At 36.7% G+C, this 72,089-nt stretch overlaps 1 long non-coding RNA gene across 2 annotated transcripts; it reads right to left on the reverse strand.

Annotated features, from left to right (window-relative positions):
* Window positions 1-7,941: 7,941 nt before the first annotated feature.
* Window positions 7,942-56,097, reverse strand: LOC137855236 (uncharacterized). Of its 2 annotated transcripts, none has more exons than XR_011095622.1 (11): window positions 56,024-56,097; window positions 37,985-38,229; window positions 35,898-36,068; window positions 34,146-34,200; window positions 33,698-33,778; window positions 33,388-33,513; window positions 11,387-11,479; window positions 10,938-11,000; window positions 10,202-10,323; window positions 8,573-8,674; window positions 7,942-8,235 (listed from the first exon to the last, which is right to left on the reverse strand). It is a non-coding gene; the product is annotated as an uncharacterized lncRNA (long non-coding RNA). The 2 variants fall into 2 exon arrangements; XR_011095621.1 differs by having other exon boundaries at window positions 35,800-36,068.
* Between the last annotated feature and the right edge of the window lie 15,992 nt (window positions 56,098-72,089).

Here is a 72,089-nt window from a genome sequence, read left to right on the forward strand (position 1 = left end):
CTATTTCTTATATTGTGATAACAGTGACATACAAATAACCGTTGAACAAAATTTTCCAGTAGAATTTGTAGAACTAAATTGAGAGATGTTTTCACATAAAATGAAAGGTTCTTTTTACCAATGGAGTAATGACTATTCCATAAACTATTTCAGTTCAATTGCAGTACAACAGTTTTACTCCACAGCTGATCCAGCAGGACATACTTCTTAAAAAAAAACTCTAGTAAAGCTTTTTATCTTGTATTCTAAAAATATACTGGCTGTTTTCACAGACCGGAAAACAAAAGTACTCCCTTTAAATTCCAACCACAATTTAGAAGGGTGCAAAAGAGCAAAATGCAGTCCCATTAAAAATATATATATATATATAAAGAAAAAAATCTTTGAAGTCTGTGAAGAATTTCCTTCTTCTTAGCAATTTGAAATGTAGTGCCAGAAGTCATCCCTTGTACAGCTACTTCTCTGAAGTAGCTCCAGTTCCAGTAGATGTAACTTCCTCCATATATCTCTGCCTGAAAAGTCTGATGAGGCTGCTGCCAGAAAAATTCAGGAGCCAATGGTTTGGATCTTCAAAGATGGATCAGAGGGTGTAAGGTGTCTTAATACAACTTATGTGTCTTTGCAGATCTGTGTCTAAATAGTTTGTCATTTATATTAAGCACTTGTGAAAACGTCAAAAAAAAAGAAAAAGAAAAAATCCATCATGCTGATTTGAAAAGTACTTAACTAAAGTCATCTATTAATTCAGGTTTGGTCATTTGCACTGTTTTCAACATGGATCCACTCACCAATTAAACTCTTATATAGGAGCACAAGGCTAAATTTCTTAGCTTGAGCAGTTGCTCATGGCATTGGGAATGCAGAAGACAGGTGGAAGCAATTCTGCTCATGAGTTAATACTCCCCATATTTAAATATACCTAGAGAGAAGAAAGGAACTAAACTGAAGTTGTAGAAGAGGGTATTCTGCCCCACCCTGAAACTACCTTATATGCTATTTACATACACTGTTTTTTTTCCTAGGGATGAGGTTCTATATCTGACTTACCATCAATTGGAAGTTGAAGAGCATGCCAGTTTTAAACCACCCCTGAAGTTTTGAGTTGAACTTTGACACCTCCAGCAGTGATAGCAATACTGATTTCTAAACAATTTAAATTCCACCATACTAGATCACTCAATTCAAAAACCTCGGCAGTCAGTCAAAAAAATACAGAGGACTGCAGCTGTGGCAGGCAAATAGCACACCGTGTTTTTTTTATTTTTAAATTTTTGCAGTTTGTTTGTTTTTTTGTGTGTTTGTGTTTTTTCCTTTTTTTTTTTTTCCCCTACTGAAGAGTGCAGAAAGGACTGCTACAGTGTCTCCCAAGATCTCAAGGGAGCAAGCCTCTCCAGCAGCGGCTGCAACAGACCAAACAAGTACAGTTGAAGCTTCTAAAATATTCTCAACTCCCATCCTTTTAGGAAGGTCTACAAAGACAAAGCTCCTGTCTTCCCCCCCTTTTAATTTACAAGTTAATTTCAAAAATAAGTGATTCCAAAGGGCCCTCCTCTCTGACTTGTGTAATTTAATTTTCAATTCAGATGTGAAGGACTCATGGCCAAACTCCACGTTTGTTTACAGCAGTATATTTCCATGTTTACTCAGTTATAACTAAATAGAAGTTTTCTGCTACAGCATTATGTTTACTTGATTCATTTGGCTCCCTTTACAGTGCCTTTAGTAACACATCCAAACATTTTGTGGTTGGTAGCTGTTGTCTTGTAATCTTTAGTGACAGTTCAGCTAGATCGCTGGTGCTTTCCAGGCTTGGACAGAAGACAAAAAAAATAAAGTAACTTTTTTTTTTTCTCATTCTCATTGACAAATAATTTTCCTTTTTTTTTTTTTTTTTTTTGTTTTTTTTTTTTTTGTTTTACCGAAGACTCTTTTCTATAAAGTTTTCCTTTTTTTTTTTTCCCCACATATAATGACTGAGTTTTCAAACTCTGATTTTTAGTTTTTCTTCTCTGTGGTCTAAGAGATGTTTCTCAACTTTTATACATTCTTAGGAAAAAGATTTCTACAGATAAAAACTTTATAGAAACAATTTATTTGTTGTCTAATCAATTGAAGTTGCTGTAAAAAAGAAACAGGTAACTTTTTACCCTTCTTTTTTTTTGCCTCACCTCCTTTGCTTTCCATTTTAGAAGGGAAGGAGAGCTAAAGAAAAGGGAGTGATGCTGAAAGAAAAATATGATGAAGAATGCTCTAAGAAGATGTCTGCAGGACAGACCCCTAGTAGTTTTAAACAGCTCTGGTCACTTGTACTCATACAACCAAGAAGAAAGGAAGAATTTATCAAGCTGACACTAGCCTCCTAGTGCAAAGACCTATCAATTTCTGTCTCTTGGCTAGTCTTTGTAATAAATATAGGCTTGGTGTGTAATGAAAACCAGCTGAGTGTTTCTCAAGGTACAGATGCTTTCTTTTCTTCTGATTCCAGCTAAGATTGTTCTTACTCTTCATAATCTCTCACAGCTGCCAAAAATCCATCTTATCTTTGCATGAGGTGAAGTTTCCATTAACAGCTATTATGGTAGCAGAGGTCAGGCATCCAGTGTCAAATGAGCTGCTAAAGAGAAACACTGATAGAAAATGCTGTACTAGGGAGAAAATCTCAGCTGAGGTGTGTTTTGTTATTAATTTGAATAGTTTTCATGTTCAGATATGGCTGGGCTAGGCTGCTGACAGATTGGTTTCTGATGTCCTAGAAAAAGAGAGGAAAATTTGGGGTGTGGAGGAAGTGGTAATACACATCCACTTGGCTGATTGAAATAAAATTTGAATAGTTTTGATGATACTCAGTTTTCAGTATGTCAGCCAACCAGACTGACTGCCTCTTTGGGTTGGAGGGCTCTAATGAGGGAAACTCTGACCGTAAATACCACTTGCAATTTCAACGCTCACTTCACTGCAGCTAAGGTTCCTGACTCAGGGAAACAAAATGAAAGCAGTAAAAATAATAGTTCTCATTTCCAATCACTTAATGGAAACCGAGAAGTTCCTCCAAAGAGAAACAAACCCATCTCAAATATTTTCATTTTAGAAAAATATTCCTCTGGTAAAAGCATCTATATTGAACACATGATTTGTTGATAGTAAATTACAGTATTTTAATATGTTTCTTGTATGAAGATAGTAAAATTTTCTTTTGGTATTTCATGCCTGGAAGTGCATATCACCTGGAAAACATTTTAAAACTAATTCCTTTTTATGTGTTCATATAAGTATCTATCTGTATAATATGTGTACCAAAGCTGTAATCACACAGACATTTACAGTGTGAAGGTATCAAACATTAATAGTAAGCGTGCTATACTCCGAACAGAGACAAAAAGTAAGCAGATTAAAAAATAAAGTTGAATTAATCTTGGACCTGTACTACAAAAAAATAAATAATAATAAAGATAATGAGATGCATAATTATTTGGAAAACCATTATAAAAATATTTAGTATCATGATATATTTATAAAAATAAAACTGAAAACATCAAGGAGTTCAATATTTGCAGAAAATAATGGCTAAATTTCAAAGTCTCACAACATTATTCTTTCTACAGTACCTCAATAATGAAAGCTCTGTCTGTGTTTTGTCTTGCAAAGGTTTCTACAAGCCCCTTATCACTCATGCTTAAAGCTCCCAAATGTTCTTCTACAGACAAATACATCTGAAGTTGGCAAACTCTCCTCAGGATTAAGGGACAGAGCATGGAGGAAGCTATGACCTCCCTTCAATTTTTTTCTTCATCATGTAGATAGACAAAGGTGCAAGCACACTGGTTACAGTAATCTTCTTTAGGCATTGTCCACAGGGTAGCAAACACACAGTATGTAGTGTCATTTAATACACACTCTTACAAACAATACCAAAACTATCCAACACCAACAATGTTGTGATGTCTCAGCAACATCCTTCTGAGCCCAAGGCACCCTTACTCTATCAGAAATACCCTGAAATATTTTCAGTCAGGCTCAAAGCAAACAATCTCTTATCCACAGGCATGAAGATTCTGCCCTGAATTCAGTCCTATACTATCACACAATTTCTAAGACATTAAATCCACAAATTAAAAAAAGCTGAAAGGAGGACAGAGGGGAATTGCTGTCTGCTCACTTGCTGGGCAGACAAGTGGGAGGACAGGATGGTAGGCCACATAGCACTCTCGACAACAAGGCCTTGTCTCACCACCCTTTAGCAATTATACCTCTCACAGCCTACACTGCAGTAGGATAAGTGAGCCAGGTTCTGCTAAATACCTGTAAAGTTGTTTCAATATTTTCCTGAGGACTAGGACATCTTCTCTGGGATAGTTTCAGATTTTGATGGTGTTTTCTGCAAATGAAGAGGAGAGTCTACGTGAGCTCATAGTCCTTCAATTGACATCAGGCAACCTCTCAGTGGCTCAGAAATGATCCCGTAAATTACACAAACAGGATGATCTCCCACATCATTGTTGCTAAATACTTTATTCTCCGCTTAGAGCAAAATTTCTTGACTTTGTTAAGACAGCCTTCAGCTTGCCACATAAAATTTCATACAATTTCTGTTTGAGATATAAACAATATTGCACAGGCTGTTGCTGCCTAGCTACAAGTTATCCAGCTTAAAAAAATAATAATAATAAAAAAATACTATGTTTAAAAACATTTTTAAACATTAAAACCAGCTTTTGCAAATCACTCACAGAAGGCACATTAAAACCTACCTTTGGTGACGGGAGACACCTCTGGCAGTTAACTGGAGCTCATCCAGTAGCAGCATGCACAAAACTACCACCAGGAGTCAGGCAGCACCTCAAAGCCAGGAGTAAATACATGGATGCTCTGCAATGGTGCCCAGCAGTGCAGGCAGATAAGAAGCAGTATGGCCTTGGGGTGGGGGGAGGTGGATACATGGAAATTAAAGCACACGTATTATATCTCTCCAGAGTCCTATACATCTAACTCTTATTCTGTACCTTCCACAATGAAGAAACTTAGCAATAATGTAAGAGCAGAAAATCTAGTAATAAGTGGCTTTTTCTATCCTCTTCCCAGAGGGGAGTATATTGCAAGCAAAGGTGGACATCTCAGTGATGAAGATGAATCATCTCTGAAGTAGTATGCAGCCACTCCTTAATTAGCACAGGGATAAACTGCCTTACTTAGTGCCATATATTCAGGGAAGGAATTAAGTCATAGATCTGATTTGAAAGGATTGTTGATTAAAAAAATCCACTTTCTTTTAAATGGATTAATGAAATTATTTTTCATTTATCTCAACTACACAGAACTTTATTTTATATAACATGTGGTTGACCTATAGACACCAAAGTGTGGTGTTTTATCTTTTCTTTTTCTAACTGGGAGAAGATTTACATATATGTCAGGATTTCTGGTGGAAATATGGTCTCTTTCAAAGTATGCTGATAATAGGAATACCAGATTAATGAGCATCCCAGTTGAATTCATGGAAACAATGCATGAAAGTGAAAATGTACAGCACTGAACAGAAGTAAAGAAAAGGAAATATACTCTGCTATTTAGCACTGTACTTTGAGTGAGCAATAGATCTCCAAGAAAATTTCTCAAGATGTTTTTTAAATTAAAAGCAATCTTGGTAATCTGTGCTCTGCTCCCTAAAATCATGTTTTCCTTAAATGTAAGGCTGAGATTACAGAAAGATGAAATACTAGCACTTCTATTATCCTCCCAAAATTACAAGAAAAAAAAAAAAAAAGTAGCTTGTATGTATGCATCTCAGACAACTTATTTTTCAAGGACTTAGCTCCTGTAATTTAGTGCATTTCTGTCTCCCACATAAAAACAGGAAGCCAAACCCAATTCAAAGGCAGAATAAAATGGGATAAGAATGGCTTTGCCAAGATTGGCTGAGGAAGACTAGAATAGCCTTTGCTGGTCAGTCCTTTAGTGCTTGCAGTCTTATAAATTGCCCTTTACATCCCAAGAAAATACAGTGCATTTGGTTGGGCTGCAGTCTCTTCTCACCCTCTCTTTCACTCACATATCCACTCTTTTCTTCATAAAGAAGAGAAGATTTTATCACCCTGCTTACAAATAGATGCAGAGAAAGGTTTAGGAAATGGCATCCAAGCTAGACAGGATCTCTGAGAAACTCATACAAAAAAAAAGTGATTGATGATGTCAAACAAAAACAGTACAAGTATGATAAATTTGAGACAATAACTACAAACAAAAATTAGGGAATACAAAGCCAAAAAAAAAATCTACCATCAATATGAAATTGTAACATTATTAGCACAGGAAGCTGCAGAGAAAAAAAAAAAAAAAAAAGTCATGCAATATACATGAACATCAGAAATACAGACTTACAATTATTGTTAAAAATGTTTGGCTTTTATCAACATCACACATGATATGGTTCATGACCCTATTCCTATTTAGTAGTACGCACTTCTTTGTGGACTACCACCAAATACCCCAGCAGCTGCAGGTGATAGATTTAAGGTTTGATTTTGTATGGCAGCTCTTGTATTCCCTCTAGTTTCTCTCTTTCTCACAGTATGAATCCATCACATTCATATGTGCCAGAGCAGGAATAACAGCATTTCCAGTTAAAAATGTTACTTAGATTTTAAGTTCTGCTTTGTTGATTACTACTACATCAGGAGTTATTTATTTATCACAAGATTTTAATAAAACTCTTTCCATCCACATTTGTTAACCAAACTTTTGAGTTTACTCCAAACTTGAAGTATGAAATCTATTGAAAATGTTTTTGAATTGATAAAATACTATCGCAGTTTTAGTTCTTATGTCCATATTCTTATCTCTAGACTAGGGTCCTTGACCAAGCAATCTCTCTCATGATACCTTACAATCCTTTTCATTGTTGAACCACCTGGTGCTTCACAGGAGTTAGCTGGGCCCTGGCCTGCAGGGGAAGGTGAGTGCAAGAAACATCCAATGCAACTTTCACTAGTTATCATTTCCATGCATTTACTGTAAAGCTTTTCATTTGGGATACTTTTGTGCTACTTTTCATAGATAACTGAATTTCCAAGTCAAACATGAAATGCACAGATTTACATTAAAAAAAAGAAAAAGAAAAAAAAAAAAGAGAGAGAGAGCTTTCATGTATAATTTTCAACTTGTCATACTCGCTATTATTCTTTTACTATTTCCATGTGAGCAGAGGAGATTATATTATATCTGGGTTAATGATATACGCTCTGAAATATATAACTGCATCTTGAGCATCTGCAAGATAGTCCTGACAGGCCTGGCAAATAACCTGGGAGCTGTACCAAACTTTGTTTCCCAGTTTAGTAACTGGCAAATAAAAGCATCTGATGCAACAGGGCAATAGAGAAAAACGTATGTACCAACAGGGGCTGAGCTGGTTTTATTCTTCATGTAACCAGAATATTGCATGGCTTAGTTTTCTGTCAATGAGCCAGAAGTTTGTAGGTAGCAGAGCTAAGTCGATTCTGAGGTTACTGGAAGGGAATTTCACTCACACCGCAATGTGTCCTCTCAGCACAATGCTGGCTCCTTCTAGCATCTACTTTCTTCCTCACCCCACCTCTTCCACACTTTTCATTATTCTTGCTACATTCAATCAGGTAGCAACAGGTGTTGTTTTTTCTCAGTCCAACAACAGTAAGTGTTAAGTAGACGATAGTTCCAAAATGCAACGTGTATATCATATTTTGTGACTAACACCATCTCCCAGTCAGGTCATTTTGATCTTCCCATTATAGCTAGGAACTTTTTCAGGAAATGATCTTTTTACATGTTCTCATAAACTCTCAGAATGTCTGGTTTTGTTTCGCTCCCTCTGCTAAAGAACACGAATTGTTTCTCTTTGGTTTTCCAGTGTATGTTTATTGAGCTGATAAAGACTGCAAGATGTATTGAAAGAAACACTTGGTTTATTTTATTTTATTTTGGCAATGATAACAGAGTGGAATCCATTTTAAAACCAGGAGAAAAATAATTGCATGTCCCAGTTATATTGTATTATATATATATATATCTATATCTATGTACATACACACACATACACTAATGCATGCATACACAGATTTTTATTTTTTTTATTTATTTTTATGGGTACCTTCCTGACTTGCAGCCAGTCCATGGAAATGCTAGCCAGCTTGTGCATTTAATTGTACCAGCATATAATAGTAGACAGATTTTCTTCCCTTCATGTTGCAGCATGCGTGGAAGCTTTCAAAGGAATCAGGAGAGTACAAGGTAAGGGAAACAACAACAACCAAAAAAACAAAACAAAAAAAAAAAAAAAAAACAAAACAAAAAAAAAAAAAAAAAAAACAAAAAAACACACAAACAAAACATTTGCTTGCATAATAGAGATTAATTAAAATGGATATACATCTAGGTGATATACTTAAACACAGCATCATGCACTCTGTATAATTCATAGAATGCATCCTTACACTAATAATCACCTTAGGGGATAGTTAGTGGTAAGCAAAGCCTTAAGTGCAATGGTTACATTAATATCTGCCTAAGCTAGCTAATGCTCTGGTTTAGATATACTCACACAGGAGCTGCAGCTGAAACAGAAAATCTGCTGAATTTTCAGTCCTCTTTGTGTCTCTGTCTCCCCACATCACACACACAAAAACACATGCCCCTTGGTAAGCTTCAGCAAGGAAATAAAGAAAATAGCTTTAAGAAACTTTAAGAAAACGGATATTACTGTATCATAATTCTGGCCAACATGCAGCAAGGTATGCAAAAAAGAAAAAAAACACAAAACAAAACAAAAAAAAAAAAACACTTTGTGCCTTTTATGTTTTTAAGTTTCAAACTCATGTTAAAGAATGAAAAAGACTGCAAGTTCTTTATCCAGTACATTGAGTTGAAGGTAAGGTCATTGCTTGCCAGCAGGCTATGACTGACTTTAATTAAACATTTTTATACTACTCTGCTGCTGCTGGGGAACATGTCATTAAAACACAGGAAACATTAATCTGCAGACTAATGCTATAAAAAGAAAACTTTTACACAATCTTTAGTTCCAATTAAAAGAAGCTTAAAAAACATTAACCCTTAGAATACTACAAAACCACCACCCAATAAGAGCTCCAGGTGGATGTTTGTCATGCTCTGCTACCTATTTCTTCATCTAGTCATATCAGCTTTGCCTTAGCATAAGTGAACTTACCTTAGTTACATTTGCTAAAAGCAGATATAGTGCTCTGTTGTGTTTTTTTTTTTTTTTTTTGCCTACATAATCACATATCTTAAATGAGAGAATTGGTGCTGTGTATTTACTATGTGTTGTCTATTTGGAACAGATTTCAAATACTTGTCAGAAAACTGGTGGGTGATCTTTACATAAATCCCCATGTCTTAGGCTAGTCAAAAACATAGGGCATACTATTATTTATTCATTATTTATTTTTATCAACTGCTGTGGTCCATCTTGAAGCAATTGCTTTCCACTGTAAAGGCATCTCTATGTTAGCTCCATCTGCTTCTAAAAGAAAATGTTTTGGACTCTTTTGGAGGCTGAGGGGTTGGAGACAAAAAAGGATTTATGGATGGGCACAGATTTCTACGCCCTTGTCTTTTCAGCAGAAGTATGCAATTTGTTTTCAGTTGTGAGGTGCTAGTTTGTCTGTTGAACCTCTAGCTCCCTCCCTGAATCTCCTCACTTATTCTTTTTTTTTTTTTTTTTTTGTAATGACACCTGTTTAAGGTTCAAAGCCTTTAAAAAAGGGTTCATATCCACCAAGATTAGAAATATTTGGTCAATAAGGTGTGACTAGAAGTGTACATTTTGTCTTAGACCTTATAAATCTGTACACATACAGAGAACAATTCAGACAAATCAGTATTTTAGTTAGCATGCTACTAAGTTAGATGAGTCCACAAAATTTTAAGGCCATTGCTTGCTATGGATATATGTATATAAATAAGAACAGATGAAGAAATTTGCACACAAACAGCAATATTTATATGTAACACTATCTCAGTCTGCACATTTGTAATTTTAGCACACAGTTTCAACAGTAGCATATTATCACTCTTTTTTACTTCTTTTTTTCCAAATAAAAGAATCTGTCATCCAGGCCTTGATGTTACACAAGCATTTAGTTAAACCAGTTAAACAGGATCAGATTGTTGCTGGAACCATGTGGGAAATATTTACAATAAAACTCACCTGGCGTTGAGCATTGTTCCAATCTTGAAATTCAGCCCAGTCTTGAAAGTTCACAAAGTTTCATTAACTTATTTGAGCAAAATGCAGGCTCATTTTCAAGTAATTTTTGGCTGATACTTATTCTAGATAAAGGGAAGAGTATGACAGTGATATGATTAAAATATCTTGAGTGCAAAACCTGTTCAGTTGTGTGGAGTGGAAGGGAAACACTGTTTTGGTTACCCATTCAACACTCATAAAAATCAGTCACTCGCTTTCAGAGGGAGGCTTACTTCATATGCTCACAAATACACACCATTCAGCTGAAGGATTTACATAGTCAGCTAAGAAGAAAACTCGTATCAAGGGCAAGTGAAAGTATTGCTGGTTGTTTAGGAAGTTAAAATGTCTCCTAAACTGGAATGAACAAAGTATGTTCTACCTTAACAAGTGACAAGAAGGGAAAACAGAATACATTAAATCCGTTCAGATTTAAAAATATATTCCACATCGTTATCATAACTTAATGGATTTATAGATTAATTGTCCATTAACCCAATGACCCAGCTTTTACTGCAGTTCAGATCCAAACAAAAATCTTTCCAATCATATGGGAATGGAAAACCCTTAATGAAGTTTAAAGACACACTTTAAACCTTGTTTGTCCTACCATGCCAGATTGTGCATTGCTAATCCACAGTGAGTTACAGCTAGTTTGTCAAGATTAAATGAGGGAAGAATGAGAAAGTATTATTACCTCCTCTGAGGCTTCAATCAATTTTCAGTCTGCTGAGATGACCCTGGCCACCTTCAAGGTTCCCTGGAGACAAGAAGGAAAGGAAATGAATAAATAGCAATTCATAAAGATGGCTGGGGCTCTAAGCAGCATCCATTGCTCTCTTTTTTCACCCCTAAATATATTGTCAAAAAGAATGCCTCATCCATATGAAAATATAATAAAATGCATATGTTTCTTTTATATATGGGAAAGGTATGTAATTAGTTTTAGTTTAAGTAAAACAATGAAGACTGTATGAATGTACATTCAAAATAAAAGAGAAAACAGAACATTTTGCCTTTGTTTAAGTCTCTAAAAAATTCAAGTGAAACCAGAAGATGGATTTATTTCATTTAAACTAAAAGTGAGAGAAAGTTAAAAATGACTCATTTTCTAGGGAGTGTCACTACACATTCAGAGAAACCCACTTTTTCCTTGGCCACTTGGGACAGTGCATCACTCCAGACAGATCACATCGCAGCAACATAAGTTTTCATCCCAGTCTTCTCTGGTACCTTTGCCTTGGAATCAAAGGACATATCCTTAATGTTTAACAAATCACTGTCTTTACCTTTACTGCTTAAGAAAAGAATACCAGAACTCTCATTTGAGTATTGAACTTTTTGAATGTCCACATCATTTTTAGTTCATTGCCTGACTCTGCTTTGGATTCTCCCAGCCTGATCTCTTCAAGAATAATGTGGAATATAGGAGTTTTATCCTAAAGCTGGATGAATGTGAGGAGCCACTGCTCTGTGACTAGAAGGTCTTCCCACCTGTTTTTGCTTAATCCTACAAATACAACTGATTGTATTAGTGTAAGGTATGGTAATGTCTTCAGGAGGCAAGAAAGGTTTTTAGGAAATGGACAGCTTCTGCAATGTTTGGGGATGTTAGAAAACCTCATGCAAGCTTATTTTGTACATCACATGGGACTGATTCCCATCATATCATATATTGCCTCTCTTTTTAATAGATATGTCATGACATATCAAGAAAAATACACATAATTCCAGGTACTTTGATTGTGGATACTGTTCATAAACTGAAATAATAATTTACCTTCTAGTTCAAATATACATCTGTTCTGTCAACAAACTAGAATTCACCAGTTCCATGTTTGTCCTAGTTAGCCATATGCAATTTTTCTATTTAAAATGAGCATTTTTATTTCAGTTCAACTACCTTTACCGATAGTATAGGTAGAGCAATTATGGCACATTTTAATTACAATTAAGGTGCAATTGATTAACACGTAACTTGGAATCCTGTTATGTCACACTGCATATATAGTTACAACATATCTAAACAGAAGTCCCAGCACTCACATGGGATCAGAAAGAAAAAGAATGAGTAATAATTAAAAACAAAACAAACAAACAAACAAAAAACAAACTACCCTGAATCATCCAAATTAAAGCAAACAAACAAGAAAGCAATGTTCTCTCCTTCCCTGCTTTCCTGATTGATGATGATAATAAATAACTAAACAAATAAAATGTTTTGGACAAGCACCTCAGAGGTGGAAAGCACAGTCTGTGAAAGCAGTTATGTTGTGCTGGAAGCTACTCAAAAATTATACGTATATATATTGGGGAATGGAGGAAGTCATGAGGAAGGGTAAAGGTTATTTTATAGAAGTGGTAAAATAAAATCTAAAAATACTATTTTTACTTTTAAAAGATAAAATTAAAACAAGCTTAAACATAGAAATTTTTTCATATTTGAATAAAGTTGTTCTTTGAAATATAATTACATTTTAAATTACAGTTTAAATCATGATTTGAAATATAATTACTGTGCAGAGTAAACAGCATTGGGTACACTAACTTGTAACTATAATTTAAAGCATTGCTCACAGAGCTCACAGAGTGAAGGAGGAATGTAAACTCAGAATCTATGTTCAGCAACATTTGCGTAAGTGAAAAAAACAACATAGAGTTGCTACTGTTGTTGGATATTAAATCTGAGCAGCTGGGTCTGAATTATTTATGTGCTGAGTTATTAAACGTAAATCAAATAAACACATGGGAACACCAGTCATTCCATTTGCTTTCTTTAAAGCCCTCTCAGATTATTTTTTTATATATATCAACAATTTGACCGAGTAGATTGCAGGACTGTTCAAGTGTCATGCTAATATTTTGGCATGTCCAATAAGCAAGGATAGAGGGGAACTTTTTTTTTTTTTTTTTTTGCCACTGTCACCAAGTGCAAAGTGTTTATGAAGTGTTTATTCATATAATTTTGACAAGTTGTGTTAATTAATACTGAAGGACACTTCTGATGTGAAGTTCCTAAAATTACAGTAGCCTCACCTTTTTGAGCATTTACAGGACGTTTCTGAGATGATATAAAATATATTCATATACATGTAACTTTAAATAGATTTTCAGAATAGCAATCATGAAGTCTTACTGTATTTTCTGCTTCCAAGTTTCATAGTGATTAACTTTCAAAATCTAGCCAACTGATTTTAGTGTAATTCAAATTAAACAAATCTAAAACATATCTTCAATTAAAAATACTTACAGACATTGTTTTCTTTTTTTTTTTTTTTTTTTTCCCCCGGTATGATTTCTTAGTACAAAATAGTGTAAAGCATGTATAAATTCCATTCATTTTTTAAAGATATCTTTAGGGCTATGTTCTCTGTTTTGCAAACTTTCCCATACACAAAAAAGAACTCCATCATATTGCACTTTATTTTACTCCCAGCTATGCTTCTCAGGACTCATGAAAGCTTCAGTGCTCTCATCCAACTTGTGAGAGAAAAGATGTTAGAGGACTACGCCTTTTTGGACTGGACTTCTCTCAGGTTCATCTATGATGAAATAAATAGTCTAGTCTTGTGTGGTTCCTCAAGGAGAATTACAAAGAAATTGTCCATATGTAGGACCTAAGCCAGTGAAACAATTTCCCTTTCATATTCTTTCATAACAGACTGCCAGTATGGAAACTTCATCATACTGGCTGAAGTTTTACAGGAAGAAAACCTTAGTTTCATGTATGAATATACTCCCTGATTAACCAAATAACCAGTTTCCATATGTACATATATTAATAGTTTAAACAACTAGATATTTGTGATGTCCTGTGAAACTAGCATGGTTTCTGAATTGGAGCCATATCTTTGCAACTGGAGAATCTTTGAAAAAGTCTACCCATTCCTTGTGAAGACATATCTATACTGCTTTGCATTGTCACCCGTTATCTTCCAAGGACTTTGAGAACATGTGGAATTAAAATAAATTGCTTGGAAAATATATTTGTAGTCCTTACACCATCTCTTTTTCAATATGCAGCTAACTTGCATATTCTGAAACATTCTATGAAGTCGCACAGAGTTACTAGTCAGGACTAACATTGCCAAGTATTTATTTATGAACAAAATCAGGAGTTTCACATAAAAGAATATTTGCAGCAACGGTATTGTCTTTCCATGTAAAAGGTTGGCTTTTCATGAAGAAATAAAATATATATCCGAATATTTTCTTTCCAGAGATCTGTTTTTAGTGTCTCATGTAAATTAAGGTTGTTGGTTTGTTGGTTGTTGGCTTCCTATCTAGACTACAAAATGTAAGTTAATGTGAAATTTCATGAGGTAAAGCCATTCTGTAAAAGGCCAATATATGGCAGATTAAAATGGCAGTACATGTATGCCAGTACATGCAGCACAAGCAATTCTGTTCAGGAATCATCACATAAAAATTGCTGCCAAACAAGATTTCAGCCAAAAATGTTGAATGTTTGAATTGCTCCTAAATCACAACCACAAAGAGGAAACCTTTATTTTTATTGTCATGGGAAAAACAAACAAACAAACAAGCAAGCAACAACAACAAACATTTTTAAATACCTTTCCTTTTTCTACTGAACAGAATAGCACTGCCATAAAGTAAAATATTCATGTTGAGCTTCCTGTGCTGAACAGCAGTGAATGGCAAAGTGAAAGCAATAGAAAATAAAATTATTCTTTTTTATTCTTATTTTACTAGATCTGAGCAATAGTCTATAGATATAATGTTAAGGCAAATCTGCCAACTAACTGATAAAAAATGCAGTTCAAGATGACCTCTGAGTTTAATATCCTATCCATTCCATGTTCCCTGAAACATTTTCAAGTTCATAAGAAGAAATTTTAGAACTGTCAAAAACTTCAAATATTATGATAGAGAACAACAAAAATCATTTACTGATGTTGTACCTCGTTTCAAATGACAATACTTTATTTTTAAAAATATGACCTCAATCAAATAAAACAGTAACTTTCGCCAAAATAAAAATTGCCCTTGGGCATCACAAATTATTAATAGAAACTTCCATAAGTCTTTGCAAATTTTAAAGAAATATGCAAGTATTTGCACAAAGCCTTTGCCTCTGTAGCACAAAATATGTGCTTTGCATCTTCCTCTAATTAGAAAATGTTAAGCTATGCTCTGAGCAACTTATTTTCAGCTCAGCAAAGTAAAAACACTGCTACAATGAAAAGTTTCATCTTTCAAAAGGAAATGTCTGCCTGGCATAAGACTTACTCTCACAGCAATCGTAAGTTTATGATAGCAATGCATTATGCTACAAGGAAAAGTGAAGAAGGCTAGCAGTATGTACTATATGCAAAATTAAGAGCATTGCTCATTTTTCACTTGAACAACCAGAAAGAAAAAAAAAAAAAAACAAAAAACAAAAAACAAAAAACACATTGCAAGCTGTTTCCATTATAAGGGGAAAATGGTGTGGGAGCTATAATGCGTCCTCTAATGGTTCTTCATTTATTTACAGCAATTGACAAGGTGCTCTCTTCCTGACCACAAGTAAAATCAAATCAAAGGAAACAGTTTATTTGCTCACTTTTCAAAGCGTCTGTTAGCCAAAATGTTTTCCATGGTACATGTTCTCCATGTTAGACTCTGCTGTGTCTCCCTGTCCCCTTACTAATTCCTATATCAGCTTCTTTAGTCTTCTCCTGGTCTCTCCCACAGACATACAAATCGTCACAAAACAGTGGCTTGGAAAATTGTTATTGCTTCCAGTTGCCTTGAGTTATCTCAAAAACTTCAATCGATAAACAAGGAAAATGCCTTAATAATAGATTTAGTGTTTCTTTTTCCATACTAATAAACATAGTTTGAAAAGCAAAGCTCCTATTTAATCATTAACCTCCAAAGCACATGTATAATTGGTAAATCGGTGTTTATAAGGGCACATAAAACTATATATAAAATCTAACATGTACTTGACCATCTATCTGCCTACCAGGTTAGGTATATGCAGAAATACCTGATTTACACATGAAGATTGAGAATCTGTATATATAAACAATATATGCCGTTTCATCTTACAGTTTTTCAGCCATTCAAGTAGAACTGTAGCAGTGGTAAATTTTACCAAGATGTAAACATGATCACTGCTTGCAATGGATCCAAATACTTCAACACGCTGTTCTGAAAAGTATACCAATAAAACCCATGGGACATCCAAGGGGCAAGGTTCTTTTTCTCTTGAGTCCTGAAAGCAATCAATACTCTGAAAATTCTATGTATATCTCTGAATTACAGCAGTAATATCATTCAATAAATCTGACAAAAAAAAAAAAAAGTGTTAGCTGAGAAGGATTTACCTCCGCTTTAAGGATGGAGGTTTTGCATAAGCCCAGTCAGACTACCAGCTCATTTCAAGCTCACTGCTGAATTTATATTGAGTGTTAATGATTTCCAGCTAATTCTAAATTGGAGTTAAGAACTTACAACAGAAACTGACCCTTGCTGTCCCGGAGGGAAAGTGGAAGTGAAATGATTATTTTGGGCTGTTTGTTAGGCCTGAAAACCCATTTAATGTATCAATAAATCAAACAGCGAATGAAGCTGAGTTTGAAAGTAGGTGTGTGGATTCTGGTACTAAATAGGTGTTTCATGTGAGGGAATGCTGTGGGTTATTACAGACTGAATGAAATCAGATGAATTGTATCCTGAAAATTCCTGAAGAAGTATGACATTTGTTGTAACTTTACTATCATCACCCCTTCTTGTAAATATTCAGTAAAACACCCCTGTTCATATATCTTATTCAAAATTTATCAACATATGTGTAATATCTGATAGATTTTAATGCAGTGCATTAGTAATATATTAATGTATGAGCATTTTGTGAGTAGAAGAGTCAAGTGCTAACAGGAAACATCATAGATAGCTTAGTACTAATGTTCATGTTATTTTCTGGTTTAAGATAATAAGTATATGTGTATCACTGAGCTGCTGCAGAAGAAAATTATGTACAGGGGAAAAGGAAAACAAACTTGCTTAGGAAAGTAAATAGAAAATGAAACCTAATACCTCAGCTTTCCTTACTATGACATAGCATGGCATAAGGGCACTCCAGAGAGCTGTTTTCTCCAAGTCACATCCAGTTCAGCAGATGTACACGAAACCACCACAAGAAATGCTGCAGAAGTCACACATTTTGCCCCAACATTCTGTCATTAACTCATCAATCAATCAATCAGTCTTCATTAAAAGACTGACATCTAAAGAACTACAAGAGGATCTGACCAAAAGAGTCTTTTTAATATATATTTTTTAATGACTAAAATACTTAGATTTGCACTTGCATAATCACAAGCAGCACATGTGTCAGACTACTTTTTAACAAGTATGGTAGAGCAAATAGGTGGGCTCACTGACCATACGATATTATATTTATGCAAACTTGAAAGGCACTGCATAGTATGATTTGCTGTAATGTATAGCAATGCTCAGAGTGTTCATGTAGCAGAATGATTCACTCAGTAAAATCAAATTTTTCAGACTGTCACCTCATTATATTCTTATATGTTATGGTGGAATAGGCCAGAGCCTATTGTATTCAGTATTAAATAAATAAATTCAGAATAAATATGTAACATAAGACCTTACTTTTTATATCATAGATCCCTTAAGTATACCCTGTATACTAGAAGTATAAAAGTATGCCCCTTGCCCAGGGTAAAATTTGTAACAAAACAGTCTGGCAAATGATTCTTAAGCTAAAAGCCATCTTAACAATGCCTATAAATATTAGCGTCACAGCACTTTCCTCCAGAAGAATTTATCCATATCCATCCCAGACAGTACACTTTTGAGATAAATCCCAAGAATCATCCTCAAATAACATTTTCCAAACAGCTTTCAGTCCATAACAGTCATTTCCAAGATGCATTTAGCATACTTCAATGGAAGGAAACCTATACTTCCAACAAATGAGGACACAGCCCCAGAAGTGTTATTACTAAATGTTCAAAACATATAAAATTGGGAGGAACAGATTAGGACACAGTGAAAATTCAGTATAATCTTCGAAAATTAGCTTAGAAAATATAAGGTGAAATAAAATCAGCAAAGAAAATACTTAGCATAGATTGTGAATTGTACTCACAAAAACAGAATGGAGAATGGTTAACCTGTAGCTGTTGAGAAAAGGTTTTAAGGAGTGTGGTGGATCACAAGCTGAACATAGATCAATATTTTGCTCTGTGTAAAGCATTAGGCATCACATTGGTCATATTGAACAATATTCCCCATGAAACACAAAAGAAGGAGCCCTTCCTGTGACAGTGACAGGAAGTGTCTGGATGCTTGCCCTGGAAACACCATTTAGAGTCAAAGAAGGGGGGGACAAAAATGAGAAAGGGTGAAGAATAAAAGGGAAGGTGACATGGAGAGAGGGAAAAGGAGATGCAGAAAGGTAAAAGCAAAAGCTGAATCTGAGGCTCAGACAAGACAGGATAAAGGTGTCAGAGGCTTTCAAATCAATGAAAGTAAACTAAAAAGAGAATAGCTATTAAACCTTTTATAGATATAACAGTAAACAGACAAAGTTATGGACTTAAACTTCATCAGCAAAGGTAAGTTATGCACTGGGGGAAAGTTATTGCAGTGATCTGGTCCATCACTGGAAGCCCTTAGACAAATGTGTTAAGAGAGTTGTAGGCATATTTGATTCTCCTGTTGGGGCATGGGAGATCTCAGGAGGCACTTTCCAGCCTTAAATTCAATTATCTTGTAAATCTACAAAACTACTGCCGTTGTATTATTCATCTCTTTAGAACCTGCACAGCCATGCTGTTTCCACAGAAAAAAAATAGAGGATTAAAAAGGGTGATGAGTTTTTGAATATTTTTGTTGAGTTTAATCTGAAAGTCCCTGCTAGGGTACTGGGTACTTATTAAGGAAAACACGCACCTCTAATATTTGCCATTTTGTCTTTCTTTTTCCTCCTCACTACTATTCTTTAGATTCCATTTTGTTTGTATTAATTTTAGTGTATCACATCCTCCACAGCAATGTTCAAATACATCCCTTCAGAGTAGTCCAAGAGATCCCTGCATGATAAAGAAGCGCCAGGAATCTTTTTTTTTTTTTTTTTAATGAACATGTTTTTGAGTTAATAATATGCTGAGGGAGCAGCTGCACTCAGCAGAACTCCAGCTATAAAACCCCCAAAAGCTTGTGTTTCTTTCACATCATACTGCAGCCAAGCCAGCTGAGTCTACATCTGCCTCAAATCACTGGCAGGTAAAGTCTGTCTCTTACTACAGGGATGTGGTCCCACTGGGTTATTTTATTTATTTGAGGCAAACTAAAACATTTGGTATAGTTTGAATTTGTGTTTCTCCCCAAAGTTCACATGAATTTCAGCATTTTTTTTCCTTTGTTTTGCTCCTATGTATCTTTCTATAGTATCTATTGTATATTTGTAACAACAAACAAAATTCATAAAACTGATAAGAGGATTGCAACCATCAGTTATGCTGCTATGTGCTACAAGGACGGTAACAAAGTAACTCACGGTTCCCATATTTGTAAATTCTGCACAGAAAATCAAGATGGGCTACACTTAGGCAAATTGCAGTTAAACTTTATAGTTTGTCAGGATATATATATGCATAATGGGAGTCAAAGACTCTATTGTTCTTCTCTTTATATAGCTCTCAACCCTTTTAGTTATAATAATTATGACCTTCCTGTTGCCATTCGTGTCTACATTCCAGTAAATCATTTATGTTCCCACTAATCCTTTCTGTATTGACAGCACTGCATTGAATTTGCTTTCAAAATATGTAACATGAAAAATTCTTTTCCAATCTCTTAGTTTGTGCATGCATATACAAAGTGTTACTGATTTGGGGAAAATTGCCTGAACAAATCAGAATGCTAAAAATGCCAGATAAACAAGACACAGACCAAATTTTCTAATGTGCGTTTGCCCTGCAACCCTACATGCTCATTTTTTGCTGTCCTTTCTGCTCCCACCTTTCCCTCTTACCTGCTCCTTCTTACAATTCAGGATCTTCAGTCACACAGATCTGAAGGCTGGATTAAAAAATTTTCTTCTGGTTACCACTTTAGCACCTCTCTTTCCCAGGTATACAATCGGAGTGTGCTAAGGAAGGCTCATGCGTTGTGTGAATTAATGTCATAGGAGTAATCACTGACCTACCTAAATTAAAAAGACAACCTGACACATTGTCAAGAACAAAAAGACTTAAAATAAATGTAACAAAGAATGAATTTTCTACTCATTTTGAAATGTAGGTGTAATCCTAGTTATCAAAGCAGACCTACTGCAGCTTTTATTTCACTTTCATGGCAAGAAATTGATGACATAGTGATGAACTATAGTTTCTTAATTTCCCTCGGAACATTTACAGTACTATATAATGTGTTTGCCTTTATGCCAATGCACCTGTGACAACAGTGTCATAGAGATGACAGCTTAATCTGCTTTTGCTGTGGACATTAGTAGGAAAGCTAAATAAAATATACACATCAGCTGTATGCATAAATTAGCAACCATTAATATAAAATTTGCAAGTGGTTTTTCATGTCCATGGATTCACAGAAACACCAAGAAGTCATCCAGTCCTTTCCTTAGCTCAGAAATAATATGAGGTATATCTTGGTCATCATACACATACATATCTTCATGAAAAATCTCCAGTGTAGGAAATCCTACAAGCTCCCATTGTAATTTCTGCAAATGTTTATCTATATGCTTAACTGTCTAAACTAATGCTCTTTTTTTCTGCAGACCAAGTCAATTCTTATTAATCCTATTTCAAATGAACACAGAACATTTTATTGAATTTTACAATGCTGACTTCAATATATTTATGCAAGTTCTCAAGTCCACTTTCATATTTAAACTTACTCTCTTTTCCAACCTTTTACACACTTTATGATTATATACTGAAAGCTATCCTCCATGCCATAACCAGAAGGATTAAATTGCTCTGGCACTAGGAAAGCCTTCAAAATAAATCCTCATTGACTTACCAATGTGGTTACATACCAATGTGGCCTGTAACTTACAAGAACTGGACTCAGGCTGTGTTAAAGCTAATACCAACTCCCTTTGCACCATCTCCCTAATCTGTTTCTGAAAACGTGTTTCAGAACTGTCACAACTATTTCTGAAATGAGTGCAAATCACATATGCTGCTGCCTCTCCCCCCCCCCCCCCCCCCCCCCCCAACAACTTGTACTTTGGAAAATCAGGGATGGTTCTACATCACATCTTGTTATTATCATTTTTTGCATCTGGGATCTCATCTATTCCCAGTGGGTCCCAGGAGGTAACTATTAATTATTTAGAGTGTGCAGTAAACATTTGCAGACAACTTTCAGCTTCTTCAAAGAATACACCTGAATTATTATTATATTTAAAAAAACAAACAAACAAACAAACAAAACATATTTTGGCTTTTCTGGCTCTTCCCTTTTTGTTTCTCCTTCATATTACTGCATTAATTACAATAATCATGTTAGTCACAATAACCTTTTTCAATAAAGGCAAGAAAAAAAATCTTGGCACCCTACTCTGTATTCTGTATCATCTCTTCCAAAAGTAACTTAAATAAATATTAGACCTGTCCTTTTCTTTGTCTTTTTTGCTTTAACTAACATATGATATATTTATAGAACCATTACTTAATTCATTTTATGTATGTTTTCCTAACATAATTGACTTCTTATGGTAGGATTTTTTTATTCTTCTGCTAAAAGCTTGTGCTGTCCTTGTTTTTACTTTTCCATGATCCTGTTTGGATTTTCAGGTTATGAAAAAATCTTGTGACTCCGATTTATTGACAGCCACTTATTCTTCCTGTCACTGTTGTGCATCAGTTTGTTTGCCAGAATGTTTGCATTCTCTCCTGATTTTCTTTTTTCTTTAGTTACATTACATAGACCCTATCTTTGCAACTCTGATTTTGCTGAACCAGGTTCTCTTGAATCCCTTATGACTACCTGGTTCTAATGATTTCCATATATAAGCTTATATATATACATATATATATATATTTGTGATGTAGGTAAATACCTATTAAGAATGAGGCTGGGCACTCACTGTATTCATTTTACAAACAGACCTTTCCCATTGCAAACACCCTGTCTTCTTAGGTGCAAAATGGTGACATGTATCTCACCACCTGGTCCCTTGAGTTCGTAAGAGTATTTTTTTTCATGTCGTAACTCACATGTGTTGACATTTAAGATTCCAAATGTAAACCAAACAAGCAAAGGCTGAGGATGTGGAAGAGGCAGTTCTTACAGATACAAAAGGAGAAAGGGCAAATCCTTCCCTGACTACCACCAGTGGATTCCGTGTGAATTATAGAGCTTTCACTTTTGTTTTCTTCTTGACTTTCAAAAATCTTTTAATACCTTCAAACCGACTGTACAAAAGGTTCATGGTATTTATTTGCCTTCATACACTGAAAACGCACAATTGCACAGATGGCCAGTTTCATGTGCTTTCGATTAACTTTTTTTTGTTTTTAAACACACCTTCTTTGCTCAAGCCAGTTTATGCTGGTTTTGTTTTACGACATGATGGTTTATAAAATTTCTGTCAAACTGTGTTACTGTTTGATCATTATAAGAACAATCAGAGTAAGTGTTGCCAGTTACAGTTTTTGAACCCAGCCAAGTCACAGTGTACATATGGTACATGAAATAAGGCAACACAAAGACTGATTAGCGTGCAAAGTGCAGTGCAGTGGTCTTTACTATTCATCATTAATGTCATAGTGGATTTTAAGAAGCAAGAGACTTTTCCCATAGCCAAAGCAGTCTTACACACAACCACAGGGAAGAAAAGCCAACCAGAAATTACGCAACATGTGGGAGCACAGTCTTCAACTATAACCTCCTTTCCAGAAACAGAAAGATTGTTCCTATCACATATTCCTGCTAATTCCTCCTAAAGTTTCAGGAAACATATGTCCGAACAACTTTCCTTAAGATGGAGCTGTGAAGTTTTCCATGCATTCCCTGGAAGAGCTTCACTTCCTGAAAACGTTGTAACATCAGACCCAGAATAACTGAAGTATTATACCCGAAAGTTCACAAAAAAAAAAAAAAAAAAAAAAAAAAAGGATGAAGGTAACTGTCACCTTTGGACTTCCTGCTATAAATGGATATAGATGTTAAGGACAATTCTGGATTACAAACAAAAAAGGTTAGCAAGCCAATCTCACAAAAAGTCTAAAGACTTCCTGGTTCTTCCTGGTTTATTCTTTGTTTCATAGCCAAATTTCCAAGTTTCATTCTGATTTTTTTTTAATGGGTAATATATAATTCTCCAACCATCTCTATGTATTAAAGACTATTCTTATTTGATATTCACCCAGAAAATTGTATGTGTACTTAACCTGTTCAGCATGTGCAGACATTAATGAAGTTCACATACTTAATAGCATGAAAGGCATCTTTTCAGCAGGAACTTTCAGAAGGTGTACCCTCAAGGAATCTCTCACAGAAGGACCCATTTTAAATACTTTTCTTGCTAGGAAAAAATATCATTTCTAGCAGCCAACACATTTTGTGTTTGACAGGAATGAGCAATAATTTACAGTCCATTGCCTGTTTCATTGGTTAATATAAAAAACTGACATTTATGCATGTCGGAATTAATATGGAGCTGCGTCACCAGAGGAATTGTTTGGGGAGCACTTCAGCAAGCACAACTCCATCACAGTGTTTAAAAAAGTGTGCATATGACACCCTTCCTGCAGGCGGTTTAGCTCTCTGAAATCATTTAGGAACAACCCACGACCATTCATGACTTTAAAAAAAAAAACAACACAACAACAACAATAAAACCTCCCAAATGTCTTCTCCTCCATCAGATGATGTTCCTGAAGTTCCTGATGAATCATAATCAAATATACATGATTAACAGAAGGTGAATCCAAATGCATGGAGACCAAATGAATATAGTGGCTTGTAGCCACAACATTTTGTGTTATGAGCCAGTCAGACCTCCCAAGTTAAGCAGCGCTGAGCCAAGATTGAATTTAAATAGGAGATCCTCCAAGGAAAACTGAGTGCACGCACTGAAGGAAATAGTACTGGTAGCCCTTGTCTGTCTGAGTTACTACTGAACTGAGGCTCTTACAAGATGCCAACAGCACAGGACTGAGACTGTAGAAGAAAATCAGATCTTTGAATCCTAGCTCCTAGTGGTCATTAAAAACCCTACGGCAGGTTATGGAAAAGTAATGATGTTCATATAGCCAAATTTCATACTAGGTAATTAGAACACAGAGACACACAACAAATGTTCTGGCAGTCTGAAGCGGATACAGTGTTTTCTTTCACTTCTTCCCAATCAACTTTCACAAAATGTTATTGTAAGCAGTTGCAAAGTTTTACCCAAGAGGTGATTTCATTCATATTCTAGCGTTGAATAAAGACACTATTATAGCATATCATGTGGAAATCACTACCTGCAATTCCTTTTATTTTAACCTTCATGTTATGCCTTAAAAATAAATAAATAAAAGCTGCTTTCTTACTCACAAATGGCGTCAAATCTCTTTGGTCATCTCCATCTTGTACTGCTTTAAGCTAACCAAGTAACTCATGATTCTTGGACTCAGACCTTAGAATTCATGTAGTTCAACTGCCTGCTTAAAGTAGAGCTGAAGTGAATGTTCAATCAGATTGCCCAGGGCCTCAGTGTAACTTATACGCACAAACCACGCTCTTTGTATTTGATATGCGTTGTAAAAAAAAAAGAATAACAAGGGTTGAATTTTTGGCCTTTGCTTGTTTTGGAGAAATTCTGTACAATCCCGCTTCAAGGTTTGACCCATTTTGTTCACACTTTATTTTTTTAAATGTATTCACAGCCTAGTTCAGTGTATTCACAACTTAATCATAATTATTGTTAATGCCAAGAATGTTTGCTGGCATGAACCTGTGAAACGTACAAATAAGTTAAGGAAAAGGCGACAAAGAAAACACAACTACAACAGCTACCAAAAAAAAATAAAATAAAATAAAGCAATAAGACTTTGTACTGTGGTCATAAGGTCAAGAACAGCAAATAAGCTTTTTAAGCCTTTTGACACTTCTGGAAACTGCAGGTAATTGTCTGCTATGGCACAGGTGTTAAGTAAGCACATTCATATATCTGTTGTAAAGTTTAATGCTCATTACAAGTAGATTTTATTAGATTAGAAGATGTTCCTGCATACACGAGGAATGAGGAAATGAACAGTACAATACTTCAGGCAAAAAAAGGGGAGGTGTACGAGGAGAAAAAAGTGGAAGAGAATTTGTATTTGCATACCAAATATTATTTAGATGAATGATAATCCATATATATGTCTTTTATATGAGTTCAGTACATGGATTATTTGCTGGTCCTAGAAGCGTGCTCCTCACTGCAAAAGCACAAAGATGGTTTGTGTTGTAAGCTCAACAGACAGACTTGGAGAAGCCACAGTGCAACAGGAATCTGTGGGATGGGATCATTCAAACTGGTTTTGTGCTTGTTTGCATGTATCTGCTGCTTCAGCCTGCTGTTAGTGTGAGACAAAAAGAACTTTTTAGGAGCACGTGGAGTGAAAAAAAAGAATGCTTCCTTCAGCTATGACTAATGTTTGATGATTAATATCTAGCCAGAAGCATTTCCCGACTTTTTACTAAGGGAAAACTTACAGTGCATCATCTCCCTGCCCAGGCTGCCAAGGAAAGAAAACTGAACAAATGCAGGCCAGAAGGACTGGGGATAATGGGAAACGAGGACAGCTGAGCATGCTACAAACAGCACTGGCATGTACACAGAGTTTTGGAAGACTGGGATTCTGATAGCCCTACTGGTCAAATAGCCTGGCAAAGAAAATGAATGGAAATGAGTGAAAATACGATTTAGACAGTGCAGGGCAGAGAATAGAAGTTGTTAGGCCCACAGAAGTTGTTAGGCCCACCAACAGTACATGCAGCAGCAACAAAAGCATGGTTTAACCTGAATTGATTAAAGTGAATGTCATAGCTGTTTCTCCCCTTCCTTACACCTATGTAACTAGATCTCAATTTCAAACTGCTGAGACCTTGGAGGGTTATTTGAGTGAGCTCAGTGAATCTTTGAAGCACACCTTCTTGACAGCAGACACAGTTGACTGTTACGCCTATGAAAAAGCAATGACTGCCAATGTTTACTACTTGTTACCTTTTGTGCCATTTGGATATGATTCTGTTTTTCACTTCTGGTCTCCAACTCAAAGAGGTAACCTATAATTCATCAGCTTTAGGGAAAGTATGTGTGATCTCATGAATCCTGGATGTTGTAAAATATTGTTTTTTTTGGTGAAGAGACACAGGTCTGTGCACCATTATACTACTAAAACTTGCAATTTTCCATAGGTTTGCCAAGCAAGTCTTGAATACCTCAAGTCTTCTACAATCTGATATATCAGGAGAGAGATGCAGTAAACTATCCACAAGGGTAGCTAGCACAGATCATAGAAAACTAGCATTAAATGCATGACATTTACACACTACAAACTAACTTTAAACTCTATATTACAACAAGTACTGTAACATTAGAGAGGGCAAAGTTGGAGAATACTGATTGTGACCATGTGTAGAATGAGGATAATTTATTTTTACCGTTGCATTTCTGTTCTAATGTAATTTTACCACCCAACACACACACATATGGATGTCTAAAACTTTATCTAATATTTTAAATAACTGCCATAAGCAAGAGCCAGAAAAAGAAGAGATGTACGTTTGTTTTACATCATGCTGAGTACAAAATATATTGGTCGTGGGGAAACTTTTATTCGCTTCCTGGATTCAATGGATCAGGTTTTCCTCTCCACCTCAAAGTGCTATACTAAAACTTATTCTGGAATAATAACAGACAATCAATACCTCTCTGCCTCAATATTCCAGAAATTGGTAGCCTTCAGAAAGGAACAATGAACTCACTGACAATACAATTAGAGAGCTTCTATTCTTCACCCCAATGGTACTGAGTACACTGCAAGGAAAAAATAAAATAAAATAAAATAAAATAAAATAAAATAAAATAAAATAAAATAAAATAAAATAAAATAAAATAAAATAAAATAAAATAAAATAAAATAAAATAAAATAAAATAAAATAAAATAAAATAAAATAAAATAAAATAAAATAAAATAAAATAAAATAAAATAAAATAAAATAAAAATGCTGTAACAGGATGGCAGTGAGAAGGGAAAAAGACAAACTTTCCACCATGCCTGAGGTTAGTGGTGTCCAGATATTACTTTATAGTTCTTCAGTAATACAAAGCCCTTATGCAAGGGTTGTGTATATTTGTAAAAAAATTTGAAAATCAGAAGTAGAACATTCACCCTCTAATTCCTGCAGCTGGAAGCATTGCTTGCATCCTTTCCAGCTCCACTAAGAGGGGCCTACTGGGAGAGAAAAGCCCACAATCATCTTCTGTTGAAACATTTATGGCAAAGACTCATTCCCCACCCTCATCTTCAGCCCCAAATAAAAAATCCCTGTCAAGATATACCAATAAGCACCCTGTCAAGAAAACAGCAGAATGCATTAATGCAAATTGACTGAAGTAAATGTCATGGCTGCATCTTTTCCTGCTCCTTTAACCTGTACAATTAGAACTCCATTTTGACTTATTAAAACCTTGGAGACCCTGTTATTTGGGTGAATTCAGTGAATCTTCTTTGAGGCACACCTTCTGACAGCAGCCGCAGTTGAATGTTAAACCTATAAAAACCTGATGTCTGACAACATTTTTAATGTCTGAAACATAATTGAGAACTTCACTTTCTCTCTCTGATCCCACAACTGGTAATTAAAAAAAATAAAAAAAAAATGAAAGAAAAAAAAAGAAAAAAGAGCTTGTCTGACAAGAAAAGCTGAGCAGAGATGACTGCATGTCATAATAGTCACCTGATGCAAATACAGGTCAAATAACTTTTTTTTTTTTTTTTTTAATTATGCTAAACCAATGCCTCTTTCAGTTCTCCTGAAAAACTGCAAGGGTCTCCATGAATTTCCTGTAAGGAACAACATTTCTGCATATGTCTCGTCATTTTTCTTTATTCTCTTTTATGTCCTACCTAGAATTGTTGTTGTCATGCCAGCCCTGGAATATAGCATCTATGCAATATCAGCTCCAGCCATATTGAAAAGCAGAACAAAGAGGACTGTTAAAAAGGTGGGAGGAAGGCCAACATTATGTTCATCAAAATGCTGAAAGTCTACCCTAAGAAAATGCCATGGCATTTTCAAATGTGAAGCAGAGCACATAAGATATTTGCATGTTATCCACTTTCCTTACCTTTTGAAGGAGGAGAGGCTGAATCAGTATTGCCAGAAACTGATCTTTGGGTACAGGTATTATACATATTCTGAACTTGATGACTAGGTCTCTGACTTATTCCCTCCTTGTTTAGATTTTTAAAAGGCCATCATGTTTTCTGCCAGTTGGTAACATCATAAAAAAATAATATTGCTGTTACAGTTTAACAGGTAATAGTGCTTATTTCATGGGGTAGATTTGGCTCCAGATTGGGATTCAAATTGATTTGTGTTAATGACTTAACTTGTTGACAAATAAACATTTGAGGAAAAGATGTATAATATAAGCTCAGAAAACCAAACTATATCTTTAAATATGCCCTAAATTTAAATTCAACTATTTATTACATCACCCTCTGCCAGAATTGGGCAGTAAACTGCTTTCCTATTGAAAAGAATGTTTCCATTAAAAATTTACATTTAAAATTGCATTAAGATGCTGGATCTCATTCTTTTTGAGGAAACTGTGTTGCGTTACTTTAGCTACAATGCTAGAGAAATGGTGCATTCTGCTTCCTGTATAAATTTTAATTAGCTGGGTACATTACTCACCCATTTTATCATTGGATGTTGAACTTAAAATTAGTGTAATTCAAAGTGTCAAAAACACACTTACAAAATTGAATGGTTAATTTTTAGTAACTTAAATGCTGCATCTTGTGCATAAACAACTTCTTACCTACATTCAAAATATATTATTGACAGTTTGGAAGACAAGCTCAATTGCTGTCCAGCATAATTCTGAAATATAATTTATAGTGGTTATTTAGAGAACTATATTGAGTACATTAAAGCCATATGGTACTGTGGTTTCATCCCCAAGAGATGCCTCATCAGCTAAGAGAAGCATTATGATCAATATGTATATTACTCATTTTTAATAGAGTGTACTAAGCTGTAGAAGATTACTGTTCCTGCCAGTTACTTGAAAATATGAGGTGTAACAATTATTTTAGGATTGTTGGAGAGTTTCAGTATCCTCAAGATGTAGAAAAAATGTCTTTGTTTTGTTATGTTCAGAGCCTTAGACATTCTCTAGCAGCTGAAATCCCCAGAAAATAGTATGCTTAACTAGACAAGCTAAAAGCTATAAAAGGTAAAACCTTATTTGAGTTGTAATGCTCAAACAATTTGCTAAATATGGTTCCTCGGAAGGAGAGAGAGAGAGAGAGAGAGAGATGAGAACATTGTCATCCATCTTGGCAAGAGGACATAGCATCTACCACAACTATGCCTATTTTGCTACTAAAAATAAAAAGTGGTAAGTACTACAATGATTATTGCAGCCTTGGAAATGCTGAGAATGTTGAATTTTTTAAAAGATTCATGCTACATACAATCATTCTCCAATATACTGAGAAAAATACCACATAAATACCAAGCATTACATTAACCTCTGACCTGGTAGAAATATTAACAACTGTATATACAGAGCAAAACTGCACTGCCTAACTAAGACAACAGATCCACAGACATGGGGAAAAAAAAAAAAAAAAAAAAAAAGGCAAATTTCAGTTATTTAATCAAATGAAGTGACTGAGGGAGAATAATCCAGCTATAGCAGAAGTGCAAATACTACAACACTAGGAGGGAAGAAGTTGCAACAAGGCTGCAACAGAGGCCAAGTGTCAGGAGGTCTGTGAATCAGTCAGTGCTGACCTACACAAGAAAGTCCTCAGAGCACAGTACTTCACCAGTGTGCCCCTTCCTGCTTCTGGACCTGAGCTGATCTACTAGCATGAAACCTCCACTCAAGCTGTGGTCTGTCAGCCTGCAAATATCAGTCTGCAGCTGGTATGGAGGCATACCACGCGCAAGGCAGGAGCAAAAAGAATAGGGTATCAGCTCTGCCAGAGCAGCTGGCATCACATCTTCTGCCTGCAATGCTGCCGGCCCAGTCTTATTCAACTGGGACAAGCCCAGCTGCACTATGCACTTGGAGGGCAGTGAGCAATTCCTCCAAGTCTGAAGCTGTGGGCAAGAGGCAGGATAAGGGGGGTTAGAGTTGGAGCAGGGAGGCAAGCTAAGGACCAGATGGAGAGTTCATACGTAACTGTGACTAGAAATAATTTCACACTGCGCTCCACCCTAGCTAATAAATCTTTCAGTGGTGATTTCAGGTCCAACTCTTTTAATATTGTCTGGGATATCTACTCCTTTATGCTTTAAATATCTGATTCAGTGAAAGATTTTTAAACTTTACATTAAAATGGTGAGGATTCAGGGCAGCTCAGCAATCATTCAGGTATGCTTAATTAGCTATAAACTTCCTTTTCAAAACAGACGTGTCTGCATTTCAACATAGATTGATTTGTTTGTTGTTTGTTTTTGAAGCAATTTTCAATGCTATTTGAATGTTTGCTTCAATGCTTGATTAAAAACAAATTAAGAAAAAAAAAAACACAACTACTTTTATTCTGAAATAGTATAATGAAAGTATGGTACCATGATACAGAAAAAAAACACCATAAATGTACTGTAATACCATAAAAAGCATTATGTCCTTTTTCTTCTGAAACTCCTCAGCTGGACTTAAGCTGTCATGACAGCCCCAGGATTTCCATGTGCTGCATCTCACCAGGAACTCCAGTAGAGTCAATGGTCTGTTGTTTATAAGTCATTCACTTGCCCTCTAACAAAGCTGCTCTGATAATGTGGGGATGCAACAACACTCTGGACAGCTCAGCAGATACCAAGGATGGGATTGCCAGATTAGAAATAGCACTGTAAAATGAGGGTGGCTGTAGTTCTATTTTTCTTTGTTAAAGAAATAACTCAAAAATCTCCAAACTGTCCTACTTAGATGTACCAGAAACACGTTCAACAACTGGAAAACCACTTTCACAGACAGTGGGAGCTGAGGTTAAGCAGAGTTTCTAAGCACGCCCAAATTTTTTTAACCAACTTATGTCTTCTCCCATAATTCTCAGAATTATTTATTTCCAAACCTTCTCCCCCATCTGTTCCCTTCTCCGTGATCTATATATTATCTTATGGTATTTATCCCTAACAGATTTTTGCTTCCTCTCCCTATTCCAGTTAGATTAATGATGCCAATATTCTGTGTGTTTCTGGTCTCTCTGTTTTCTTCGACACGCATCTTGCATTCATACAGGCACTTTTAAATACTTATCACTCTCTCTGACCCTTCTACAACAGCCCAAGTTTTTATTGCTATTGCACAAATGTTCTCAACGTTTCCCTTCTGTCCTCCTTTAGGCCCTGATTGCCAGCTTTACTACTGAATAATAGTTCCTCTAGTCCTGTCAAATTCTACCTTGTTTTAGCTGACTTCCTTCCGTTTACCTTTTCTGTCTTCTTTGGCTTTGTTTCTTGACCTTTATTCCTGTACATTAGCTAAAGGTTCTTTACTAATATCTACCTCCTGAGACAGTTTAATGTACTGATGTGTCTTCTCTTTTCTTGTGATACTGTGTTCACTGCAAACTATTCATTAAACATGTCTAAATAACTGCTTCATTAAATGTCCCTGCACACCATTTTGAAACACATTCAGGTTTTAAACTATCTCATGACCATGGTACCCAATTTTGCTTGTGACACTACAAGTGTTCCTGCAAAAATTGTTTCTGTTATCCTTTCTCAACATTAATTTATAAATACTGCTATATTTTGGTTTGGAGTAAGTCCAGTACTGTTATTTTTAATGATGGAACACACTTTCTTCCTTTGGGAGATAAAATAGTCAAATTATAACAAGCTGTTTTGCATTGCTGCTTCAGGCTGCCTCTGGTCCAAAAGAAATCATAGTAAAACAAATGCCTCATTTGACTAAATAATCAAGCACATCACTCTTTAGAGAGAGCAGTACAAAGCTGCAAGGTTTAAGAATATGAAATAAACTTGCAAAAATCGGTCAGTGTACATATGGCAATAAGCATACCTGAAGTTTCCAGTTCTGTTTAAAAGACATGACTTAGTACTACAGACAAACAAAATCTAGCATATGATGTATGAAGCACACTGCAGTGACCCATTTAGAGATACTTATAGGAAGGACAGTATTGCCACAGACAACACACAGCAGAGAAAAACTTTATAGCCTCTGGACTCTGACCATTTTAGGGACATTGAATTTCCAAACAAGCTTTTTTCTCTCCTCTCAAATCTTTATAGGAGTCAATAGCTGAGAGTGTAAAGAGAAAAGAACACAGGAAATAAAGATGATAAAATTTAAGACAGGTCTTTACATTGTTACATGGGACAAAGAGGATGAAATGAGAAAAGCAGTTGCTAGACAGTGCTATCAGTGCACTATAACTGAATGTGAGATACTTGATGAGTGCTCATATTCAGTTAAAAAAACAAACAAAAAAAAAAAAGTGGTGAAATACAGAGCTATTACACAAAGTTATCAAACCAAAGTCCATGGAATGAAAGACATATCCCAAATACCATCTGTACTTACTCTGATAATTCTACAGTCAAATCTCAAACCATAATTGTAATAATCTGCCTCAGAATAACAACAACAAAAATACAAGATATTTTTATTATCAAGTAACAGTAACTTGGTAATTTATGTTACCAAATACAACAAGAAACATCACTGCAATTGCCCTTTAGCTGCTTTGAGTACCTGCATCTCAAGGACATAGTGGAGTTCAATACCATACAAAGAGCCACTAAAGTGGAGGAACATATGAAAGAGTTGGCTTCTGGGAGACTAAAAAGACTGTCTCCTTATTTTGGAGAGAAAAGGGCTGAAAGGGAATGTTTGCAAGTTTGCAAAGGATGAATTGCATGTAAAACTGCTACTCACCAAATCCTGCAGTCCTTGTAGTAGGTGCCCATAGCATCCATAGAGATGAAATTGAATGCATGAAGAGTAACTGACACTCCTACACTTACAAGGTTGCAGTCAAAAAATTCCTCTTTATCAGGTGGCCTGAATCAGCAAAGCAAAAGAATTATAGTGATGAGCAGGACAGAGGACTAACACAGAACTGCTAAGCAAGGCAAAGGCAAACAGTTGTTATAGGCACAAAACAGTATCACAAGCCAGATGCTAGCATCTGAAGTCCCTGAAGGTCTAAGACCGTGCCTAGAGTATAGGACATGGCATCACTCACCGTTTCCCAGTTGCAGATGTATCCCAGCTTGGTTGCGTCCAGGATCAATTTCAAGGTGACAGTCAAGCACGCACCATCTGCCTGTCAACATGATTCCCAAAGGAACTAAAATTAGTAAACCTCATCTCAAGGCTTAACACAGACCATATTTGCCCCTCCACCTAAACAGAGCCTTTGAACTTTAACAGTTTGGTAAATACCATCCACCTGTGGTAGGCCAAGTAGCAGTGAGCAGCAAGGCAGCAAACACACATAAGCCAAGCAACAGTAAAGTTTCTGTTAGAGGGAAGAAATTGCTCCAAGCTGCAGTTTGAAGGAGGCACTGAGAAATCAAACTATATTACTAGGTACAGCCACATCACCTTTAAGTAGTTATGTTAGCAAAGAACCAGTTTAGTTTAATAAGTACCGAACCCCTTCATTGCTATTAACCAGCATGAGCTACTACCATGTACTCATTTATCCAGTGTGAGCCAATCCATCTTCTGTCTACAGGGTTCTGTCTGTAACAACAAAAAAAAGAAAAAATCAGCCAGTCTATCATCAATTGTTTTATCTCAGTTACACTTAAATTAATCTGGAGTAAATTGAGGGAAGAAAATTGAGACATTTCTGATTCCAAGCCATATAATTGGGATGAGGGTCTGACCACCCAACATGCACGTAGAGGAGCTTTTATGCCCTCTTAAGCATGAGCTGCATGCATGCAGGCTGCCAGCTTGCACCTGGTGTGTCTACAATTACTACCACTTCCTTTTTTCCCCTGTCAAATCTTCCTCCCTTCAATGAATGCACTTCATGGTGTTTTGATGGATGGCAAAGTGCAGGTTAAACTCCTGTCCCAGTTTTAGATAGACTGTTGTTAAGCATCAGAAAGGAGAGTGACCAAAAGACCACTGCATATCATTCTGCAGATCATTAGCTGGTAATGTAATCTGCCCTACTCTAGGTGTCACATCCAAGAAAAGACCGCAGAATTAGAAATGTAGTGCTCTGAATGGAGGAGTACTTGGTTTTCCTCTCCTTGCCCTTTATGCAAGCTTTGTGGTAAGCAGCCAAGCAGAAATCAGTGTTTTACACAAAATGTCTCAGAACCTGATAGCAACTCCAAACAGCTATTTAGCGTCACACACTCTGATGTGGTCATGTAATTTATATATTATGATAATCTGGTTTTCATTTAGCCTACTAATTCAATAGCTGTTCCATTTAAATAATTGGCTATCTGACTCCCCACCCATGTTGAAGAATATGCACACCATTAGATCACAAGGATACCATTAGCTTAGACAAAATGTCATGAGGAGAAAAAGAGAATTTTCACAGAAAAAGTCATTCACTTTCATGTGAGTTTATCTGTTAATATATACTTCAAGATAGCCAAGTTTTCAGACATTTAAAAGAAAAAAAAAATAATTCTAACACTTTGAAAGGATCACATTCAATTCTTAAATGTTTCATGAAGCAAAAGGTTTGTTTTTGTGGATTTTGTTTTGTTTATTTTTTATATATACATTTACAATGCTCTTCCCCAAAAGTCTTGCAGAAAAGCAGGCTAACAGTGACTACTGAAAAGCTAGCAAGAAACTTTAAGAAGATCAGCAAAGGTAACAATGAATACAGCAAGAATGACAAGGCCACATGACGTTTCCAGGGTCATTTCTACTGTTAAATATTCATTGTCCTGGCTCTGTAAGGCCAGAACAAGGCCTCTCTGTGTCTAGCTCAACAAAGCATCTTTAAAATACAAATATTACATTCAGTTACCTACTCATCTTTAAAGATGATTCTTCAACACATTTTTACATATTACTTTTCTAGAAGCAGTGCTGTGCAAACACCATTCAACATTTAGTCATTTTTAGCCATCGTGTGCCTGTCTCTTGTCAGACTCAGGAAAGGCTACCATGTGCCCAAGATTTCCCAGCTACAGGTTACCTCCCAATGCATGTGATACTACAGGATGCAAATAGCCAGAGTTTTCATCTTATACACTCATTTATACCTAGGGAATATAATCCTTTCCATTTTCACAGTATTTGATGCAGCAAGTGCAAACCAGTAGAGAATGCCACCCACAAATTGCTATTAAGCATGCTTACATTAATCACGAGGCTTGTGGAGTTTTTTAGTCTTCCATTTCTGTTTGGAGCAGGCAGCCATCTCACAAAATTACAGGTGACATAAAGAAGTCACTGACCCTTTCAACACGTGAACTAGAAGGTATCGACTGCAATGAGGAGGACACTTTCTCAAACCATTCTCCAGTTCTCTGGTTCTTCAGCTGCACTGTGTCAGTCTTAGCCACAGGGTGCAGTGCTGTGTCCCCTTTCCAAGGGAAGGATGCAAACAACACTCCTAATGAGACCAGCTGTGGAATTAGGAAGCACAATTTCACAGTATGATACCAAAATCATAAGAAAGCTAAGCATTTACAAAATAGGATTTTTCAAAGTTAACGGGTATTTGCCATTGTCTCAAAGGAATATAGGAATGACAGTCATATAAAATGCACAAGCAGAACTAGTTTATAAAAATAAGAGAAAAAAAAAGGCCTAAAGAAACAGTTGGGATTTTTAATAGAAAGTTATGATAAATGTAAATGAATTTCCTATTCCAGTTAAATAGTTAAGGCTATGTAAACTGTATGAAAATTCAGGAAGCTGATAATGACAAGTTAATTATTCAGATATTCAGAATGTATTGCAGTGCACAATTCAATATTATCTAAGTAGGCAATGATATGTATTATGTCTTGTACCTCTTCTTTATGCATTAAGATTTAAAAAATAAATAAAAAGGAAGAAGAATTGAAAGAAAACAGAAAACAGCCTGGATTTCCTAGGTGTTTATTTAGCATAGTGCTATTTTCACAGATCACTTCAAATTTTACAAATGGTCTTTTTCATTGCAGTTTTTCAGGCCAATTCTGTTAAAACAAGAACTGAAATGTTTCCATATACTCACAGATTTGAAAAAGTTTATTTTCTCATCAAAATTTTCTGTTTTCCCTTTGTTTCCTTTCCATCCCATAATTTAAGTGTATAGGTGGAGGTTCTACTCCCCCCAAATCTTTTTTTTTTTCCCTATTGTTTCGAATATCACATATATTTTCTATATAGTCAAGCTATTCATGTTTTAGATGGTTTTGTGGGGGTTTTCTTTAATTTTGACATTACTTTCTTCAGCTTCCTCATAAATTTCAACTTCCTCTCATGTCTTAGACACAGATCAAGATGTGCTTATAGCCAGTCTGACCCTTCTGATAACCCTGTAACTATGTCTTACATACAAGCCAAGTAGTACTTCTGCCTAAGCCAGAAAAGACTGAAAGCAGGATGGCACAGGGCGCTGAACATTTCTACTCATTTTAGCAGGGCTTTATCTAAACCTGGAACTGATTTGAGAAGAGCCCAAAACTCAGTGGTAATAGGCACACACAAACTGCACCAGTATAGAAACTTAATACCTTTCAATGCAGGAGTTAGCTCCCAATGCAGGAAACCTTTTGCTCCCAACGTACCTAGGCTGCCATACTTAGGGAGTACTTTACCATGCTTCTTTGTAAACATATGACAGTGGCATCTGATTGCAAAGCATACAGATTAAGCAATGAGAGGAACTGTGTGGACTCGTCCCTGCTAACCATGTCAGGTGTTGAAAATCAGACCCGATGCAAAGATCCTTCCTTGAGAAAATTTTTGATGCAAAAACTGCTGGAGTTTGGGGGCTCTTGGTCTGAGACTGAATTCAGGTTATGAAACTCAAGCACCAAACCAGCAGAAACACCGCAGGCTCTGGTGTCTCTCAGGCATAGCCACTTGGAGTTTAACATAGCCTAAATATTTAGTGGCTTGCTTTAGCTGATGTTCCCTGACTGTCCCGCAGCCTTTCAGTACAAACTTCAACTTGCAATGCCCTCATTTGTCTTTCATTGATTTCAAGCCCTTGAGTTCCACCAGATGTGGAATGGTGGAATTCTGACACTGACAAACCAACCCATTTATCTTAGGAAGAAGAACCAAAAGCAAATAAGAAAATGACCTTGCATACCATGTAAAGTCCCCTCTGATCTCTCCCTCTGGAAATAAAAAACACAAGACAGAAATTCTTCTTTCTTACTCTTACAATCTAAGCATATTATTTCTCAGTCACAATTTTAAAGGAGTTGAATTGGCTAATAGTGCTTAACACTGTCAACTCTTTGCTTTTTACTGCAACAGTTGGGATGAAAAAATAGTTCATTTTTATCACAAAGATCTGCCTACAGTTCTTTGTTTGGTTTACCTTGTGCAGCATAACAGCTTGTTGCTATGGTATTATGTCAAATAAGCAAAAAGTACTCCTCAGTCCTCGATTCCAAGCCCTCCACATCCTCTGCCTCAGCTTGGCCCCAAACTGTGATTGCCAATTTCTGTAGAGCACACAGCCAGCTGCTGCGAATATACTCATCTTGTTTACTCAGCTTCAGCCTCCCTGTTTCCGCAGCAAAAGTCAATGCCCAAGAGCTTTAATTGTTGATCTCTGTTCACCTGCAAGATAGCAAGACAAAGAGCATAAACACTACTTGTTCTACCACCACCATAGACTGGAAACTATGAACTATAACTACGTCATTAATAAGATTCATTACGTTTGGAAAGAATAACTAAAACAACCTATAATTTCTTTGACAGCTCCAACTGAAGGGCAAATTTCTTCTGCCTGCTCTACCCTGTGGAGTTTTCATTGTACATTTTTATCCAGAGGGCCAAAACATACTCTCAGTTAGTACCGTGATATAACTAAAGTTAATGGAGTTACTCTGGTCTAATTTAGGGCATAGTTTATTGCAGCAAATGTTATACTACAAGAAATCATTGAGAAGAGTTCCAACCATCAGCTTTATATATTTTTCAATTTCCAGAAGTCTGACTTAAAAGTCTTTAAATAAAATTCTGTTGTAGTCTGTAATGGTTATCATGTTCCTCCCCAAAAATCAACAACTAAATAATAAGCATGTTAATACAGATTAGCTGATTCACTGCCTCTGTCAGCTTCAATCACTATTCTGGTGTCTGTTTATCTGTTGTTTTTTGGTCAGTTGTTAGGTTGTTTTTTTTTAAATTTTATTTACAAAATTTTGTCTAATGAAGAAGCTGTGTCAGGTACATTTTACATGCATTGGAGTACGGATGTTGATTTCTGCCTGTGTGGGTATACACAGCAGAGAGAAATGTCTTGTCCTCGTCTCAAGTGTATTACTATGCTGTAGGTAAAGGTATCATTCTAGTACCCGTGGACATAGCAGATATAACTGAGTTTAACCCAACTAGCTCAAGTGCCATTAACAGTAACATCGTGACAAATTTGACATTTTGAAAGCCGTTATGTGGTAAAGTGTGTCAGAGGCTTGCTGCACCTACTTTTCTGCTACTGCCACCATGCTCGCAGCCAAACTATTTCATTACTTCTTTTTCTGCAATTAGATCTTTCAAAGGAGGTTAGATATGACCTAGAACGTGTAAAGTGAAAATCTTTGAATGTTAAAATGTCACATGAATTTACTCTACATTAACCTTACTGGAAATCTGTATCACTTTGTTCTTACAGAGGAAGTATTATCACTGTCACAGTTCTACAACTCTCTGCCATTGCTATCCTTCATCTCATCAGCAGCCCTTTGACATAAAATGCCATCAAAATTAAAAGCCTGTACTTCAAACATTGATAGGTAATACTGAGATTTGGTGCCTTAAATCTGTGTGTATTTTAATTTTTTAATTTATTTTTTATAGCTTTAAATTCACTCTTGTCTTAAAAGTAGCTGCTTGCATTCTGGTTATTCTGAAAGCTTCTGGAACTTATGGAGTACTTTTAGTCTTCCGATTATTTAACTAATGCACGGGAGAGTTTCTCTCTTTCATTTTTGCATCACATTTCTTTTTTGCTTCTCTGTGCATTTTAACACCTTTAGCGATAGAGTATTTCATTACTGGAACAGGTCTGCATTAGCTAGAAGCACATTTTTTTTTTTTTGATGTGCATCTCTGTGACTTATTCACTCTTATTCTCTTTTTGAGAATTCTGAGAAATTGAAATTTTCTTATGCTCCTGGTTTGCACAAGATGCCTCAGAAACTGCTGCTGTCAAAGAAAAAATACAAAAACAAACAAACAAGAAAACACCTCTATCTTCCCTACGTTTCTTATTATCATCACAGGGAGTCTGATGAACTGAAACCCTGTCCCCAGCTATTAAATATCTCTTTCTTTAGTTCACCATTTTATTCTGTAAGCACTGCTCAACCACACTTAAGTATTTACAACACAGGTCTGAATGGAAGGATTCTTCTTCCCTCTCTCCTCTCCCTATCCCCACTTTTTTTTTTTTTTTAAACTTTTTTTTTGTATCACATGGCATCTGATTTTAAAATTTAAGCAGTCTTTTGTCCCATGCTTGCCCTGTGCACAAAAGTGCTCCAAATGTAAGGCTCCAGCTCATTCACACCCTTCTGTTTTCCTGCCTGATGGCAGGAAAAAGGCAGGTCAGTATGCAGATGAGATGAACTGTTTCAAGCTCCATTTGGCCTTACTAGTGTGAAGAAAGCATGGCTCCCTGTGTCATTTCTCCCACAAGAAGCAGACAGGCAAAACATTTAAGGACCCTTTCACAAGGGATCTGTCTTCAGGTATGTTTTTGGCCAGCGAATTGGAAAACACATCATGTCTACTCACCCACATTTGTTTTTCTGTTGATATTTTGTACTGCTTCACATCACCATAGCTTTTGAAGATTTCTTATTTTAAGTAGAGCCAACAGTTGGAGACTGCCTGTCTGGTTCTACCACTGCTGAGCAATTTTTCAGTCCTCAAAGGTACTTTAGGTTAGTGTCTATGTATATACACATATATATGGAGAGAAAGAAATATATTTATATGTATGAAAATCTATAAAAGCAAAAAAACTGGGACGTGACTTTTTTCAAAGTTATGCCTTTACACTGTTTTCTGTCAGAGCTGATTTTTTCTACTTCAACGTTCTTTCCTCCTGTCCAGGTCTACTTTACTGTAGATTTATGTAACAGTCACCTTCAAGTATTTCCAAGTTGCTGGAGTTTGTTCAGCTTTGCACACATTAGAGATGGCTTCCCAGGGTTTCCTGTTGGCTTCCTTTGGTCTTAAGAAATTGATCTGTGCAATTCCAGTTTTGTTCTCACAAAAAGCCCAATTTATTCATTTATAGGAAAGGAATATGTTCTTCTTAGCTTTTCCTCGCAGACAGAAGTCCATTACCTTCTGTTTGCTGCAGATAGATACAGGGATCTGTTGCACCAGGGCAACCTACACCCTTCACTAACTGCTTACACACCAAAGCATGGCCCTGCACAAATAGTTAAGTGCTGGCCTATGTTGATAGCTGAATCACACAGGCAGTCAGAAGACTGTGCTGGCAAAAAAGGATGAAGAATTCAAATGTCTGGCCATGGAAGGGAATGAGCCAATAGCAGCTGCAAAAGCCAAAACCAATGGGTTGCTCAGGGATCCAGCAACACGGCTGGCATGAGCCAGACCTGCTCCACCATAAATGAATGGGTCCTCTGGGAACTGGAGTTAGCTACTGTCTGTGAATCACTCCAGGACCTGCCATGCCCCTCTGTAGACATTATGCATCTTCTGTGGCTTGGGATCACATGAAGATGTGACTCAGAAAAAAGGAGTTAGGCCAAACCAGCACTAGCATCCAAATACCACACACATCTTGCTGCATATGTATCTGTCTTTTACAGTAGAAGGAATGACTCAATTCAGACACGTTGTTGAGATTATTCTACGCAAAAGCGTTTTCTCTAAGGAAGATTTATTCCCATTCTACTTCCTAATATCAGGCACACAACAACCATGATAGCACTCTTCTGAATACCATGTGTAGCTGTTTCTGAGACAGTTTGGTTAACAGAAAAGCATCTTTTAAACTGATGGTTTATTTCAGTTTGTGTTGTTGTGTTTTTTTTTTGTTTGTTTGTTTTGAGGGATCATCTTCATCCCAGCCCAGTGCTACTGTGAATTTTACTGAAGATTTGGCATGTGATATAAAATATATTCATTAAAATCTTTGTGAAAAGTGTTTGTCATTAAAAAAGTGTTTATCATTAAAAACTATTGAAATATCAAATATTTATCACAGTTTAAACTTCTGTAATTGGTACTATGAGATGTGGGACACAACTGCACAAGAAACTAAAAATTTTAACGTACAGGAGAGCACCAGGTGCAGGCACTTATTCTGTATTTTTATACTTCATTACATAGAATTTTTTATGACACATGACACTAAGTCCATATTGCCCAGTGGTTTGATTTGTATTTTCTGGAGAATATATAAATTTATTTTTTTAAGTAACTTTCTATTGATCCAGGATTGTATCAGACTGTCATTGTAATGTCTAGCCATTTTCCAGGGAAATTATGTGTTGCAATTTTTTTCTAACCTCTAAACATTTTTGCACTTTTCCTAATCTTACATCCTGAAAAACATGTATCCTAAGGATGCTGAATGTTTGAAAAGACTATCATGGGAAAGCTAGGTTGAATAATTGGCTTCTTGCATTCAGTTCTTAGTGGGGCACATATGCTGGTCATTCTTATTTTGCCTGGCACAGTCCAGCTCCTGTGAACATTTGTTTCCTGTGGTTAAAAGTCTTTCCCTGTGTTGTTGACAGCTTCATTTTTCCAGAGAAGCAAAGCTGTAGCGTGAGGTCATCTCAGTTCACTGGCTATCCCACAATAAAATAAAATAAAATAAAATAAAATAAAATAAAATAAAATAAAATAAAATAAAATAAAATAAAATAAAATAAAATAAAGGAATAAGAATATCTGGCATACTACAGAATTTAGTTTGTTAGAACATACTTAGAGTCATCGTGTGTAACATGTTATAATATATATATAAATATATATTTACTCATAATTTCTCTCCTGAGAAATAATGCAATGAGTTATAACTATAGAATTAATACGTCAGATTGCGACTAAAATATCAAAGTAAATTAATTCTTTCTAATGTTATACAGCTATCAGTTAACTTTTTAAATAAAAAGGCATAAAATCTATATAAGAAAATACATTTCTCATCCTCAGTCTAAGGCACTATACGACACAAACCAACAATTCTTCGGGATTGTTTTTTACATTCTGTTTGTACAAGATCTGCCTTGAACAGTCACAGTATCATCAAAGTTTCCAGCTAAGACTCTTAGTCACCACTGTACACAGAAATTATCATTATTGTTACCACTGTTAATATTATTGCTATTGGCAATGTAGGAGAGTTTCTCACAAGTATGCTCCTTTGAATTCTCCCTGCCCCTGAGCCCTTCTACCTTGATTGAAACTCAGTCTGGAGCAAGACAAAGGCATAAGACCCAGGAAAACATTCTGAATTGAACAGGCTGAGAGAAGTTCCTAAACCTAGAATATCAATGAGAACTCTAACTGCAGCAGTCCAAGATTTCACCTTGTCAGTTTACCTAGCCATCAACAAGACCTGTTGTAACAAGGTGCCAACTTCAAACTCAACAATTTGACTGCATTTTTAAGCATCTAGATCTGTGGGCCCACATGTTAAAAGTTAAAGGAAGTCTGTTCTCACAGATTCTGTCTTTTCTTCCCCACTGTAAACCAATGCAGGCTGGAGATGGAGGTAATAGAGAGACATACACATCCCACAGCACTGCAAAGAGCTGTTCCTAGAGGCCCTGCTGAGTTCCTTGAGTTCAAGCCAAGAGGCCAAAATGAAGGTGGCTAGGATGAAACTGCACTATTCATAGAGTACCAGGCTGCACAGTGCCCTCTCAGTTATCATCTCAATCACAACAAACACTTACAAAATGAATAACTGCCTTGACTATTTAAACTGTTAACCTTTTTTTAACATTTCTGTTTATAATTAGATTTCACAGAAAGTCAAACTGGTGGGTTTCTCTGAGCTTGACATTTTTATCATGTGAAATATGTTGGATCAGGTAATCATAAGGCCTTAAGGTCAAGTAACATGACTGAATTGCTGTTAGCAATTAAATGTGCGATAAATAACAGTATCTGCTGTAGCTAGGAAAGATCATGTAGGTAGCTTCATGTTCTGTTTTATAAATCATATTAAAAAAGTGTATGAGTTGTTTTATATTAAACATGGTGGTTACATGTGCCAAAGATTTATTAGTCCAGTCTGTCTTATGGTGAGTGGCTGCAGTCCAGATTCATGTGGTAGAATAATAAAAAATTTTTAATGGCTGTAGAAGCTGATGGACCAAAATGGAGTGAGTTACTCGATTGGTTACCAGTGATGTCATAGCCATGGCTGCAGCTCCATATATGTTTATGAGAGGTTTATTCTCCTTAATTTCCACCTATATCATAATAACAATCAGACACTCTTAGCAGTCTGTTTCTAAGAGGTCACTGAACTTTCCTGGTGACTAGAGTATTTCAGCACCATCTGCTTCACCCTGAACCTGGGGCCTGCAACTGTGCCCCTGAATTTCCCTGTCTCTCAGGGCTGGTCATCATTTTCCTATGCTCTTTGCTGGAAAGGCTGTATTTAGGGTTAGGGCTTACACAGGCTATGGAAGAGCTTTCTGTTCCAAGTACTTAGCAGGAGATCCTGCAAACACTTAAACACGTATATAATTTCCCTTTTGCAAGTAGCCCCACTCACTTCAATGTCACTATTATGTGAACAAAGTTATATCCCTGCATAAAATTTTCAGGAGACTTACTACATATATTTTCAGATGCCAAGAATGCTGAGGACTCTTAAAGAAAATAAAAAGAAATAGAGAGATGCATGATTTGGACTACATTCAGAATTTTCCCTAATTGCTTTAATCAAATTCCCACTAGGCATTAAAATTAAATTGTCTACGTTAGCTGAATTCCACTGGTCATTACTGGCTGGCAGTGGTTGATGTATCAGATTTTCTTTTCCTTGTTTTTCTTACACATGGGTGTATTAAATATAGGCGTTACTGGGATGTCTGGTAGCCTCCCAGAGAAGTTCCCTTAACTTAAAGAAAGGATTTTTCTAAATACACTATTTGATGGTTTAAAGTGATTGCAAATTCAAACTTTGCTCTTCCTTTTATCCTTTTTTTATATTTCTTTTATATCCCTGTCACGCAACCTCTTCCATGTATTTTAAACTGAACCTTGTATTTCTATCGGTCTAACATGCAGGCTCCATACAGTACAAGTATATCCATTTGAATGATTTCTTACAAATTCAAAATTCCAGTCTGGTGTGCACTGAGTAAACTGTTACACTGAAGAACAGAGCATGTTTCTAGAGCTAAAACCCTAGTTGCTAATAACAATAACAATAATAATAATAATAACTCTTAATTATTGTCAAAATAAATAAATAAAATCATATGGGCAAAAATTTTTAACATTCATGTTTATCTTTGTCTTTCTTTTTCAAATTCCTTCCTTTTACATATGCATTACTGCCTTCCAATTAGCATTAGCTGTTACAAACAACACTTTAGTAATTTCTTTCAATAATCTACTTCTTAAAAACATCTGAATGGATTTTGGTGTGATTGTTTCTCTGGTAGAATCTTTTTGCAACCACAGTGACTGCAAAATAATTTGATTCCTGTGTCCAAATAGTGAAGTGTCAATACTGTGTCTCAGCATTCCCTGAGGAGCAGGCACTTTGTCTAAATTGAATTATAATACTCTGATGCAGGAAGTAATAGTCTAGTAGCAGTTTACTCTTAATGCCATAGTTTTGTTTATTAGTTTTGTCTGTCTGATAAATATAGAGAGGTTTTAATTTAACATTAACAGTTCTTTGCATAGATAGAGAGCCATTACTGGTGTAGCTAAGTAATATTCAGTCTCATGGGAGACCTTGTCGAAAGAGGAAACAACATCAATTTAATTATTTTACTTTCTGAACACACTGCAGTTAAGTGTCTTGGGTATTGACTTCATGTTTTTCTTCAATATATGTAGCATGTATTATGGTACCAATTTTAATGAACCCTTACTTTTTTTTTTTCTTTTCTTAACTGAGAACTGAAGGATTCTTTATTAAACAGACATGTAAGGAACTGCATTAGCTTTCTTCTATACAGTTATGATTTTTCTACTAGCTCTGCAATTTCACTGAAAATTTGGGGCCATACTGTAGCAAAACTCCAAGGATTTCACATACAGGAGGTGTTTAATGCTCAGAATGTCTTTAGTCATACATTAGCAATCATAAAGGATTTGTTTTTTGAAACTGTTCTAAGTAAAACATTTTCAGGAGTTACCAAAAAAAAAAAAAAAGCTAGAAAAAATATGCACTCCTAAAAAATATTTGAGAGGCCTAATTATAATGTATGAGCTCCTGTAAGAACATTAGTAATAGTAGTAGAAAATTACTCTTGGATTATTGCTTCCTGCACAAGAGAATGTTATTCAAAATATAATGGAGACAAATCCATTGCTCAGAGAGTGCTTAAATTTTTGTGACTGCAGAAGGTTAGGAGTTGGACATTGACCCCACAGCCATTTGAAAGCCTCAGTGAGGCCATATGGTGGCTGCACAGAATGTGTTTTCTGACAGTACTACAGAGCTGGTATGTCAAGTATCTTGAAGATTAATCTTTATTTATGTTCACAGGGATTTCACATTGCATTGATAAGACGACAAGTGACAGCCTATGATGATACGGTAATCTCTGTGATATAAGCACTTACAGTTTGGAAACATTTGTGTTTTAAGTGGTAGCTCTATCTATAGTTATGGCTGCCAAAGAACTCTTTATCTTCTCTGTTTTTGGTTGCTCGTGAGTTTTTCAAAATGGAAATTTTAGCCTGATATTTTCCATGCATCTCATGCATCTTGTTTTGCTTAGGCTCAAATGTTCTGGATAGCTGAGTAAAATTCTGAGAAATATCTTGTCCAGAGTTATCCTTCCTCTCTGCCCCAACTACTTTTTGAAGAAATGTTGTATTACTATGCAATGAAGAAGAAATTAAGATGAGTAATGCACTCACAAGTGCCTGCAGGGAAATCCACACAAATTCAAATACATCAGTTCAGGCTTAGAACACATATCCAGTAGAGCTTCTTAGGGGCTAGCCACTATGTCGCTTTCACAGACAATTTGCTAAGAGCAAGCTGCAGCTCCCAGTAGTCACAAGTATGCCAAAATAAACTGGAATGTGCCTGGGCTACACTGGGCATCCTGTATGATTTGCATGAAAAAAAAAAAAAATAAATCTATTTTCTACAATGAAATACAGCAGAAGATGTTACTACTCACACTCAGAAAAGAGCATCAAACTGGGAGCAGGAGCTGACCTTGACCTGTAATCCATTCCTTTCCATGAATTACACCTTCAGTATTATGGAATAAACTCTCAAAAGGGATCTGGCAAGGATTTAGTAGTAGTCATTGTCATTGTTGTCTGTAGTTACATAAAATTATGTTCCAGAAAATTCTGGCTGTCAAGTCAGAAACAGCAGGAAAAAGGGTGTGGGAGGAGACTCTCAAGCACAAAGATTATAAAGTTTCACCAAAGGCAGACTTTCAATGGCAATTTCAGTTGGTCAAAAACTCAATTTCTCTCACACATCCATTATAAAGGAAACAATTTGAATTAAATCTGCCATTCTCTATGCTACGAATAGCAGCCATCCAATTTTATTAATGAAACAGCTGAAAGGCTGCACAGGAGAAACTAGTAGAACTGTAACCTTAACCCATGGTCCTAATGTAGCCAGTGAATGCCATGCTTCTTGTTAGGATATATTAGCCTAATTAGTTTAATGTGCCATCTGTATAGGTCACTATGCTCCTCTCTAGACCCAGAATGGAAATCAGAATTTCTAGCTCCCATCAGTGATGTACTGTATAAAGGGTCCACATTTTTGGACCATAACCTCACCTCTCCCCCACAATATTTTATTATAAAATTTTCATATTTACTATGGAAACAAAAACACAGAAATCTATAGAACAGAAGGGAATTTCTGGCTAATTTTCAGGGGCAATGAGAGTTGTTATTTTATTAAGCAAACATTGTTATCCATTATTATTTGCTGATTTCTAAAAGCTAGGAAAATCAGTCCTAAAAATATTCATCAAAAGAATGTTACACTTCCAAAACCTACATCTGAAAGTTCAAAGATCAACCTTTCCTTGCACTGGTAAAGGTTCTGCAAAGAGCTGGATCCATCTGAGAAAATTTTGGATGTTGAAAAACTAGGCATAATTTCATCTATGCTTGTCATTTGATTCAGTGACTGGACCAAGAAAGATGCAGGTAAGGTAGATGAACTTAACTCCAGTTCCTTACTGACTAATGTAGGCTATACTACTTTAAAACTAAAAAGTGAAGTAAATGAAATGATTTCTACTTCAACAGTTCTGTAGTAACACCCAATTACTATGAGGGAAGGGAAGAATAGCAAAGGGAGCTGAAATGAAGAAAAACGTACAGCAGGTTTCTTTTAAAAAAGTGAGTTTTGTGGAATGAGAGGGAATTGTGTCTGTTATACATAAACCTTCTCACCCTTGGGCCAGGTTTGCTTTGATCAACGTTTTTGCCTGACAGCAGCTCTGCTAGGGACACTAACACTAGCATTGTCCCCCTCTGAAGCGCCACAGTAGAGGCACTCCATGCCGGGACTCTGCTTTGCAGGATTCCAGGCTACCTCTAAAGCCGCATGGGTGCATTCACTGTGCCTGTCTGACAGGCTACTGTCAGATACATGACAGATCCCACCAGACCTTGCTGCTCCCTCAGTCAGTTCCTTTTACCACTACCTACATACCCCATGATACGATGCCCTGAATTGGCTGTTTTCCTGATTTGATATGGTTCCTGCTGTGTTTTGCCATGTGAACAATCTCCTATTAAAAACCTATTGTCTTTCAGGAAGACAGTAACCGATTTCAATCCCACTGTTGTGACTGGCTGCTGCAGATGTTATAGGAGGAACAAGAATTCAGGAATGCCACCTTCTGCAAAGAGAGACAATGAGCTCCACTTTTCGGATCTCCTAGAGAAATTGATTGTCATTTGTCACAAGGAATTAGCCCCAGAAAAATGGAAAACTGTCCTAACACTTAGTTGTTTCTTAATGTCATCAGAAATATTCACCACATCACATTGGTCTGGATATATACCACAAAGACTCACGTATTTTACAAAATCAACTCAAGTTACATTGAAGCTGTTCTAAACCCTTTTAAACTGTTCAGACACTTCTAGTATTACTTTGAAAAGATCTCCACATAAAGGAAGGGTGAATGGCTGACTGACAGATATGATCGTCCTATGTGTATCAGTCAATCTGGTGTCTGTGTGTGTTATGCAATGTGTCAAACCCTGGAGACATCTTCTTTAAAAATATTATCACAAAGGACAAGGAAACACCAGCTTCATTGTTGTTAAGTAAAATAGGTACTTAGAGTCTCTCAGGGAAAAAAAAAAAAAGTCCCAGATGGTTTTAAAATGTCATCACATTGCTCAGTTTAAACGCTACAAAGGAGATAATGTTAGTCTAGTAATCCTTGTCCCACTATAACCAATTACCCTTCATTTGAAATTACATACAGGCTTTGCTTACGGTGAAATACTTACAATGGTAGCGAGTAAACCTAATGATCCATTCATCACACATATGACCAACAGAGTGACATGCTCCAATACTGTAATCAGTTTCTCCCTAATTAATTGAAGTCCTTTGAAGTCCTGATAATGAAGAGCAATGATTGTCTCCATGTTACTGAAAAAGGTTACCAGGATAAGGCTTGGCTCCCAGAATACCTTCTTGTTTCATAAAAGAGGCCCTTCCCTTGCAGCTGGTTTCTCATCTTACTGATTACCTGCTATATGAGAAATTTCAGTCTGGCTTCAGGCCTGGACCTAGCCCAGAGGCTTCTGTCAACAGGGTTTATTATAATTTACTTATTGTAATTCAGAATCCCATTAAAACAGGTCTTTATCTGGCTTGCTGCATTGGAAGCATTTAGTACTGTTGGTCAGTGACTGCTGGGCCACCTTCAACACCTTATGAAACTTTCAGCTTAGAAGTTAACACGATGCAGGCCCCCATTCCCAAAGACGCAAGTATATGCTTAAGTCTTAATGTAATCAATGGGACTTAATACCTGCTAAAAGTTAAGCACGTGCTTATGTATTTCTGTGTATGAAGTACAATTCCTCCACGCCTACAGAAATGGAAGTGCTCAAGCATTTGGGGGTCTTGAAGTTTTAATTTGGAAAGCCAAGTCTTTTTTTGTGACTTAAAAAATAAAAAAATAAAAAATAAAATCATGTCCTGTTTGAGTAAAACAAAACAAAACAAAACATTTTTCATGAAAGAATTTTTAGTGCAATGTGTCAGCCCATTAATTCTTTCAAGTCTTAATACAAATCAAGTCTTAATAAAAAATGTTAAATAGAACTGGGAAAAGTGCAACTCAAGCCAAATTATTTTCCTAGTCTTGATTTTAGGGATCCAATCACTTTCAGGCATTTCCTAAAGATCCTCTTCATTGATCTTATACTGACACAAGGTCCCTAAATTCATCCAGAATCCATTTGTATGTTTCATTAGTCCATAATTTGGGATTTATTCTATAACTTTTCCTAATCAATAGAGTTTAGAGATGAAATCAGGCTCTTGACCAGTGGAAAAATAATTCTGTTACTCTTCTGCTGCCTGTTCTGTCTCAGCACACATAGTTTAAATATAAACAAAGGAAAACACATGTAACAATCTTTTCAGAAAAGAAATGGTTTGTAAATTATGAGTAACAATTTCGGATATAAATGCTAGAAAGAAACTGATAAAACCTAGAAGTTTACCCAATGTACTGTTAGTTCTAGTGACAGTGTATATATATATTCATATAAATGTCCAATTACTCATATAAAAAGGAAAATTAAGGGATGTAATTAATGTTATTTAAAACCTGTCTTCCAGATGTCTTCTCTGTTTGTAGAAGAAAATCAACACATCTTTTGCCATTTCAGATTTCATCTATAGAACAAGAGAGCTGTCTTTCCTTTATATAACATATACTAATAGGAAAAAAAATCCCCGAGGAGAAGTGGGGAAAAAGAACACTGGAATATTTCATTGCAGTAAAATAAATAGATAAATAAGAGAAAGAGAAAGAGAGAGACAGATTAGAAGTAGGGCTTTATAAAACACAAGAGCCAAAACCCACTTTCCTGTCTCCTAAAGGAAATATCAGTACATTGGCTAGTCTACATTTCATTATCACTTCATGGTATAGTTGTTGTTGTTTTCCCCCATAACCCCCCATGCTCCTTTCATTTAAATTCTCTGGGACCAAAATCTGTTAATGTATTTATTGTATGCTTCAGGGTTATATTCAAACAGTAACAACTTGTATGAGTGCATTAAATTATCCTGAAGAATGCAAGCACAATTTAAGATGCTTCTGGCCTAAATTATTAATGAGGTTACACACCATTAATGGTGGAATTCATTTGCACAATTTACCCAAAAATAGCATAGAATATATGTAAAAATGGATGTCCCATGGTTTTCTTTTTCAGTGAAACGTCTGTAATGCTCACTGTAGTAAGCTCACTATTTCTACAGCTTTAACAAAGCAGGCATCTGAAAGAGGAGTTAAATCAGCTGAAACCAATGAAGTGATAGGCACATCCCTTGCTGTATGACTACTTTCAGATGTATAACACAGGCATGCCTGTGTTTATACAGCATAGGCAAAACTCTGTGTCACTGCATGAGCTGAGTTGCATTCAAACAGAAGAATTCCTTTAGCTTTCTGAATATTTCTTCCAACCCCCTTACCTCTGATGCTTGTTAGCTTAGTATTATTAATTATGCAATGTTATAGTTAGAAGACCTAACTCAAAATACTTCTCAATCATCATCTATCCCAACCACAGTAATACATCTACAAGAACATTCACCATTTTCAGAGAGAAGACAGGCAGACATTAGAAGGCAAAATTGTAAAATTTTGCCAGCACTATATAAACAAAACAAATGATATTAATAAATAATGGACAGCACCAATAACTGTAACTTTTGCAGCATATACAGAGAATGGATAGATCTGATTAAATGGTGATTTCTGAAATATGAAATTATTAACAAACTAAGCAATAATTCATAATAAAGTACAAATAAGCAAAGGTGTCCAGTGCAATTGCTCATCTACATTACTTACATGAGCACATCCTTTCAGATTACCTTGTACCAGAGCTAAGATTATGCTGCAGGAACAGGAATTTTTGAGAGAAAGTTGCCTGTGCTCCCATACCAGAGTGATGTCTACAGTCTGCCATTATTGAAACGTATTAGGACAGTCAATTAATATTCCTTTAAAGACATTCTTCCACATCTAACATGCACAATACTCTGGGCTGTTGAAATGATAACTCACATGTTTCAAGAGGAGGAGGAACACAAAGAAGTTTGTCACCTATCATCACTTTCAGCTGCACTGCATGCAAAGATCAGGCATGATGGTAGGGCTTGAGGATGCTGGGGCTCCCAAATCAGAGCCAGTCTTCAGAATTATCATAAACAGAAGTGACTACAAGAGGTGGCCTAGACGAAAAAATAAATAAATAAATAAAAGGAATAGTACCAAAATTACAGATCTGTATAACACTACTTTGAAAATTCTTCAGATACTCACAATATGAAACTGATGAAGAGTGGAATGTAACTTGATGCTTAAATTGCTCTTATGACCAAATATTAGAGCAAATACAAACAAACAGAAGACATGCCTGTATGACTGTCTTTTGTCAGGCATTCACAGACGACCACCCCTCCATATTATGCTGTCCTTTCACTTAAATACCTGTCAAAAACTAGTAAAAAACAATCACATGAGTTTTAGGTTTTCACACTAATGGATGAAAAATTTATTGTTTGTAGTTAATGTACTCATTGTAAATACAAATACTGATTTGTATTTAATACTGTATTTGTATTTACTGATTTGTAAAACTCAACTGTAAACCTTGTCACTCTTGAATTTACCTTTCATTAAATAAATTGCCAGTCAGTTCTTTGCTTTCCTTTTTCTGTAACAGTCCAGACCTTACCAAAGAACATTCCTCTGTTAAAGCTTTAAAGAGATTTGCCCACATAAAGACTGAGTAGGGGTCTAGGGGATTTGGACTAATAGCTGTAACATGATAATGTTAGAAAGTTGTCAGGCTGTCAAAAGGTGAAGTATTCCAAAAACTGAAGTGTTAGGATTTAGGTATTTGTTTCCACTGATATTAAGAAGAGTTTCATGGCCTTGTATTCTCTATAAGTGTTCACCTCATTGTTCCACAGAAACTGGAGATGACTCAGGGATAGTTTTCAAACCCCAACTCATCAAACCAGTAATTTCACTGACTGCAACAAAGGCATTCATGCATGAAAGTGCTCATCACCAGGAATGTCTGGCTCAATGTGATTCTGAAAACAGTTTGGTTAGGGAAATACAAAAGCATTACTGTTCTCATTTTACAGTGCAGGAGAAGAGTGAAGCAGAGAAGGTTACTTTTCCCAAGACAAAAGCGAATACAAAGTAAAAGTGCTGTTCTATGTTAACAGTTTTAGACTACCCTGTTCACTAATTCATCTGGCATCCTTTGCTTGTAAGATCTGGAAAATAAATAAATGCAAATGAGAAAACAAACCAGAGCTCTTGGGCTAAATTTTGCAAATTTGGCCCCAAGTGGGTTTATTAACTCAGGAAAATATCATGGAAAAAAAAAATCTATTCTTGTGATAAAAATTTCTGAAGAATACAAATTTGCAGAGTATTAAGATGCTCTGGTGATATGCAATAATAGACAAAATGTGGAGAGTCCATTGTCATACCAATGTGAGGAATGTAATCAGATTGGTATCTTGTGACCCCTTGGATGCCATCTCAGAGCTCAACAGAAGACAGATGCTTTAAATTTTCAAAACACTTAACAACTCATAATATATGCTATGCCAAGGCATATTTTTTACTAAAGGCAGGAAGCTTTTGTCACTTACTTCAGTAGTAAGTTTGCCTCCCAGCTGAAAGTGCAACTGAATTAAAGGGTAGATGTGGCCTCACCCTAAAGAAGTAAACTAAAGAAAGTTTTAATTATTTCAGTGGGACTAGGACCAGGACTTTCAATCACCAGACTGTGAGGATAGCCAGAAAACATCTTCCCAAGCTGCAATGTATGCATTATATTATTTTTAGCTGTACACATTCTTCCTTATATTCACTGCTGCAAATACATATGCAAAGTACAGACACTGTTCCAGGCACAGTAAGTATATGATACATATAGCAGCACAACTGCTTCTTCAGCAGCAGCATCCTTTATGTTTTCAAAGCACTATGACAAGGCTGTTACACATATGCCCAAGTCATGCTTTGCACACATATATGGCTTCTTGGCTTTCATCGCTCATACAGTTTGCACTGACAGTCAGTCTGACTATAACAGTAAAGACAAACATAAGCAGTAAAGATTAATGGAAGTGACATTATTTAAAACTATTAAAGGCACAAGAGCCACCAAAATTTAAACTAGATCCAAAATTATATCTTTCCCTCAGTGTGCAATTTGTGTAATAATAGTATGACAATGGTAAAAACAATAAGAAGCACCAAATATCCATAGGGGAAAAATGTGGGTAGGAGTAGGTTTTAATTTTTAAGTTTTCTTGTATCTTCACTGTAAGACATTGTTTTCAATCATTTAAAAATTTGCAAAGCTACAACACTACAACTGAGATATTGCCATGCTGCCCATTTGCCTCAAACCCTATGTTGTATCATAAGTATTTTCGTCACAGTGAATAATTAATATCAATTTCCTTTTTCAAAACGATGACAACTTTGCCATTCTTATCATTATTGTAGATCTCACTGATCTATGACTATTTATCTAGACAGAGCATTTTAAAACGATGCTAGCCTGCATTTGTAGATGAAAAATCTAAGGTGCACTGACATTTTTCAATACACACATGAACACTGGACTTGGTAATTCAGTAACAGGACTTCTGGAGCCAGAATTTCCTCATACAACAGAATATATGCTTCTTCCTGGTACATTAACATTTCTACTTATTATCCCACTAAACCATGTATTCACCTTTTCTCACTCTTCCAGGAATCTCTGGTTTAACTTACAAATATTTGCATCTTTTATCCTACCCCAGATTCCCTATCCTACCAACAAAATATTAAAACCGTTGCACTGTTTTTTTTGTTTGTTTGTTTTTTGATATACCTATTGTCCCCTTCTCTGTACTATATACACTACATCATGCTGTACTACATCATGCCTGTAAGTCCCATCCAGTCAGGGACTGTGTTTTGAGTCTATAGTCAGGCACTACATAGCATGCACTGTGTTAAAGCTATTGGCAGGTGTCCTAAGCACAGGGCACAGTTCAATGAGCAAGGACCACTAGAAAAATTCACAAACATTTCTTGCGTCTCCTGCAATCTAAGCAAAATCTAAGCAAAGTGACATCTAAACTGCAACAAAAATCCTAGGTTTTATTTTTGACTACAGGCCAGATCTTCAGCAGCAGCTGCTAATTGCTCCTGTTCAGTGGAGTCCTGCAATTGGCACTAATTCTATGAAATCTCAGGAAGAAGTGTTAAAGACAAGCTTGGCTGTATCACAATGTTCCCATTAAACTACCTGTAAAAGATTTTGGTAGCAAATACCAAGGGTCAAATCTTTTCAGTTCCAGTTCAACCCAGGGAAAAATAAACTTGTTTTCAATTAAATAAAATGAATGTGTAGCAGTCAGAGATTTTCAAATTCATTTCCAACAGAAACATCACTAAATACTCTAATGTGTATATCTGCATCTTGGAAAAAGTATTGAAGGTTTGAAAATATCTGGCTAGGCTGGACTCAATATTCAATCAAATGCCTAATTTCTCATTTGCAATAGACCCCAACAGCAGCGAGTTCCACAGCGATTGGCTCAGTTTATATATTAATACAGTGAAGACTGCAGGTTTTGAGATGTTCCATCCTGTATTTCTTGCAAACCCATGATGAAAACCATTTGCAAGTATATTTTTTTCAGGCAAGAATACAGAGATTGTTCACTTTATGAATGAGTCAGCTGTAGGTTTAGTTTAACCTAATTTGCGCCTGCTTGACCATTAAAAAGCCTGCTGTAACTGTGTCATTAGGACTACACAGTAATCTTTTAAAAGAAACAACTATCTACACGTCTGTCCCATCCTGTGATATGGAATGAGGGTAGTGTGGATCAGCATATACTACAAATTGCTCCATAATGACTCACGGATTAGCTGGGTCTGCTTCAAACAGAACATTCCTGAGGGGTAAGGTAAAGCTGTCTTTAACAGAGACTTATCTGGAAAAGAAAAGAAAAAGGAGCATTCAGCTGCTTGCATGGATTGCACTGGGGTATTTTAAGTTCCTCTTCATCATCCTGTAATATTAAATAATTGTTTCAACTTAGTTCTGTAAGCCACTTGAATAGAGAATGTGGTCAAAATACATCCTTAAAGAGTATTAGCTGATGGTTGGTAAAATATTGATAACAAAAGAACCATTTCTCTATTTTCCAAGACACCTCAAGAAATGTTTGATTAGACTATCACAGGAGTAAGGGCAAGAAACCTTTACTATGCTGACTCCTAAAGGTCATTGTCATGAATAATGAAAACTTAAAACAAAAGGGTACTTTAATGAATAACGTTCTCAGGTACCATTTCAGAGTTAGTAATGTTGTCTTTGACTTCCAATCAGAGGAGGATAGGACCTAAAGAAAAAAACAACATAGATTTCTGTTCCTATACAATGCTCAGGTTTTTAGCCAAGAAAAATGTTGTTGCATCTTTCCTGTCTTCTGATCTTAAGCAGTGTAAGGCAATTATTGAAATTAGCATTGCAATGTAAAAAGTGTTCAGAAAAAAAAAAACACTATGTTTTTGTAGCTTTTGTAGCTTTTTATGGCTTTGTAGTTTTGCTAATTCCACATCCCTAGTGCCTGGATGAAAATCACAGGCTCATGACTGTATTTCTCTACCACTGATAGGAATTCTAAAACATTCTGTAGAAAGCAATAGAAAGGGGTCATAAATGCTACAGACTTCTGGATATTGGTGAAGCCATTTCTGTTGCCTTAATCAAGAAGGTAAGGAGAAAACAACTAAATACGTAAGCCTAAATAAATGGGTGTTTTGCCTGTATGGTACCCAATACTGGAGAGCAAAATCTAGAACAGGAAACTACTTTCTATGTTAAATCTAGTTCCTCATTATGCCAACCATGACATCACACAACCCTTTCAAAACTCTACTAATTCCTTTCAATAAACTGAAGCATGGATATTTTCTCATCAAAAACAGACTGTTTGAAAATACAGTAACTCTTCTGCTTATTTATACATGAGCGTAATGTTTGAACTTTTCACTTGCAGCTCAGTAGATACTTTGATGATGAATATGAATCAAACAATGCTTCATATACAAGCAGAGTTTATTGCATTAATTTAGTTTCAAGGTGACAGGAAATGAATTATAATGGTGAAGTCGGTGTTAGGAGGAAAAATACTGAAAATTCCTAGACAGATGGAAATGCACAAGAGCAGTATTCTAAAAATTAAGTGGGGACCAACTTAGCATCACAGAAAAAGAATCTGTGGAAATACATTCAGGCAGATGCTTAGATGCATATTTTAGCATATCTGTAGATGCTATCCAACACTGCCAAGACAAAGGCCCAAACTCAACCTTTTTCACCTTCTTCTCAGCCTACCTGTAGGAATTTCACTTATCTATTCTGTCTAGTTCTGAAAAATCACACAAAACTCCAATGAATTAGGCTCTATTGAGGAAGATTTCTTCAAGAAGGGGCTATACAAATTTCCAGTAAGAAGGGGGCCATACATATTTTCCAAAGACTTTTGGCACTGCAATGGCATCCCTTTCAGATTTCCAGCAGCAGTCTACTTCTTCAGAAACCTTTAATCATCTTTGCTTCTGGCAAGACATCTGTTGGAAGTTTTGGAAAGCTGAGAATGAAAAAGCTCATAACTCTACAGAATTCACTAATAGAAAGTGAGAAATAAAACCTGCACAGTATTACTTGAAACTTCAAAATGTGCTGATAATAAATGGAATCTGGCTAGAAACATTTTGGAGTTGCAGTCCTAAAGTAAGCATCTCCAGAGCTAGGTAAAGCAGTTTTTAAAAGAACGTAAGATTCTACCCACACTTTGACCTCCATCTGAACCCAACAAAACTGAGAACTTGCTCTGTATTCATGTAAAAAGAATCTCCTCTCTTGTCCCAAACCTACTTCTTTTCTTCTTATCACAGTTCCTAACTCTGTTTCTCCAGTTGTCATGGAATCTGCTACTAAGCACCTCCGGTGCACTGCATAACAGATTTGAATTGTACTATTCCCAAAAAATGCTATAGAGAAGGGGTAGGTTACAAAAACAGAATCTCAAAATACGAGAAATTCAAGATCATTAACACCTAGAATTTCACAGAAGTTCTTGCATTCCTGCATCAGAAAATATTTACAGTTGCTGGGAGCAGAAGAGGTACTGATAGCATCTTGAAAGAAAAGAGAGAGGGGAAAAAAATGGGGCTTGCCAAGGAAAGACTTTTCAGTTCTTGCACATTTAGGAAAACTGACATTCAAATTCTGAAGGTTCTAAACTTCATCCAAATTGATCTTATTTAAACTCCTTTATAAGCAATTCTAGATGATTGGATACTTCCAGATTTTAAGACCGTTCTCAGTCCTCTCACCATTGTTGGTCTTCCATTCTGTAACTACTAAAACCAAGTGGTTTTGAAATTATATCCAAGTTATGTTTGCAACTCACATTGTACACAATTAAACAATTGTGTTCTGTTAAACAAAATTATAATTTCTGCTTAAAATCCGTGTAGATTTTGACAAACTCAAATGCTACTACTGACTCAAATAATAGGCCTCATAAGTTTTGAACATGAATCAAAATTTAAGCCCACAGCACACGTGTGTAGCTGTCAAAAGAAGAGGCGGGTATGATCATGTCTTCCTCTGCCCAGAAGCAGGAGGAGCAGCTTCCCATCCCTCTGGCAACAGCACTGATAGCACAAAGGATGATTTTTCTACTTCTGAATAGAGAAAAATTAAAGAGGAAACTTCTATTTCCTCATATTACATAAATCTAAAAGTAAAAATCTCAATTTTTATTTTAACAAAGCATGGTGAAAAAAAAGGGTGTATCTAAACTGTAGATTTTTGTGAGCAGATTTAAAAATAAATCTAAAGGAATCTAAATATCTCTTTGCTCAAAAAAATACAAAAATGTAAATTAGTTGTCACATTGGAATATTAACACAAATATATCCATTACACAGGTACGTATATAAATGATAAATACACCCACTACAGATATAGTAGACTGAAGTATTTTTCATGCAGTTGATAACCAGACTCATCTTTGTATGATGGAATCTATAGAAGCAGAGGAGTAAGAATAGCAAAACTGAAAACTTTTAGTTATTTGCACCAACATGTGCAGAAATAGATGCATGTCAGCTGATGTGCAAGTCACAACTGTCTGTGATGATTGCAGAAATGAAAATACAGATTCATGTCTGCCAGCTCTGAAGATAAACCTGGGCAAGAAATAATTTGTCTGCCCCATGAAATTATTAGACAGTTAAAGACTGTTGTACCAGGATAAAGCCAAGACCCTCAACATCTACCCCCATAAAATACCAGAGAGACAATGGCAGAGGGAAAACTTCAATTTATTATTCTGTTTCTCAGGAGAAGTTGTTGAACTTCGGACACCAACACTCTATGGAGGTGATCTATAGGGTGGGCTACAGAGCTGCCTTTTCCAAACCTACTGAATAACATACACAGCAGATAAGATTCAGACTGAAGCTTTTCTTTACTCCTTTTCACAAATAGAAAATCAAAGTTCTTACGTGATAAGCTACCAAGCTTCATGTCTTTGATTTCTAAATTGAAACGTGTTCAGAGCTGAGATGCCAGTTCTGGTGCATAAGTCAGAAGGCATTTGGTCATCATTAAAAAGCACAGTTATGCTTTCACCCTCTGAGAAGTATGAAGTTAACCATTACACCTTTGCTTATTTCTGCTCCAGGGTGCAGCTCTGGATAACTCCACCAAAGATCAATCCTCACTGGTACCTCTGAACAGCAGAGCATAAGGAAAAAAGATCCCTCTAACATATCCAGTGTGCCTGTCATGACAGGTCCCACCTGGTAACCCTTTGTTTTTGACCTTTTCACCTGTGGTGAAATTTAGTTGTTTTGAATGACAAAAAGTAAGATGGGTAATAATTAGGGCAAGTAGGAGCAGGCAAATAATGAGGCTTTCACTCACTCTCCTTAGCCAGTTATAAAGTTACAGGCTGGACCCATTGATAGGGGATGGCTAGGTTCCCTCTCAGTCTAGAAAAAATGCTCTCACTTCAACCATCGACTAATTAAAACATTATGACTAAATGCCTAATATAATCCCACTGTAAATGCAGTCTCCAATTCACTGCTGTGTGCTGTTTTTTGCACTTTTGTGTGCCCCTTAACAGGTAAATCAACCTTCAGTTGTACATAAGCCATGGGACACAACAGCATTGTGTGCAACTGTTGTAGAAGAGCCCTTTACAATTTCAAATGAGACATTGCCAATCCTCTGTTAAATTTCATGGGATAATTTAAAACATATGTAAATAGATGAATGGTTTAGAATTCTTTTGGATTGTATTATAAAGACAGCATGCCATCAATTGCAGTAACTGTTTTAACATGCAGAAAATGATAATAGATTGCAATCCCTCAAGTACAGCAGTGATGAATCATTTAGGGGTGGGAGAGGAATATTTTGTTATTCAAACTTGCTTCCCTCCTAGAATCGTATTCCCTAGGGCACTGTTGTTAAGAATGGTGATCCTAAATGAGAAGCAGGTAGTAAAACGATAGAAAAATACTAAGAAAGAGAAATGTTCATGCACTGACTTGATTCCCAAGACAAATCAAGTCTATAACTGACTTCACCTATAAAGTCTAACTTAGTTAGGTTGAACTTTTCTGAGATACTAAAGTACATCTACTGTATACTTATTTGATGTATTTCGGAGTGAAAAACACTATGTAAGCAGGAAGATTCCAAGCACTTACCTTTGCAAGATGGAAGACTAAATCAATAAAACTGGTATGTAAAAACCCAAGTGTACAACATCACATTTCACATACCTCATTTCTAAATTCGTCCTCATTTCTTGCATACAAGTTGCAAATGTAAAAGGTGCTATTCAGCAATGGAAGGAAAGATATATATGCAGGCAGCTACAAAAAACACAGAGTAGTCATCTAAAGCTGTGAAAGGAAGTACAAATTACTAGCTAAAGAAATTCCATCCACAGCAAAGCTCCATAGGTGCTAGCAAGAGTGAAACAATAGTAGAAAGAGTTGAGCGTTTTAAAATTGTATTGCATAAAATAAACACCTGTAATACGTCTACAACACCACCTTATCCCTTCTACTAAAAATAATGTAGCTGCCCTCAGAGTGAAAGTTTCCCCACACTACCGTTGTAGAGCCAGACAAAATGCTGGCAATTTTTTTTAAGAGTTAATGGTACATGTGCTATTAAAAATCAGCAACATATTTCAGAATGTTAACTTTAAATATATATATATATATATATAAATAAATGTTTTTAACAGCTAACATGTCATGTAATAAAGTATATGATCCAAACATCAAAGCTTTTATGTATTCATCCAAGTGTCCTTGATCTAAAATGAACCCACTTTGACAAAATTGAATCACTGTTTTGATTAGGGATTTCTCTGCACTAGCTCTCTGTATTAAAGAATGGGATAATGCATTTTTGTCTCTGAAGGCAGAAACCTCTTCCAGGCTCTAAGGTGACACTCAGTCACAAAACGTGTAGAATTTCCCTTTCCACATTGAAAAAAGAAAAATCATCTTTCACAGACAAGTCTCTCATCACTTTGCATCAGACCAAACAAATCAAAATATTTCCATTCTGTTTCTGTCACCAGAAAAGAAACCAAGAATGGCAACATTCATCTACTGGAAACCATTTTACATGCTTTCTTCTGAGTCAAAGCAGAGTTCTCCTGAAACCATGTCCTCAGCAATAGCAGTATCCCAGTTTTGACACAGCACCAACGTAGGATCTTATCTATCTCATTGTTGGATTGGTATGTGATTCCGAAAGGTAATGGTACCTTACAGGAGTGTGTTGTCTCTCCTCTCCTCCAACCATGAGAAGGACTCAGGACAATACAATGGCAGAGTAATCCCTTATGCCACGATTCAGGTTTTACAGGAAGACATGTAAGCAAAATAAACATCACATGAGAAAAGAATATGACAACAAATACCTGCATGTTCAGTTTCACATGTGTAAGTGGTGTCTTTGGTTTCAGCTAGTCTAAAATATCCAGGTAAAAGAGCATTGACTTGAACTTTTTAAAAGCAAATATCGTGCTAACAGATAACATCCATGTAAGAGGGGAAAGTTAGTTTTGTGTACCAATTTGTGCAATTAAAAATATAAGTCCATGACCTGTATACCATATGTAATTGTTATGCTAAATATTCTAACATTTTTTTAGTCTTAATTTCACCAAGGTTCCACCATCAACTCTAGCCCTGCATTATTTTTTATAAAGAATAAATAGAGGAAGAGGTTTACTGAAAAGCAATCTCCCCTGTAGCTAGGACTGACTTTATGTGTGATTTTACAGGGAAAATAAATATAAATATATTTGATTGGAGTGGGTCAGCACATAGGCTGTTACATTTTCTACTGTGTCAAGACACTTAGTGGAGATAGCTGGCTTTATTTCTACATACAAAAGATGATACTATTCACACACAGTATGATATATGTCTGTGCTTTGCCAGAAACAGTAAAACGGTAAAAAAGTTTGGTGTCTATTTGGAATCAGGAAGCATTTTTGAGGCTTGGTCATATCTGCAAAAATTATTTTTTTCAAACAACAGCCTGTAATTAGAGAGGAGATATTCTGAAGGGATTTCCAAAGACCATTAATCTAGCTCAGCATTAGTGCAGTCTCAAATGGAGTTCAGCTTTTTCTTCCATATCTTCCATTGAAAAGCGTATTTTAACAAAGCTTTGAGAAACCCATAGGGTGGCATAAATTATTTTTCCAATTTACAGAATGAGATTTTGAAAGAGTTGTCAGTATACTGCAAACCATGTTACTTTTTTTATTTCCTTTGGTATTTCAGATAGAGAGCTATAGACATGGAAAGTGGTGGAAGAGAAAAATACATCTCAAATCTCAAAAAATGTTGAAGGCTTGGTCAGAACATTTCTCTTAGTATGGAGTACTACTTTTCCAAGATAGCTAGGAAGTAAAACATATCAGCATCAAGAGTCAGCTAAAAGGTTCAGTTACATGTACTCACCCTGTTTATAGACTGGAAGAGGTAACATACCAGCATTACTGTATGTTTAGTACCTAAACCTGACTTGAAATTATTCCAAGATATTAGCAAGGACTTTTTGTTTAGCTTGTTTAGAAAAAGATTTAAAAACAGAGACAATTTTATGCCACAGATTTTTTGGAAGACTTCATCTCAGCTAATTTACATTTTACGTATATTATCTTAATCCACCAACTGGGCACTCAGGTTTCTCTGTGGCCTGCAGATAATTTCAGTTCTTCCCATCCCCAAATAGGCATGTTGCAGTGCCATATGGAATTACCTAATTCCTCACCAGTAACTATAAGATCTTTCTAAATGCTTCAGGATGTATCACAAGTATCTCTCATCAGCAGAAGGGTTTTTTGTTTTGTTCTGTTTTTCTACAAAATCAACCTTGTTATGTTTTAAATACGTATATCAGAAGTTTTCATTGAAACAGATTTTAAAACCTTACTTTAATTTCAACATATATGATGGCACAGATTTTCCTTTAACAATGAAAATGAAGCAGAAAGCTTATCATTATCTCTCAGATTGTTTGGATTATAAAAGTCTCTTCTCCCTGGAAGTTTCAGTGCCAACAAAACTTGGGCTCTGTCCTTGCTTTTAGCCCCCCAAAACCCTGACCTGTTCTAGGAAATTTTAAAAGAAATTTCTAGAACGTGCTCACATGCTCTGGAAAACATCCATATTCAAGCAGCAGCAGCTGAAAGGTCTTGATGCTTAACTTATATGTGTATCATAAAATCAAGTTTGAAGGTTTTTTGGAAACAGAAATACAAAATGCAATGTATGAGGCTCGTCTCCATTCAAACTTCTGTGATCCAGACTATGACAGGTTGCCAATTTGCCAGCATAAATAGGAAAATGGTTATAATTAAGTTTCCCTGTGCTGCTGTTCTGGAAAGTTTTGACCATTTTGGTTGTTCCAGAGTCAGTGGTTATCCAAGAAGCAGAAGTAAGAGGTAGGCCATAGCAGGAAGGAATTGTGCATCACTGAGCATGAGGATGCCAGCCCACACATATGGTACCAGCAAATGTACTAAGACAGAAGGAAAAAGAAACTGCTGAGAGGCCCTAATGAACCTGAATTAACCAGTGGGTTTCCATGAGAGGCGTATCCAATGGGACAATGAATAAATGCTGCATGAAAACCTTCAACAGAGATGGAGTCTGGATGATTATGTTAGTGAACTGTCTCATATTTTTACCACAGACTGTACTGAAAAAATTAGCAGGGTTTTGTTTCTGGTTTCTACAGATGATTGCAGTAGTAGCGAAGATTTTTGAGACTGTTAGGATTTTTCTTCTTTGGAGCAAGAGTCTTGAAACATCTTTTATGTGCATATGTATGAGAGAGAAAAAGGGAAACAACTCATTCACATCTACTGACTTAGGCATCTAGCTTTCTGCATAGCACAGGTTTCTCTAGAAGGTGAATCTGAATAGGAACACAACTGAGGTCCATAAAATTCACAGAATCACAGAATTGTCTAGGTTGGAAGAGACCTCAAGATCATCGAGTCCAACCTCTGACCTAACACTAACAAGTCCTTCACTAAACCATATCGCTAAGTTCAACATCTAAACATCTTTTAAAGACCTCCAGGGATGGTGACTCCACCACTGGGCAGCCCATTCCAATGCCTCACAACCCTCTCAGTAAAGAAGTTCTTCCTAATATCCGACCTAAAACACCCCTGGCGCAACTTTAGCCCATTCCCCCTTGTCCTGTCACCAGGCACGTGGGAGAATAGACCAACCCCCACCTCTCTACAGCCTCCTTTAAGGTACACTTCTACACAGCAATAAGGTCACCCCTGAGCCTCCTCTTCTCCAGGCTGAACAAACCCAGCTCCCTCAGCCGGTCCTCATAGGACTTGTTCTCCAGACCCCTTACCAGCTTCATCACCCTTCTCTGGACTCTTTCGAGCACCTCCATGTCCTTCTTGTAGCGAGGGGCCCAAAACTGAACACAGTACTCGAGGTGCGGCCTCACCAGAGCCGAGTACAGGGGGACAATCACTTCCCTAGACCTGCTGGCCACACTGCTTCTTATACAAGCCAGGATGCCGTTGACCTTCTTGGCCACCCGAGCACACTGCTGGCTCATATTCAGCCGACTATCAACCGTCACTTCCAGGTCCTTCTCTGCCTGGCAGCTTTCCAACCACTCATTCCCCAACCTGGTTGCCCTGTAAGTGCTGTGTGATTACACTGAAGATAATCTGCTCCATGGGTTTCCCTGGCACTGAGGTCAAACTGACAGGCCTATAGTTTCCCAGGTCTGCCCTCCGGCCCTTCTTGTAGATGGGCATCATGTTTGCTAGCTGCTAGTTGACTGGGACCTCCCCTGATAGCCTGGACTCTTGATAAATGATGGCAAGCAGCTTGGCCAGATCCTCCACCAGTCCTCTCAGTATCCTTGGGTGGATCCCATCTGGCCCCATTGACTTGCGTACATCCAAGTGCGGTAGCAGGTCGGCAACCATTTCCTCATGGATAGTGAGGGCCACATACTGTTCCCATCACCTTCCACCAGTTCAGGGTACTGAGTATCCAGAGAGCAACTGGTTTTGCCACTAAAGACTGAGGCAAAGAAGGCATTAAGCACCTCCGCCTTTTCCTCATCTTTTGTAACTAAGTTACCCCCCACATCCAGTAAAGGCTGGAGATTCTCCTTAGTCCTCCATTTTGCATTAATGTATTTGTAAAAACATTTTTTGTTGTCTTTGATGGCAGTAGCCAGATTGAGCTCCAGATGAGCTTTGGCCTTTCTAATTTTGTCCCTGCACTGCCTTGCAACATCCTTATAGTCCTCCCAAGTGGCCCACCCTCCTTTCCAAAGATTGTAAACCCTCTTTTTCCTCCTAAGCTCAAGCCACAATTCTCTGTTCAGCCAGGCCGGTCTTCTTCGCCGCCGGCTTGTCTTTGGGAACGTGGGGACAGACCGCTCCTGCGCCATTAAGATTTCCTTCTTGAAGAGAGCCCAGCCTTCCTGGACTCCTCTGCCCTTCAGAACCGCCTCCCAAGGGACTCTACCAACCAGTGTCCTGAACAGTTCAAAGTTGGCCCTCCAGAAGTCCAATACAGCGGTTTTACTGCTCTTCTTCCTGGCTTCTCCGAGAATGGAGAACTCTACCATTTCATGGTCACTCTGCCCAAGACAGTTTCCAACCACCACATCTCCCACAATCTCTGTTTGTGAAGAGAAGTGGGGCACCTCCCCTGGTAGGCTGACTAACCAGCTGCATCAGGAAGCTATCTTCCACGCTCTCCAGAAACTTCCTAGACTGCTTTCTCTGGGCTGTGTTGTGCTTCCAGGATATATCTGGGAAGTTGAAGTCCCCCATGAGAACAAGCGCTGATGATTTCACAACTTTTGTCAGCTGCCTGTAGAACTCCTCATCAGTCTCCTCATCCTGGTTCGGTGGTCTATAACAGACCTTATTGGCCTTCCCGCTGATTCTAACCCATAGGGACTCAACCTTATCATTCCCAGCCTCAAGTTCCACGACATCAAAACTCTCTCTTATATAGGGAACCACACCATCACCCATTCTATGCTGCCTGTCCCTTCTGAAGAGCCTACAGCCATACATTGCAGCACTCCAGTCATGACAGTGGTCCCACCATGTTTCTGTGATGGCAACCAAGTCATAGCCTGCCTGCCGCACGATGGCTTCCCGCTCCTCCTGTTTGTTACCCATGCTGCATGCATTGGTGTAGATGCACTTCAGTTGAGCCATTGCCTTCTCTCCCAGCTTTGACATTGTTACCCCTGGCACAGCTCTAACAAGCCTTGTTTCAGCCCCGTCCCCCTTCTCACCTAGTTTAAAGCTCTCTCAATGAGCCCTGCCAGCCCCTGGCCCAGGATCCGTTTTCCCCTTAGAGACAGCGACCCGTCTGCAGACATCAGTCTGGGTGCCGAGTAAAGCACCCCATGGTCAAAAAAAAAACAAAATTTCTGTGTTGACGCCAGCCTCTGAGCCACATGTTTATCAGGTGGGCTTTCCGTGTCCTCTCTGTATCCCTCCCTGCCACCATAGGGATGGATGAAAACACCTGAACTGCCGCAGTTATGAGCAGGTAGTCGGTCTGGGTGCATACAGACTTCCTGGAGAGCACGCTGTGCCTGGTGTACACCATTGCAGCTGAGCTAGCGGTAGACCACCATTAAAGAAGGTGGTCATATGGGTGGGGGGGAACGCTCTGCCCTTCCTGCTCGCCCTGCCTGCACGAACTGCTAACTGCCATGCTAACTGCCATGCTAACTGCCACGCTTCACCCTTCTGATGTGCTATGCCCTGTTTGCCCATTCTGTTCGCGTGCTCCTGGTCGCTCGTGCTCCCTAGGGGCAGCTTATGAACGGCCGGGGAGGGGGCGCTGCTGGCTCTGCCTCCGCCTCGTTCTCGCCCCATTCACCTCCTTCATGAGGGCTGCCGGGTCCTGGCTGCTCCCTCGAGTGGGTTCGGTGCCAAAAAAATTAGCCCTGCCTGTCCGATCCCCCACTCTGCTGCAGAACGCGTCTGCCCTGGACTAATGGGGCCTCTTAATACCTATCTCCTTTAAGGTATACCCACATTAAGATAAGTAAATAAAGGCCCTGATTATATGGCTTACTCCTGAAGTTAGTCCTCAGAAATGCATTCTTTTGTTGAACACCGTGTTTCTATTGGGTGGTAAATAAAAAACAGACTTTGGCCATTTACATATTTCTGGTTCCTAGAACATTTAACTGAGACTGGAGACAACAATCTTGAGTAACTGAGGCAAAACAAAACTGTATCTATATGTTCAAAAACATAATTAGATACTTTTCATTTTATACTTACTTTTTTTTTTTTTTTTTTTTTTTTTTACTCACAATAAGCAATTTAACAAGAAAAAAAAATGTCAAAATTGTATCAGCGTTAAGTTATAGATCTGATCATTTTTCCAGGAAAGTTGATGAGATTAAGAAAAATAAGAGACAAAATCTACAGGTCATTTAGGGATCGAAAAAAAATAGATTGAGAGGGCTAGCAACATTTATTTTGGTCTCAAATGAGCAGCAATAGTGAAGAAACTGCCAAGGTTTTTTTTTCCCTATGCCAGAAATATAAGCCAGGTCCTATTCCTGGAATAGGAAAAGTTAAGTCAGTGCAGAAAAATCGGCCAACTAGCTTACCTTGGGCAGAAGTTGTTCTAGACTGTAGCTCTAATTTATTTGGACTGGTGTAAGATACTTTACCTAATCCATGTGCTTGCATGTAAAATCAGTTCTTCCTAAGGAAGTTAAATTTGATGGCATGGGCTGCAGATGGCTGAGTGACTTCAAGAACTTTGCAGCAAAAACTGGGCTTATACATGTAATTTCTACTCAATCAAAAATAACTTGATACAAAATTGTGTCAAAATAATATATAACCTATTGAAAATGCTATAGGCACTGATCCATGCATTTAGTGTTATCCAGTTACAGGCAGGTATCAAGGAAGCCTAGGTCATCATCAGATGACATTTTTATTTAACTGAAAAGTGAGAAAATGAATGTCTGCCACATTAGCAACTAACATTAGAGGAATTAGGAATATGCAGAAATGTAAAGGGTCCAGGTAGGCCAAAAATAAAAATAAAATAAAATAAAAAATAAAACAAAAAATAAAATAAAAAAAGCTGATCTGAGGCCTCAGGAGTTACCATTACTTCAAAAAGAGACAAAGACAACACCATTGACAATCTGCAATTGCAATCCCAAAGCATGTTTCCTTTTTCTCTCAAAGTTGTCATTTAAATTGAGGAGCTGGCAGCACATTTCCCATCTCCAGAAACAAGGTCTAATCACACCAGGGCAAGGGATTTGGGGGACATATTTTTTTCCCCACTACAGTAATGAGTATTTTCCACAAATTTATCTTAAATTCTCTTTTCTGCTTTTCTCTAAACTGTCTGTTGATTTTTCCTCTTAAATCATTGGCTTCACTTACCTTTTGCATAAATATCTCTCTGAACACATTGCAAATAAAAATTATTTCAATTTACTGACCATGAAAAGTTTTCCATAATTTAATCAGGGATAGTAACTGTACTTGAAATTGTGAAATGCCTCAGCTGCAATTTTCCATGTAATGAACAATAAACTTTTATATTCAATAATAACGAAGTGTATATTCACTGAGGCATACATTTCTAACCACATAGTTTTGAGGGGAATGACATTTTTAAAAGCAGTTACACTCCACACTAATTAATTTTGAGAACATAAACACTCTGCAAAGTTGCAAAATTACAATGCATTATTGTATAATTGTCTAATTATAACAGATTTTTGCTCTGTAAATTTTTTTCCTTATTATTTTCACCACTACTAGGCTCTTGGAGCATATGTATGGATACTACAAAGCCAATCAGCAATACTGTATGCTTTACATGCTTTGACTTCTGGTGTTTGCAGAACAGTGTGCGTCAAACTGCTGTTCTCACAGCTGTAAAGTTTTAAAACTTAAGAAAGCATTGAACCAGACTCTGTCTTCACATAATTGGAGCTGTACTAAGTTTTGTTTGGGGGTGTTCATCTAAAATACAAAGCTCCAGCTGACAAAACCCAGGTTCCTCTCCACACAATAAAAATGTGGGATTATTCATTATTCCGAACATATAATTAACATGATGATTGGCTCTATGCACCTTTTAAGCAATGAACACTTTATATATATATATTTCCCTTTTAACTAACACTGTCTAAAATTGCCAGGAACTTAAAACAAAACAAAACAAAACAAAACAAAAAAACAGATAGAGCCACTGAGGGAATTTCCAAATTAAGAGGTCCTTGAGACTCCAAAGCAAGCCCCAAAACTGTAACAGACACTCTTCTTTTCATAAAGCATTCACAATAGCAGAGGCCCAGCTTACAGCTTTTTACTACTGCAGCGATCGCACTTCAAGGCAGGATACTGTGAGGCCATACAAAGGGAGCCCACAGCTACTGCGCATCACGGACTAATGAATCTTTTCCCATGACAGGTACAGACCTCAGGACTGGGGGGAGAGCCAAACTATCAGAGGAAAAGTTCAGTGAATCTGCAGTGACACAGGCTCAGCATGCAAGATCCTGCAACAGTCTGGAAGATTTGCCACTACGCACAGCCATTTTACTGAGTATTTCATAAATCCTGGTGTATATTTATCTGTCACCATATGTTTCAGTCAGCTCTGTGAGCTATCAACAGCATACATGAACTGAGCTGCTGTCAATCTTTAGGTTGCTTCCTGAAGACAAATACACCTATCAGAGCTGCAAGGAAATTTTCCTTTTGTTCTTTCAAAACCTTGAGTGGTTCAATACCTTACAGGCATTTGAAATGGAGTGGGGAAAGTTTTCTCCAACTCTTATTAATTGCTGTTCATCAAACACAGCATTATAATTCTAACTAATTCCAACAAATTAGTGAATAATCTCACTAATTCTGTTTGAAGTATAGCATGCGAACCTGAATACATTTTCCAGTTATCCACGGTGGACTTTCTTGTGCCTTGGACTTTCTAGATTTGTGAAAAACGGGGCACTAGACTCATTGCCAGAGCTAATGTATAGAGATGCAACTTCACCAGAGCAACACAGATCTTTTCAGCCTCGATTTGCAGAATATGGGGACCTCTAATTTCTCATGCACTTGCCACAAACCAGGACTGTCTGTTCCTTTGTGACCTATCTACACTTTTTACCTTTCCTTCAACTTCTTTCCTTGTTTTTGAAACCCAAAGTCTCAAAAGGATTTAAAACCATTATTCTTCTCATCTCATTTCAAATGTCACAGTATGCATGTCTACGTGTGAGCCAGTCATCTGAACTGCCTCTTTAACCAACAAAGCGAATAAACACTTCCAGATTACACATTTGACTTATTTTAAAGTCTAACTTGAGCAGAGATTAGTTGTGTGCTAGACACTCCTTTCTTCTCTGCTGACCATGAAGACAGTCTAAATGTCAGATAAATCCCTCTATGGCTAACCCACCTTGTAAAAGAACAGGTTGCTTACAGACACATTTTAAAAGAGGTGCTGCACAGGTCTCTACATAACGTCTTCCTTTCAGTCTCATTGAGAAGCATACATCCAAGTGAATTTTTTTAGCCAAACTTGTCCTGACAGTAGGCACAGATTCTGGTCAAGTAACATATTTCACAAAAAAAAATAAAAAAAAAAAATAGAATGGTTTCTATTAATTCTTTTGGTCAGCAAAAAAAAATTATTTTTTTTCTTATTCCCTGAGGAGAACATTTCTGTTTTGACATTTTTCTACTGAAACATTTTGCATTTGAAGCCACATTTTATTTTGAAATTTCCTTGCACTTTAATCACAGAACAAATGCTTCTGGAATGAGCCAACCAAAAAATCAACAGTTCTAGTTGTGAGCTCATGTTCCACATTTAGGGTACTGTCTTGTGGCAGAAGAGAATCTCTTTTGCAACCATATCTAGTCTCAGCCTGTGTCTCAGGGCAGTAGTACTTGCAAAGGTGGAAGTTTTGGGCATCGCAATCTACCTTTCCCTTCAGCTTTTGGCTCATCCCTAGCATACATCCCTAGGGTGCTAATCCACCCTAATTAGGCTACTGGGAAAACAACAGATAGCTTGCAAGCCTTGAAATGCTTGTTCTGGAAAGTCGACATCTCTGGCAAAGAGCTTACTGTGTCTCCAATCAAGACAAAAGGAGAGATTGGATCACCATAATGAACTCTAATTTTGTATTGCTCTAGAAGGATAAAACGAGGGTGAACTAAGGCTCTGAAATCTTTTAGCACAAGAGCTTTAAATTATGCATTTTTTCTGTCAACTGAATAAGCACGACTTTATAAGCATGATTTAATCCAAAAAACAGATGCACTCTTC

This window comes from Anas acuta, chromosome 4 (assembly GCF_963932015.1).
Source record: "Anas acuta chromosome 4, bAnaAcu1.1, whole genome shotgun sequence".
Taxonomy (NCBI): Eukaryota; Metazoa; Chordata; class Aves; order Anseriformes; family Anatidae; genus Anas; species Anas acuta.